The 62851-nt window shown below is 40.2% G+C and overlaps 6 protein-coding genes across 7 annotated transcripts; 4 read left to right on the top strand and 2 right to left on the bottom strand.

Annotated features, from left to right (window-relative positions):
* Nucleotides 1-3932: 3932 nt before the first annotated feature.
* On the top strand, nucleotides 3933-4771 carry LOC124477926 (olfactory receptor 52E4-like). The gene has a single exon (XM_047036001.1). It carries the CDS (start codon nucleotides 4016-4018, stop codon nucleotides 4769-4771), a length of 756 nt encoding a protein of 251 aa, XP_046891957.1. The 5' UTR covers nucleotides 3933-4015.
* Nucleotides 4772-8937: 4166 nt separating this feature from the next.
* pgm2l1 (phosphoglucomutase 2-like 1) lies at nucleotides 8938-17305 on the bottom strand. 2 transcript variants are annotated; one of them, XM_047035921.1, is made up of 14 exons: nucleotides 16628-17305; nucleotides 15823-15990; nucleotides 15594-15700; nucleotides 15307-15391; nucleotides 14718-14801; nucleotides 14397-14590; nucleotides 14076-14265; nucleotides 13872-13969; nucleotides 13513-13693; nucleotides 13224-13317; nucleotides 12834-12963; nucleotides 12071-12209; nucleotides 11791-11924; nucleotides 8938-11376 (listed from the first exon to the last, which is right to left on the bottom strand). In XM_047035921.1, exons 1-14 carry the CDS (start codon nucleotides 16724-16726, stop codon nucleotides 11274-11276), a joined length of 1806 nt encoding a protein of 601 aa, XP_046891877.1. In that variant the 5' UTR covers nucleotides 16727-17305; the 3' UTR covers nucleotides 8938-11273. The 2 variants fall into 2 exon arrangements, with proteins under 2 accessions (XP_046891877.1, XP_046891876.1); XM_047035920.1 differs by having other exon boundaries at nucleotides 12020-12209; nucleotides 16628-17293.
* A 244-nt stretch (nucleotides 17306-17549) lies between these two features.
* lipt2 (lipoyl(octanoyl) transferase 2) lies at nucleotides 17550-18719 on the bottom strand. Its single transcript, XM_047035922.1, has 2 exons — nucleotides 17923-18719; nucleotides 17550-17821 (listed from the first exon to the last, which is right to left on the bottom strand). Exons 1-2 carry the CDS (start codon nucleotides 18356-18358, stop codon nucleotides 17574-17576), a joined length of 684 nt encoding a protein of 227 aa, XP_046891878.1. The 5' UTR covers nucleotides 18359-18719; the 3' UTR covers nucleotides 17550-17573.
* A 1705-nt stretch (nucleotides 18720-20424) lies between these two features.
* rnf169 (ring finger protein 169) lies at nucleotides 20425-24707 on the top strand. Its single transcript, XM_047035614.1, has 6 exons — nucleotides 20425-21113; nucleotides 21618-21685; nucleotides 21849-21932; nucleotides 22023-22132; nucleotides 22239-22338; nucleotides 22423-24707. Exons 1-6 carry the CDS (start codon nucleotides 20726-20728, stop codon nucleotides 23629-23631), a joined length of 1959 nt encoding a protein of 652 aa, XP_046891570.1. The 5' UTR covers nucleotides 20425-20725; the 3' UTR covers nucleotides 23632-24707.
* Nucleotides 24708-24875: 168 nt separating this feature from the next.
* On the top strand, nucleotides 24876-27416 carry spcs2 (signal peptidase complex subunit 2). Its single transcript, XM_047035664.1, has 5 exons — nucleotides 24876-25003; nucleotides 25573-25656; nucleotides 25761-25921; nucleotides 26219-26353; nucleotides 26442-27416. Exons 1-5 carry the CDS (start codon nucleotides 24965-24967, stop codon nucleotides 26626-26628), a joined length of 606 nt encoding a protein of 201 aa, XP_046891620.1. The 5' UTR covers nucleotides 24876-24964; the 3' UTR covers nucleotides 26629-27416.
* A 1032-nt stretch (nucleotides 27417-28448) lies between these two features.
* Nucleotides 28449-43243, top strand: abcg1 (ATP-binding cassette, sub-family G (WHITE), member 1). Its single transcript, XM_047035862.1, has 15 exons — nucleotides 28449-28639; nucleotides 29358-29601; nucleotides 36080-36197; nucleotides 36431-36563; nucleotides 36783-36833; nucleotides 37234-37379; nucleotides 38334-38457; nucleotides 38638-38752; nucleotides 38853-39001; nucleotides 39465-39566; nucleotides 39878-40046; nucleotides 40171-40271; nucleotides 40744-40902; nucleotides 41033-41151; nucleotides 41248-43243. Exons 1-15 carry the CDS (start codon nucleotides 28577-28579, stop codon nucleotides 41474-41476), a joined length of 2022 nt encoding a protein of 673 aa, XP_046891818.1. The 5' UTR covers nucleotides 28449-28576; the 3' UTR covers nucleotides 41477-43243.
* The last annotated feature ends 19608 nt before the right edge of the window (nucleotides 43244-62851 follow it).

The raw sequence follows: 62851 nt of genomic DNA, 5'->3' as shown, positions 1-62851 counted from the left end.
TTCTGATTACTATACTATATGCACTGCATGTCACAGTTCTGATTACTATACTACATGCACTGCATGTCACAGTTCTGATTACTGTACTATGTGCACTGCATGTCACAGTTACAGTTATACTTAAGACAACTGTTAGCGCACTTCTTAGTATTTCTCATCAATTACTTTCTATTCAAAAGGCTGCATGTTTTTTTCAGGTTAGGTTGGGGTTTCTTAAAAGAATGTATGGTTAAATGATTCTCAAAGTTTCATTTTTTCACTCAAAACTCAAATCTTTCATGATTGTATGTAACAAACATAGAAACTGACTTGTATAGTGGATAATCATATAAAATATGTAATTACGTCTTTCCAATGTTTATCATGATATCTACATTGGACCTGGTTTGTTTGTTGCATCACAGTGGTCTAAGGGGAAGTAATTACTGTCACCTTAGTAGCGTTCTGGGTTTCTATTCTCTACTGGTCCACTCAGAAGGGAAACCATAGGTCACTGCTTGTTTTCGTTCTTGGCTGCTTAGTGTCACCGGTGTATAGTTTATTAATGGTTCTCTTGGGGTAGAGTGGACGAATGAGTGGTCGACGTATTTTGTAAAAACATGTTTTCGAGCTTGAATGTCCAGTGTTGTGTCACCCAGAGAGATCTAATAATATATCCTCCAAATTGATGCACAAGGGACCTCAACTTAAGTTAGAGTAGTTGGAGAAAAGTTTGTATGGATTAATGATCAACAGGTTCATGAGTTGTTAAAACGTCAGTCAGTAAATAGGCCTAGTTACTTGTTTTACATTATCACTATTACATTCTTTATAATGTTAATCTTTAATTGTAAAAGCAAATACCTTTGGAATCTTTGTCCATTAATCAGAGAAATAATGAAACATTCTTAGTATTGAGATTTGGCTACGGAATGTTACCTACTAACCCTTTTGAGATTGACAAATTAAATTGTAATTTGAACAGATTTGAAATCCACTTGTCGAATTAAATACAAAGAGAAATGTTGATTGACTGTAGTTAATGACGTAAAATAAAGTTATGATCAAAGTATCACTGTGTGATCACCTCTTCAAATATGTGTAGTCACACTTGAACTGAACCAAACTGATTTGTCATATTGTAATACGTCACAGTTATATCCATGGTAACAGGGGTACAGTCATCATTTCTTTTCATGGCAAGGTGTTATATATGAAGTTGAATATTAATTGTGTTAGTTGAGCAAATTTACAGTCATGTTGATGTTGTCATGTTGTCAGCTGGGCAATTCTCTTTTTCAAACAAGCAGAAGTTCCATAGTAACATTTTAGTAAGTATTTTATATATATTATGTTTTGGTATTTAAATAACTTGATGCAGAAGTTCAAATTCTCAAACAAATGAATATCTGGTTTGAAAAAGTACTAGCCTACATTCATATTATGTAATACTGAAAATCATCCCATCCTTGATTTTTACTCAGCTTTAGGATAGTTTAGAAACCCGGCATTACTGCATGCATCTGCATAACTGCACTTTTTGAGGATTGTAAAATTACAAACTATGAATTTTCTTAGAACAATGATATATGGAAATATTACAGAATAATTTGAAGTAATATGGAAAATGTTACTACAGTCCAATTTTTTTTTCTCTCTGGATTACAAAAGACATGGATGAATAAATCATTATTTTTTCCCTTAACTCTAATAACTTATTTGATCATCATAACAGTAAACTTGACTGTGATTATTTCGATCATTAAAGAGAAAAAACTCCATCAGCCAATGTATATATTTCTGTGTAATCTATGTTTTAATTCACTGTATGGAACTATTGGTTTTTACCCAAAGTTCTTATCTGACCTTCTGTCAGGTGTACAGATGATATCATACGGTGGATGTTTGACTCAGCTTTATGTCATCTATACATCTGTTTTGTGTGAAATAACTATTCTAACAGTCATGGCTTTTGACAGGTATGTGGCAATATGTAAGCCGTTACAATATCACTCCATTGTATCATCCTTAACTGTCATGAAATTGCTTATATTTTCTTGGTTTTATCCTTTATCTACATCAGTCATAGTACTGGGCTTGACAATCAGATTACCTTTATGTGGGTCTGACATTCAAAAACTGTTCTGTGACAATACGTCTGTGCTTAAGCATTCCTGTGTACCTATTACCTTAAATACAATATGGAGTTTCTGTCTAATATTTGGTCAAATATTACAGGTTATTTTTATAGCCTGCTCTTATTGCCAGATTATAAGAGCTTGCTTGAAGTCAAAGGAGGGAAGGATCAAGTTTACACAGACATGTGTGCCACATTTATTAACGATGGTAATTTTTATCATAGTAACTCTGTTTGATGTTGGGTATGGGTGGTTTGGAAATATGAATAATGCATTAAATCTGCGTAATGCCATGGCGATACAGTTCCTTGTTATACCACCTGTCTTTAACCCTATTATCTATGGCCTTAATTTGCAGCAGGTTCGAATGGCGATATTTAAAAGGAAATACAAACATCACACAATGGGTACAGGACTGTCCTTCACAAAAACGTTCTATCGTCGCTGATTACAATTTGGTTTATCATTAAATGTACAGTACATCAGTGTTTTACATTTATGATTGAATATACTCTGCATTTATGGAATACTGCAATTGTTTTCTCTGACAGTTTTTTCTTAAACTTGCAATTTTAAATATTAAATACTTTAAGCATCCAAAAAAGGGGACAAACGTTACATTATGCGTATGATGTAAACTAATAAATTAGTTAGTGTAGTATTGTAACAGTAATCACAATTTCTGTTGTTGACCAGCTACTGTAGTTGAGATAAAATTGCATTGCATTTAACTAGTTGAGATGTTATTGTAGCACTGTAATATAATTTTTCTTTTACTGTGCCTATAGCTGAGGCACAGCTTGTCTTGACTCCCCTCTGGTTGGCCGCTGTGAACGGTTTTGAAGTTCTGCTATTAAAGTCTGCATGTGGATCCTACATTACTCATCTGAGTTGCAACAAATAACCACACCTTCATTCTTAGAAACATCACCAACATTAAATTAATAACTCTTAACACTGTTAAAGATATCCCTATGATGGTTTCTCCATGATTCAGCAATATCTTCAGACCAAGAAATCCCTTCAATGCTAGATTGCAAGAGCATCTTACTGTTATTTAAAGTCTTAACTTCTTTCCAGAGTTCATGGACATTATTCTGCTGAAGCTTCTTGATCATGGACTTTACCCTCACTGCTCCTTTCTTGAAAACAATATACATTCAGCATATTTAAATGTAGCATTTGCTTGTTTCTTGTGTTACATTCTCTGGGTCATGTCTGGCTTCTCCTGACAATACCCATTTTTTTAAAGCTTTTTCTGCCTTGAAATAGATTTCAGACTCTTATTTATTGAGACCTTTATTTGGCATCTTCTGTAAACCTTGACCAAATCTACTTTCCCACTTTGTTTCCCAGTTATCATAACTGGTCAACTCGGTAGATATCAAATATCATAAAGACATTCTATCATCGCTGATAAATGAAATGTTGGTTTTCTGTTAAATCTACACTTACAAAAACATGATGCACAAAAAAAACACAAGATGCAATATTGTAATGTCATTTACGCTGATGTAATTCCCAAGTGGTCTTGGACCAGAGTATATTTAGAGATCAAGATAACAGTTCACTGCAGAATTCTGTAAATACTGTTATGGATTACTGCCAGTCATGGAAAACTCTGTCACTTTTACAGTTTTTACCATTTAGATATCCAACAAATAGAAGAGACCATACTAGACTGTAGGTTATAACTGGTTAATATTTGTTTAGAAGAAAGATTTGCCTTTATGGAGAACTCAAGTTCTGTTATGTTTTTTTACTTCTGTGGATTACAAAAGACATGGATGAATAAGTTTGTGTACTTTCCACTGACTCTTCTAACATACCTGCTCATCATATTAGTGAATTTGACTTTGATCATTACAATCATTCTGGAGAAAGGCCTTCATGAGCCTATGTACATATTTCTGTGTAATCTGTGTATTAATGCACTGTATGGAACTGCTGGTTTCTACCCCAGGTTCTTATCAGACCTTCTGTCAGATGACCAAGTGATATCATATGGTGGATGTGTGACTCAAGGTTTTGTAATATACACATCGGTCATGTGTGAGATTACTCTGTTAACAGCAATGGCTTATGACCGGTATGTAGCAATATGCAAACCTTTACAATATCATACATTACTAACACCTGCAACTGTGGGAAAAATAATTGTCCTTGCTTGGTGTTACCCTCTTTTGATCTCAGGGATAGCCGTTTTATTAACTGTTCGACTGCCTTTGTGTGGGTCTCGCATTTGTAAACTTTTTTGTGACAATGGGTCTATACTTCAACATTCATGTGCACCCGTTACTATTAATCGTATCTGGAGTGCCTTTACTTTGGCGGGTCAAATTCTACAAGTGATTTTGATTGGCTGGTCTTATCTTCAGATTACACGTGTTTGTCTGAGATCAGAAGAGGGAAGGCTCAAGTTTACTCAGACATGTGTGCCACATTTATTGACAATGGTTATTTTCATTGTAGTAACTTTGTTTGATGTCTTAAATAGCTTTTATGGAGACCAAAATATGCCACTTAACCTGCGCAATCTGATGGCTTTGCAATTCCTTATTGTACCACCTGTATTCAATCCTGTTATTTATGGTCTCAACCTGCAGAAGGTTCGAACAGCAGTTTTTATAAGGAAAAACAAAATTCGCTACTAAACTGTTTTTATTTATTTTTTTGGGGGGGGGATTGTGTGTCTACAGTTAATGTAGCCTTAAATTATTTTAAACAACTTCTACTGAAACATATAATTTTTGTGTTGTGGGGAAATGAACAGACAGGAAATGGGAGTGCAGTTAGTCTTTCCTTTAGTCACAACTAACAGCCCCCGGCACAATTGTGCTCAAGTGCATTTCCTATTAGGTGTAGTAACATAACACCGCCATATTACATTATTGCTTACTAACATCATAGTAACCAATATAAACAGATGTAGATCCAAGATACTACAAACACATTTTTAATGGTTCCTTTATATGACCACAACTAGAATTACATATCTTTTTACACATTTCAGAATATAAAGCATTGATGTAAAAAAAAAAACTTTACACACAAAGTTCATAGGGGATGTCCTGTTTGTTTGCATGCAAAAATAAAGATTACATAACTCTTTTTTGAAATCTAAGTATTATGGTCTTAATCTCCAGACAGGATATGTAAACAAAACAATGGCAAGACAGGATAGACTGGCTGCAGAAAAGGACTTTTAAATTAATATAAACTGCAGGCCACTTTTTCTCACTAATTGTAGATTTAACAGAAAACCAACATTTCATGTGTCTCTAATGCTATTTTTTTATTAAGTTTAGTTTAATTGAACCGCCATGGCACTATGCAGAATTGATTCGAAAGTGTCGGTGAGTTCTTGTATGACCAGGCCACAACAGATCACATACCTGTCTCTATGATATTTGATATCTACCCGAGTTGACCAGTGTTGATAACCACAAACAAAGTGTCAAATTAGATGGTCAAGGTTTAGAGAAGAAATCAAGAAAAGGTCAAAATAAATAAGTGTCTGAACTCTATTTCAAGACAGGAAAAGCTTAAAAAAATTGGGTATTATCAGTAGAAGCCAGGCATGATCCAGAGAATGTAACACAAGAAACAAGCAAATGCTACATTTAAATATGCTGAACGTATATTTTACTAAGTGATCCTCAATTAGTATGCAGTGGGTTGCAGGCCCATTATCCAGCTATTCCAACTTTAAAACCTCAATTATTTGTTAACAGTACAACATATTAACTTCAGAATTTATTTTTTTGACATTGAACAAGTCTTGCAGACATTCCTCCCCCCTTCACACACTCAAGATTATAAGAGTGGAGCAAATATATGTTCAATTTAACAAAAATATATGAACAATATTTTAGACCTAATTATCCTTTCAAAGGTAGATTACAAGGGCATCTTACTTTTATTGAAAGTCTTTACTTCTTTCCAGAGTTCATAGACATTATTCTGCTGAAGCTTCTTGATCATGGAATTTACCCTCACTGCTCCTTTCTTTTAGTAAAATATACATTCAGCATATTTAAATGTAGCATTTGCTTGTTTCTTGTGTTACATTCTCTGGGTCATGTCTGGCTTCTCCTGACAATACCCATTTTTTTTAAAGCTTTTTCTGCCTTGAAATAAAGTTCAGACACTTATTTATTTTGACCTTTTCTTGATTTTTTCTCTAAACCTTGACCATCTAATTTGACACTTTGTTTGTGGTTATCAACACTGGTCAACTCGGGTAGATATCAAATATCATAAAGACAGGTATGTGATCCATTGTGGCCTGAATATACAAGAACTCACTGACACTTTCAAATACATTTTGCTTGACGCCATGGCGGTTCAATTCAACTGTCTTTCATAAAAACATTATCATCGCTGATAAATGAAATGTTGGTTTTCTGTTAAATCTACACTTACAACAACATGATGCACAAAAAAAACACAAGATGCAATATTGTAATGTCATTTACGCTTTTTATAAGGAAAGACAAAATTTGCTTCTTGTTCCGGGAGTACAAAGGCACTTAGGAATGCTTGGCTGGACCTTATGTTAGTTTCCTCCAGGATCACAATGACTCGTATTGATAAACTTGTTGCCCTTACTGGTTATTTTTGATGGTTTTAAATTCTTGTACTCGCTGCTAAATAATTTACTGTTGATTGTTGTTTAGTCTTCTTTTCTACAAGTACACTCTTGCACTTTTTGAGTTTCATGTTGTGTAATTGTAACTTGTTTAACTGCATGACCTTATGGTACCTTCCTTTGGAACTTATTTGGTTTTTCACAATGTATGCTTCATGTTTTGGCTGCTCGCAATGTTTGGGGCTATCTCATTGTTATGATCATTGACCTATGCTCTTTTGTAAAGCTCTCTCTTGGAAGTCGCTTTGGATAAAAGCGTCTGCTAAATGCATAAATGTAAATGTACTTAACATTTATTTTTTTTGGGGGGGCGGGGCTGTGTGTCTACAGTTAATGTAGCCTCAAATTATTTTAAACTAATTCTACTGAAACACGTCATTTTTGTGTTGTGAGGAAATGAACAGACAGGAAACGGGAGTGCAGTTAGTCTTTCCTTTAGTCAAAACTAACAGCCCCCGGCACAATAGTGCGCATGTGCATTTCCTAACATAACACTGCTGTAATACATTACTGCTTAGTAACATCATAGTAACCAATATAAACAGATGTAGATCCAACATACTACAAACACATTTTTTATGGTTCCTTAATTTGACCACTACCAGAGTGACATATATTTTGACACATTTCAGAATATAAAGCATTGAAATAAAATAAAAAAACTTTACACAAAAAATGTAGAGGGATGTCCTGTTTGTTTACATAAAAAAAATAAAGATTACATAACTCTTTTTTGAAATCCAAGTATTAGGGTCTTAATCTCCAGACAGGATATGAAAACAAAACAATGGTCAGACAGAACAGACTGGCTGCAGCAAATGACTTTTAAATGAATATAAATTGCGGGCCAGTTTTTTGTCACCATTATAGTGATCCATCAATTAGTATGCAGTGGGTTGCAGGTCTATTATCCAGCTATTCCAACTTTAAATCCTCAATTACTTGTTAACAGTACAACATATTAACTTCAGAATTTATTTTTTTGACATTGAACAAGTCTTGCAGACATTCCTCCCCCCTTCACACACTCAAGATTATAAGAGTGGAGCGAATATATGTGCAAGTTAACAAAAATATATGAACAATATTTTAGACCTAATTGTCCCTTCAAAGGTAGATTGCAAGACTAGACTGTAGGTTCTAGCCTCTTAGAAATTTGTTTTATTAGAAAAAAAGTTTGCCTTTATGGAGAATTCAAGCACTGTTATGTTTTTTTACTTCTGTGGATTGTAAAAGACATGGATGAATACGTTTGTGTACTTTCCACTGACTCTTCTAACATACCTGCTCATCATATTAGTGAATTTGACTTTGATCATTACAATCATTCTGGAGAAAGGCCTTCATGAGCCTATGTACATATTTCTGTGTAATCTGTGTATTAATGCACTGTATGGAACTGCTGGTTTCTACCCCAGGTTCTTATCAGACCTTCTGTCAGATGACCAAGTGATATCATATGGTGGATGTGTGACTCAAGGTTTTGTAATATACACATCGGTCTTGTGTGAGATTACTCTGTTAACAGCAATGGCTTATGACCGGTATGTAGCAATATGCAAACCTTTACAATATCATACATTACTAAGACCTGTAACTGTGGGGAAAATAATTGTCTTAGCTTGGTGTTACCCTCTTTTGATCTCAGGGATAGCCGTTTTATTAACTGTTCGACTGCCTTTGTGTGGGTCTCGCATTTGTAAACTTTTTTGTGACAATGGGTCTGTACTTCAACATTCGTGCTTGCCCGTTACTCTTAATCGTATCTGGAATGCTTTAATAGTGGCGGGTCAAGTTTTACAAGTAATTTTTATTAGCTGGTCTTATCTTCAGATTACACGTGTTTGTCTGAGATCAGAAAAAGGAAGGATCAAGTTTCTCAAACATGTGTGTCACATTTAATGACAATGGTTATTTTCCTTGTAGTAACTTTTTTTGATGTCTTAAATAGCTTTTATGGAGACCAAAATATGCCACTTAACCTGCGCAATCTGATGGCTTTGCAATTCCTTATTGTACCACCTGTATTCAATCCTGTTATTTATGGTCTCAACCTGCAGAAGGTTCGAACAGCAGTGTTTACGAGGAAAGACAAAATTAGCTACCAAAAATAACTTTGTGTCTACAGTTCATGTAGCCTTAAATAATTTTAAACAACTTCTACTGAAACACATTTTCAATGGTTCATTTATTTGACAACTACTAGGACATGTATTTTGAAACATTTCTGAATTTAAAGCATTGATGAAAAAATGTCTTTACATACAAAGTTTATAGGGATGTCCTGTTTGTTTACATGCAAAAATAAAGATTACTTTTTTGAAATCCAAGTTTTATGGTCTTAACTTCCAAACAGGATAGGAAAACAAAAAAAATACAGAACAGACTGGCTGCAGCAAATTACATTTAAATTAATATAGATTGAAGGCCAGTTTTTCTGTCACAAATATAGTGATCCATCAGTTAGTATGCAATGGGTTGCATGCCTATTATCCAGCTATTCTAACTTTAAAACCTCAATTACTTTTAGGACCTTGAGCAAGTCTTGCACATTCCTCCCCCCTTCACATTCAAGATTCTAGAGTGGAGCAAGTAAAAAAATGTTTTTTGGGCCACTTTTTTAAATTTGGGAAACAAGAAAACATCAACACACTTCTGAATAGATAAGACTACACATATGCATTTAAGTAGTTCCTCAGAACTGTAGCTTTGAGTCTTTGCAAAATGTTACAAATCAAATCATATTACAAAAAACCTTCTTGAATTATTTCTACTTTGTAGCTCGGATGCCTGGTTCTTAAGGATTATTAACGGGTAAACATGTTCCAAAATCTGTGAATATGGATTTGACACATTTATAATGAACATAATTAAATATTGAAGGTGTCCCCAACAAGGACATTACATATGTTGTTCTACTCATATTGGGTTTTTGAGTGATATACCTGAATGGACACCTTTCAGGTACCCCCCACCCACCTTTTCAATTCCAGTATATACTGAAAAGTTGTCTAATACATTCAAAAATAATATATAAAAATAGAATCTTATGATTGGTTTGTTTATCCAGGTTGAATACAGTGATACGGTTTAAGCTTCAGATACTTTGCACTAGACAGTTTATTCGCATTGCTTATTTCAGAGCGGGACTCAAAGAACATTTGAATAAATCAAAAACTTGTAATACAGATTGAACAGGTTGTCTTTGTACTTTTATTTTCCTAACCAAAGAAGGTGAACCAATACTGGATGAAAAAGTGCTTAAACAGTTATCAATAACTAACTTGGTCTTCCGTTTTTTCAGCAGACCGGAAAACAAAGGTTTTGCAGTTTTAGTAATAAATACTGCCGCAAACATACCATGCATAATATACAGTAATTTGCATACAATGCAATTTGGACAATTTTCTAGGCTAACTGATAATGTAGATATTTATATATATTATGAAAATGTACACAAGTTACTTGTGTGTCATGTCTTACTAAACAATAGTAAAACTTGGATTTACTTCTGAAAACATTAAGTGAAGATGAGACCATGACCTTTCAGCATGGTCTACGCAACATGTTTTTCAGTCATAAATATTTATATGGCTGACCGTTGCAACAAGCTGACCAATAATTAATATTCTCCTTTCAATACGTCTCAAGACACCTTGCAGCCAACCCAGTAGTTGCCTACCCTGACACCTAGTGGACACCTAGTGGAATTGCCATCATTCAGTCCAAGGGAATAGCATAATACTGCATGCAAAAACATTCTGCAACTATTAAATTGTATGGTATATGTCATACTGACACTGTATTTGGAAATAGGAGGCAGCTTGCTTAAGACATATATATATCTTTAATTGGCCCTTTTAAAAAGCTTTTCTTATGGAACAGCAGCCCTGGTTTCTCAAAAGAATATCAGGTGAATGTGACAATACTAAGGTTTGTTTCTCATCTGATAGTCTCTTTTGATCAGTTTGGTTCACCTTTTTCCCCTCTATCTAATGAAAGTAAACAGAAGCCTTAGCCACACTGATGGTTGTGGAGAAAGCAAGGGAGTGTGTCAGCTGTTTTACAGACGTGTTCATGCAGCGAGTTTCACATGACCATGTGTCTTTTGGTGAAGTTCTACCATCGTTTGTACGTTAAAAGCAGCATTGAATAAGAGAGGTTTTATGTTTACATACATACACACACACACACAGTGTACAGACCCAGAGAGACTGACACAGTCTCAACACATCTAGTGTTGTGACTAAACACCAAGGTGATGGAACTGGGTCTGTTTTGATTGTTCTGCAGGAGGACCATAATTCAATGCATTGTGGTTATTTTCATGGAAATGCAAAAAAATAAATGTAAATATATATTTCCTTTTACAATCCGTTTGGGGGGGGGGAAAGCTCAAACCAGCAATTGACACGAGGTTTCACTGTGAGGATAAACATTCATAGAACGCAATAAGGATGATACACTATGAAAGGATGCACACACAAAGTATACAGAGATCCCACCTAGATTAATCGACGGATCAAGTTGTTCTTTTCAGGCTCCAGAAAATCCTCAACGAGAGTCTGAGTAACTCTCTCAAGCTCCTCCTCCAGGCTTGAGATGTCACTGTAGAGCAAAAATAAAAAAACACATTTCCTCTCTTTAAAGTCTTTATAAACAATTATGGAATTAGCTACACATTGTCAGTGAAAGATTTGAAGAAGAAAAAAAACAGAATCTGAGGTCAAAATAGGATGAAACCCTCCTTTTTGTGATGCATGATTACTGATCATTGTAATAGTTCACGATTATTTTTCCCCTCTTTAAAATTTCTGAAATTCTGGATGCTCAAATTCAAACAGGAAAATTATATTATTCATTTTTACATTGAAATAAATTAATATAAAAAAATTTAAGAGAACAATTCAAAACCAACACATTTGGTGGTGTTTAAATTTCAATATTAAGTATTCAATGCCTCATGATGTCAAACATGACAAAACATGATGTCACTGATTTCCTTCCATACTTGATACAAACCTTTTCCCTGGTGATGCACAGAACTCTGTGTAGTATTTTATCTTGGGCTCTGTCCCACTGGTCCTTAGAGTGGCCACAATTCCATTCTGTAGAGTGAAAGTGATCATCTGGCTACTCTTTGTCACAGGTAGTACCTGGGAACAGAGATGAGAGCGAATGACTCTTCACACACTGAGAAGTATACTATACCACAAAAGTACACCATGACGTCAAATTAGAATTAACTTACAGAACGTTTGTCGGGCTGGCTACTATCATAGCCTGTGGTCACGTCTCTCACATGGGTTATGCTGTAGCCTCCGCATGACTTAGGGTACGTGCCCGTCCCTTCGAAGTTGCGGACACGTCCGAATATTCTGCTCACCAGTGGGGGGTCATTGCAGATCACGTAGGACGTTTTGGATATGTGATAACCGTATCTGGAGGATAGAAATAATCTGATTATATTAATGATAAAACTAATATAATCAAGTTATCTTGAACTCTGCTGGCATACACCATCATAGATTAAATTGGAAGTCCTTCCTGCCAGTGGCTGAAATACTACAACGCCTCCCTGTGATCCAGAATACTGGCAGTGCCGTTAGCGCACCACTTAAGCACCTCACGGTTACCATTCAGGACATTCTTAGTCTTTAACTGGAATTTTTTCTGCACCGTTTAAACTGCTGTTTAGTAGCTAAATGTCTTCGTACTCTCTCCATATGAGCTTCTGCATTTAGATACCAACACTCATCTGTGCAGTTCACTGGTTCGTGCTACAGGTGAGCAGTACCAGTATTGCATACAATCTTTGTTATTAGCCTGGTTTTACTTGTGCATTGTGTGTCCCCTGTGTTCCCCACGGGGATAAATAAAGTAGCTACATCCCCATCTAAATGAAGGATTCTGAAAAGCGGAATAATAATATCCAAATAAACTACGTAACTGCATGGAGATGGTGTGCAAATACTTCACTGTCTTCAGATTAACTTACTATTTACTACTTACAAAATAACTATTTGAAAGACACTCATTGGCCTTCATGGACAACTATCACTTGCATTTCATAGATGTTATCCAGCTGCTGGTGAAGGGTAAGGTTCTTGCTGTAGAGATAGGTTGCCATCTCAGCCACAACCACAGCTGCACTCACACCATCTTTATCTGGCACCACACTGCCACACAGGAACCCTGATGAACGTAACATACAAAACAAAGACAACACAAGGGCAGTTTCATGAAAGCCGCAGCAGCGAGATGTGTTGTTACTATGACAATGTGTAAGAAGGAAAATGTGTTTACATTTTTCAAGTAGCTTCTTCTTTTACAGTACAGTAAGGCGAGTACACACAAACCAATATAAAAAATAAAACACCACTTTGAGAAAAGAAATACCCTTGTGTATTCAACAGTAGATACAACTGAGAACTGTAATAAAGCAGTTTGTTTACCAATAGACTCCTCAAAGGCAAATATTACTTCCTTCCCCGTTTTGGACAGCTCGTGTATTCTTTTACCTATCCACTTGAAACCAGGTAGAGTTTCCTGCGGAATAGGAAGTACATCACACAAGGTCCTAGCAGAAGTTGAAAAATCAGTGTTTCCCTTCTAATCTGAAATAAATACAATCAATTGAGGTTTTGTTTTGATACGCCGAATGGGATCCCTCCAACTAATCAGGAGCTACGATATGTATCCACACCTCAGCCTCTCTCTCAAGCTCAGTGGAGAATAACACACCTCAAAGTGGAAGCCCTCTAGCCGGGCAAAGGCCTTGAGGATTTTGGAGGAGACTGTCGTGGCCAGCATGTACACCCTCTCGGTGTCTGCTGGATCGGGGTGGCTCTCTTTCCAGTTGAACAGCATCCACCAGCCCAGCAGAGCTGCTAGCTCATTTCCTGTATAGACTTTCCACCCAGACCTTTCCAAAATAGAATCCAGTACATATTGAAAGAACTTCAGTTCCGGGAACAGCAAGTCTGATGACCAGACACATTATCAAATGATTACTTGCTGTGGATATATTACAAGGCTTTTTTGCTCAACTTTCTCCATCCTAATATCTGAGACTCGTGTTGTTGCGTTATTGATGTATTTACCCATCAGACTGCTCTGCAACAGCCAAGCGATCTGCATCAGGATCTGTTGCCATGACAATCCTCGCACTCTCTCTCTCAGCAAGGCGAAGAGAGAGCTCCTGCAGCATCAGAACACAGGGATGTGGAGCATTTCTAAAAATGATCTGTTTTGCATTTAACAGAACGGTCAGTTGACATTTCTCTAACGGGTGAAGATTTTCCTACCAAAACAGACTCTCCCTCTTCTGGATTTGGACATTGGACGGTGGTAAAGTTTGGATCGGGATCCATCTGCTCCGGTACAGGGATGGGAGGAGGAAAGCCAAATGCCTGGAAGGCCTGCTGGACATAGTTGTGGCCTACTCCATGGAAGGATGAGTGGACAAATTTTAATGGGGACTTTATGTTGAGCTCTCTGTAACATAAAACCCAGGGAAATCCAAAAGTTAGGTATTTAATGATCCTGTAGTTTCATTTGTCTGAAAACACATCAAATGGATTAATAGAGACTGATTTGATTTGAGCTTTGGCTAAGGGAAAAAGTACCTGTGAAAACAGATGGAATCCAACTCCTCCATGTAACTTTTACATATGTCTGGCAGAGGATCACTGCTTAGGGGGCTGCTGTCTGCTAGCGTCTCAATCCAGGACTCGCTCCAAGGCTCTACACTCTCCTCAATGCACCTCAGGATCTCTTTGTCATGAGGTGATGAGATCTGTGCACCATTATGCCAGTAGACCTGTACAAGGAAGCAAACTTTGTGAAGGGGGGTCTCATACTCCCCTAGTTGTGAATTGTGGAATATTATCTTAAAGAAAGAAATCTAATTGCATGCTTATAAAAAAAAAAAAAAAAAAAAAACTCACCTTGTATCCATTGTCCTCCTTACGGTTGTGTGAGGCAGTAACCATCACTCCAGCGGCTGCTCCTAGTCTCATAACAGCATATGGCTAGGAGGGAGTAGGGTTTCAAATTGAATTTAAGTACTATTTTACAAGGTCAAGTACAGGCATTATTATACTCCCATCACCAGACCCATTCACAAATGCAATGGAACATCAGAGCAACAAAACTTAATCTTGGTTGTTTACAAAAATGCCTCAATGATGCTCCTCAGTACGGTCATCATGTTAAACCTGCCTCATATCATATAACAGTTGTGATTGGCCCAAACAGATTCTGTTCAGAAGGAAATCGGATTGAATGGGAAGGTGGCCAGACCAATCTGCCAAAGCCAAAAAACATAAGATGGCTGATTCGTCTGGTTCCCAGGCTACAGCGATTATTGAAATAAACCAGAATATTCTCCTAAACTTGACAATCATTAAAGCAACCACATTAAGGGTTTGGGATCAACAGAACAGCCACAAAATTCAAATGTATTTGAGGAATTCATTGTATTGTAAAAGAGAAGTATGGTGCTGCTTATTAAATGTCATATCGGTTTCATCTTACCACAAAGGGGGTGGGGACATATGTAGAGAAGAGATAAACTGGAATTCCTTTACAGAGCATCACAGAAGCAGTTAACTTGGCAAGCCTGTGGAAATCAGACAATACTGTTATGGTCTTCCACAGCTGATAAACTGTTAAATTCCTTAATTGTTAAACTACGACGTTATCGGTTCCTTAAGTGATCTGGCAGTGTTGACATCTCAAACAAGTTTAGAAGTACAATTCTTGTTTACTGGCTGTGATTAGTAATATGTGTGTAAAATTCCAAAGCTAAAGTTGAGGAATACCTTTCACTAGTGCAACCACTGGCCTCCTGTGCTCGTATGTCATATCCGACCACTATACCACGACTGCTGAAGTCAGGAAAGGTTTCAGATATATATTTGTATATACCCTGCAGGGACAGAATGCATTACATGCCTGCATCACTTATTTCAATATGTGCTCTGTTAGATATGAAAACTTCACTTAGTAGTTATTAGAATAATTAGTTTGAAGGTAGGCTCAATCACTCACCTGTGTAGACTGGATGATAGTGAGGTCATTGATTCGGGCAAAGCCGGCACCCATGGCAGCCCTTAACCCTGCCGTCCCGAACGTCATCCTGGAGCACATCCTTCGCCTTAGCTCCTCTTCATCACCAGACTGCAATAGGGCCTCCACCTGTGCCCTTGTCTGTGGATTCTGGGCAGATGAAAATAAATCTGAGGTAGGTCTACACATTTTAGGCATCTACTGAACACTACAGTAATGAGTATAGCAAGTCAGCCAAACATTTTTTCAGCTCACAGGTACCTTCAAGATTGTTTGGGGGGGGGGGGGGGGGGAGGGATAGTTCATTGTTAAATGATTCAATCTGAGTATAGAAACACCCACGCGCTGCATATTCGTATTGCAGATTTAAAGCAATGATGTAGCTGGACTTCACGGTCTGACATTTAAAGAGAAGGTCAGACATATCCACATAGCATTTGCCCCCTTTTAAACTGGGGCTCTGGTGTTGAATGTTGGTGGAGCCCAGCTCTGCTGCACAACTATTTCTGAGAAGGTTCATTAGCCTATAGCAAAAAAGAAACATGCCAATAATTCTTAACGCACAAAAATATTTTTTTACGACACGTCCCTAACTCTGGTCAAGATAACTTGTTTGTTGTGTTATCCTGAATCTACATGAGTTGGCTTCTATAAGTAACAGTGTTCATTGTTGGCCTTGTGAAGGCTGAAAACATTAGCTAGACCTAGCTAAAACATTTTCATAGCTGTCAATCAAGTTCACAAGGTTGTACAGTAGCACTACATCCGTAGAATACGGGAGACTCACCTTGTCCCAAGTTTTCCATTCATGTATTGCCTTATCCAGTTGTGGGTCCCCAGTTGCATGGTAATTGACATTGTCGTTCATATCTCCGTTGTCCACCATAGCAGAATATTGTGCGGCAAAACATGAAGTTTAGCTTGTAGCTGGCTAGCTAGTGGTTATCGGTACAGTAGCCTAGCTGATACTGAGAAGCTTGCAGCGCAGCCAACGTGGTTATACAGTAGTTACCTTGCAGTGACCAACTTCATAAAACTTGATCATTCTCAAGCGAGCAATACCTTAAAGCAGATACGTAGCAAATGTGTCGGTTCGTTGGTTAGCTTTCAACTTCAAAATAAAGTTGCTTAACCGGTTTTCGATTTTCTCCGCTAGCTAGCTAGCCTAGTTATGTTCTAGGCTACTACCGCTGTGTCTATATACGTATAAGCGACTTGAATCCGTTAGAAATCAAAGGTAACGCATTCGCTTGTAGTAGCTTATCTACCTGTCAAATTCCACACTGCATTGCCTAACCATTTAGCGTTAAGTAATGACTAACTTTCTACTGAAGCTCGTTAATAGCATCACTTCTGATATTCGTTTTTGATTGAACCATTACAGTTTGCCCATATTGAGCCAATCCGATTTGCACGTGAGTTAAGACGACTGCGTATGTAACTGCCAGCTGCGAATGCATAGGAAATAAAATGTCTGTGGGGAAAGTTTGTTCAATGTATATCCAGTAAAACCATTGATGGGGCATTAAGACAATTTTATCCACAGGGCACAACGTTTATCCACAGGCTGACGTCACTTCATGCATTATAATGCATTTCACATATTTTAGCAACACATTTAACAGCACAACAAGATTGTTGCACTTAAGTAACCAAAAATTGACAAATGTGTTAATCCTCACATTAGGTCACCAACCATGAAAGGGGGGAACAAAAAAACGCAGTAAATATAATTAGATTTCATTTTTATTACTGTGGTTATAGCTGCCATGCAACAGTGTACAATCAAACTGGTCTTTGAACGTTTCCAGTAAATGTAGGGTGACTTCTTCAGTAGACATATTTCTTCCCAATTCTTGGCTGAGGGAGGTCACACCTTTACCTACAATTCCACATGGCACAATGTTTTTGAACCAGTCCATGTCTGTGTTGCAATTTAGTGCCAATCCGTGAGATGTTATGTATCTACCACAATGGATTCCTGAAAAGTAAATGAACCTCAGACGTATTAAACACAAAATTATTTGAACATTTCAAAAAACAAATCGCTATAGATAACAGTAAATTGAAACATTTATTCACCTATGGCACATATCTTGTTTTCACCAACCCATACTCCTGTGTCAGGTGAGGTGGTGGCTTTTATTCCAAATCTGCTGCAAAGTTGGATAACTGTTCTCTCCAGCTCGCACACGTACCATCTCACACTCTTTTTGAAGGAACCCAGATTTAAAACCGGATAGCACACCAACTGACCAGGGCCATGGAAGGTTATGAGTCCGCCGCGGTTGGTGCGAAAGAATTCAGCACCTAGAAGTTTAAGCCTTTCCTCTTCCTTGGCAGGATACGGTGCTTGCCTTATTCCAATTGTGTAGACTGGCGGGTGTTCACAGAGTAGCAGAGCATTGGGAGACTTCACTGATTTATCAAAGTGTCGCTTGACAAATAACTTCTGCACGTCCAGTGCACGCGCGTAAGGAATGCGCCCTAAATTGACCACTTCCACAGCTGCTTTCATGCTGCATTTAACACTTATTTTAAATGTTAAGGTCAGAAAGTGTGTTGCTAATCAGGAAGTGAAAAATCCGCTTGATTTGACCACGCGAATTTTGGATTATATTTGAGGTCTCCTTGAAGTCAGCACAAGTTGGTTGTCCAGTACAATAATAAAACTTTCAGTGTAGCTAATCCATAGCATACGCAAAGGTAGACGTAAATGTAGAATAAATATTTACTTCAAATAATCTTTGTCTGAATGTTTTCATTAAATATGTATCAGCCTATTGCCTACATGAAACAGTCAAATTGTGTAACACAAATGTGGCTCGCCATGTTGTTTATTGACATTTCTTCTTCTGTACTAATGAAGCGGATAAAGCTGGTGAACAAACTGTAGCGCCACCATCTGGATGAAGTGTCCGGCCTAACACTGTAAATGCTCCCTTCGAAGACTAGTGTTTTTAGTCTACTCTTTAAGCAACAGTCCTTCAGAGATATGAGACCATGTAGCCTAAATGTCGAACACGTCAAACACACAATTATGATTTACCCGCGTAGAGGATCGCAGATTCAAATTGAGTATCAACGATTCTTTTTCATTCTTTCTATGCCTCCAGTAATGCCCCCTCGTGGAAATCGAATGTTTTAAATACAGGCAAATGTGATCCAAGTGTACAGCTGAACCATCATGTGTTATCTGTTAAATCGAATATCCTTTAAATAGTTTACTGTTTAGCTCAGTAAGAACAAATCTTGTTGGTGAAACCCTGACAATTTACAGAAGCCTTGAGTAATGTAATTAAACTAACTTTGATAGGCCCATGTGTTTGCCAATGTCCTCTATTAAGTGTCTCATGTTTTTACTCTTTATTTGAATCACAAGTTCATCCTCATGATGTTTCTAAGTAAGTAAACTCCTCCTTGGAGGGTCATTGCCATTGCTCGTCTAAAACCAAGGAAACTGTGTGAAGTTGCAGGACATCCAACATCAGGATCAACATGAAATATCACTGCATATTGGTACTTCTGGCATTCTTGACTCTTGCATGTAAGTCCTAACTGAAATCTATTTTGAACACTGCTATTTTGCGGAATTCACAATAGTAATGTTTCTATAGGCTATATCTCATATCTCAACTTCATGCATAGTTTATATAAACTCATACACTGGCAAATTGAGACCAGACTCTATAACTGTAACTTACACATCATGTGGATTCTGCATTAATAGCCTATATCTTACTGATATAATGTTATCAACCGATGCATGATGTTATTCAGCTTTGAAGATAAGGGAATCCATGTGTGGAGGATGTTTCACAAACACGTTAATGGAAAAATAGGGTATTGATAAATAGCCACATTTATATAATATAATAACTAGTTTTTCCACTGCAGATAAAGCAAATGAGGTAGCTGCATTTCCATGGGGCTGTTCAAACTACAGTGGAGTCTGTCGCCCTGTCTGCCTGCCAGCAGAGCTACCGTTTGGACCTTTTGGATGTGCAAAAGGATTTGTGTAAGGCTCCAATAATTATCCGAAAATACAAACACTGTGCAATGAAGTGTACTTAGCATAATGACTTATTGGAACATGATCTAAGCCATCCATGTCTCTCTTACAGGTGCTGTGTTGCCCACATAATTTGAGACATTAAGCCTACCATCCTAAACGCAGGTCACCTTCAACACGTCCAAAAAATCTGACAGAAGTGACTTAATGAGTGACAAAAATGCTATTATCCGTTTCCTTTGATATGCCACTGCAGCAGTGTGCTCCGTATGGGATCCATGTATAGTAGGCTACATACTGCACAATAAAGTAAGGGTGTAAAAATGTTTCTGTGAAGTGTTATTTTTACATGAATATCATCTCACACAGCATCTATTTCCCTGTCTCGTTCAGAATTTTCACAAGTGTTCCCGAACAATTCATTAAAATTACACGTCATTATCTATATGAAAGTAATAAAAATGCACTGAGAGCGGCTTCTGTACGCTGTGTGTTTCACGGTGGCATGTACACCAGGGGTTACTCTCGATTCAGTTTGCCTGGCCTGCGCATATGGGAGTGTCAAAGGGCTTGTTAGGTAGGCTTGTACCGCCTTGTGACCTTTGCATTGTGGGGCGAGATTTTGAAAGTGCCCAATGTATTTTTACGACATCCACGTACAGTTTTGTTTTGTACAGATATATTTTTGTATAATTCACGTGTTTTTAAATGTACTTCCCTTTCGTCTGTCTTGAATCTACATCAAGGAAGCTTTTTCTCCAACGCAGGTCGAATAGACCCTATGAATAGACCACATAAGTCGAGTGTGCAATATCGATAGCTGCCGTTGAGTTAGGCGGGGACTGTTTTCAAAGTAGAAGCTGCGATAGACCAATGAAGATGGCGACATCAGGGTCCGCGAAATGCACTGGTAGTATTGGAAAAGATAGCCACACCAGATCTGCTGACGTGAGAAAAAGTCATACACCTTCACAGCTTCTGACGCTCGAGGAGGCAAGATGTCCTATCTGTTCAGAGATTTTGTTGGAGCCAGTTACTATGCCATGTAGCCATTCTGTGTGCCTACACTGTTTCAAGCGGACGGTGGAATTGACCAGTTTGTGCTGTCCCCTCTGCCGGCTGCGAGTATCCAGCTGGGCCCGTAAACAGTCCCGCGAGAAAAGCCTGGTAAACACCGAACTCTGGGATATAGTCAGAAGGAGTTATCCAGAGCGATGCAAAAGCAGAATGGAACAGAGGGAGTGTGAGACTCACAGAGAAGGTTTGCTGATTTTTTTAAAAATTATAATGGAATGCTCCGAATTTAAAGTGCAATTGCAAAATGTTGTGTCGGGATTCGGGAAGATGTGTACTATTTGACTAACCTGCCTCAACATATCTTATTCGCAGGCATCAAGCTTTACTTAGTTTTTTCAGAAGGAAAAAACGGTTCCAATTGTGCTCATTCGCTTCAAGCCATGCAATATAATACTTCAAGTAATTGGTAAATCACAAATGACTTTGATGAAGACTTGTCCAGACTTGTAGATTTTTTTTGTGGGCGGAGCTAATAGTGATTCATTTGCCATAAACTGTGCGGCTGTCACACTCAACTTTTGAGTGTAAAAAAAACAGTGTGCGCCCTCATTCCCTGTGGAGGAAAAAAGGTTTAACCCCAACCTGTGTACCTAAAAAAAAAAAGATTAAAAAAAAAAGATTTAAAAAAGGCTATCACCCCTAGTCAATGTCTTAGATTACTGGTATCATTGTGATTCTCTTTTATCAGAAATGTTCTGCCCTCCTGGTCAGATACCAAGGTCTGGAGATCTCCGTTCAGAGCATGATAAGCAGAAAGTAGGTCAATTTGTGTTTTCTTATGATGAAAATAGTATTAATACTATTTGAACCTGTACGTTGATAGTATTAGGACTTTTGACACAGTCATGTGTTTGTGGAAAAATTGTTACCAAATCAGTCTGATAGTAATACTCAAATCTTAATGCTGCATCTTTTTCAGGTGAACGAGGAGAAAAAAGACATAGGGAGGAAAATCCTATCCAGAAGAGAAGAGTGTGGGGCAATCAAACTATTAGAAGATCCTGTAAGTGTTTAACCACAAATAAGCTAACTGTAAAAAATATGCCAAAATTGTACGGTGACAGGTTTTTCAATGTATTTTCTTTGTTTACAGTTGAGTGGGGTGTTGTCCGACTCAGAGAATGAGGAGCCAATCGGGAAGAGAACCCGGAATGTGTCTGCTTTTGTTAAAAGAACAAAACTCTCCCCAGCCTATGCAAAAGAGTAATTCATTGTCATTGTTTTCTATGTATTTCAAACTAGCAATTGATAAAAATGTATGTAATTTGCACTCTGAGTGAAATTAATCTCTCTGAACTCTTTTACTCAGTTGGTTACCAAAACATATTGTGCAGAGGAGTCAGAGTTGTACAGCTTCAGTGGAAGGGAGAGCAAAAGTCAAGACCGTTAATCATTCCTTACTGGATAAGGTATTATGTGCTATTTAAGGAAATTTGTCATTTTTATGTTTAAGTGTCTGCAAGTTATCAAATTGTTTGCTCTTTTTTTCTCAGGTCAGTATTGCTCACAGCTACAATGCAGGTATCCTGCTCTCTTCAGAAAACAGCCGCTCATTCTCGGCACCCATAATTGTACCGGAGAAGAGGTATAGTTGGCGAAGTGTTACGGCAACATCAGCTTTTCTAATAGGCCCCCAGTCCAAACAGGAGAGGTCTATCAGCCCTGAGAGCAATGACAGCATCTCCGAAGAGCTCAATCACTTCAAGCCAATTGTCTGCTCTCCCTGCACGCCACCCAAACGTCTGCCAGATGGACGAGTGATGGAGCCGACAATAGTGAAGTCCACGCCCAGGAACTTGACCCATAGTTTTCAAAGGCTCACCAGCTATGAAGCCAGCACTTTCATCCTCCAGAAGTGGAAACAGATTGAAGTGGACCGTCAATGTATTGAAATGACCTCCAAGGGTACTCTGACCAGCCCCTTTAATGAAGAAATTATAATCAAACAAAGTCCCACAGATGAAAGAGAAATAAAGCCATTTACCTGTGCTTCCACTAAAGTTAAAGAGGACTTAAGTGTGTGCAGAATAAGGACTGACACTTGTAATGAAGGGAACGAAAAAGTGTGTATGTTGAATAAAAGGAGATTGATATTTGATAAGCCAGTTGGAGACACAACCCTCAATCAAAGACAAGCCATAAGGTTTAATTTACCATCACTTATACATACTGGTGAAGGACCTGCAAGAGAATGCGGGTTTAGTCATAAAAAGTTTGCATCCGAGTCATCTTGTGGACCCTCTCCAGTCCATAAAAAGCACACCTTTGCCCCACTGGACAGGGTAACTGGGGATCCACATTGTAAACTAAAATTAAATACATCAGTGGATCAGAGAAAAGACATTGAAAAAATTAACTGTGCCCAAAACCAAACTACCTCAAGAAGGAGTAGGAAGAGGAGCCAAAAGACTAAACACTTGGAAGAGACTGAGTTGCAAATCAAGAGATTCAAAACTCAGTGCCGAGATAGTCTTGAAATGGAGAAAGGGCAAAGTGAATTTAGTTTTCAACGGTTACAGCAAGAGGCTGAGGACAGGCAGCTGGCACTGAAACTTCAAAAACAATTTGACAGAGACCAGCAGAGACTCAACAAGAGCAAAAAAAGTCCTGATAAATACTTCCTTCGGTCTTGGTTCCGCCAAGACAAAATCAAGTATAATCCACGCAGATCGAGGAGAATCATTAAAAAAATGAGCTCTTAACATTCAATCATTACTTACATTTGTGCTTTTTGGAATACATTAGAGAACTAGATTATTGTTGCAATTCATACAACTGTATGTTAATTGTTTACCCCTGTACACTGAACTGTTATTTCCAGGAAGTTACAATTTGTGGATGTTCTCTATTGATTCCCCTAAAATCCCCCCTATTTTTGCAATTCCATACAAAAAATTATGTGCTATGGGATAATCTAGTATCCTTCTAGATTACTATACTAGAATTATAGTAGTTATACTTTAAAGTTGACAGACTACACTGAATAACGTTTGTAAACACACCTATTTAGCCTTTACAACCTCAGCTGTGATGACAAAATGTCTTGATCTCAAAGACCCAAAATATTTACTCTGTAAAGCTATGTTCAAATGAATAAAGGGGGATTTTCTTGATTTTAACACATTTAAGAACAGAAATGTAATCACTTAGTCACTCTTGATTGGTTTTGGTAGCTGTATTTCTGATAATGTAGTGAGTTAAATAATGGGTATGAACAGAATACATGCAACTTATGCAATGTTAATTGAACCTTTACACATAATATTTAGTCAAGGAAAATGTACATTTTAAATTATGTTCAGTTATTTTTCTGTTAAAAATGTCTAATTAATATCTGCTGCTGGTGAGTTACGGTCATTGTCCTACCTCTAATATAATACACTTGGCTGAGTGTGGTTACTTTTTATCAAATGATTTGCCATTGATTTCTCGTGCTATAATCATTAGTTTGAAAGGATGTTTTGTTTGTTAAAGATAACACTCGTAGTTACATTCATAAACATGTAACTGACATGTTTAAATGCACAATTATTTTCCAAAACATAGGCTATTGTATAGAATAGCACACTTTTATAAATACTGATGGAATACTGATTTTTACCAAATATTTTTTCAAACATGTTTTACTCACTGTGCATTCATTAATCAAGAACAAAACATTGTTGCAACAGTATTTGAAAGGGCTAAATCAATGTATTTGAGAATTGTGATTGTGTAATGTTTTCATATGGTATTCTTACAATAATTTTATCTCGGGTACATACATGACAATATTGATATGCACACAATAATTACATTAAAGTTTTGTGTTAAAATAGTGAATCACTTTATGATTAGTCGATAAACAAATTATTTGTTATAATAATGATGTTGAAAATGAGGTTATGAAGGACGATGGATTGAGAGTGGAGATTTGCATAACGGTGCAGTTCCGTCTTCGTTGGTAGGTTCAGTTTGAGTTGGTTGGCCACTGAAAATAGGATATTAGCCTATCATATTGTCCCAGGTCACACAACAAACGTACAGGAAGAGAAGATGGCAGCCAGAAATGGAAAGAATGGACTATTGGAAAAAGTGAGAATTATCTCTGTTTTAATTCAATTCAGTGTTCGCAAATAACGGAAATAGGAGACAACTGCATCAAAGCCACATACATAAATAGCCACTTAGAGTTTAAACGTTGCCGTCTGCGTGCATGACATAGCCAAGTAGCTACAAGTCCCTATGCTGGATAGCTAGAGCTAGCTGCCAGACCAGATGCTAGCTAGCAACCCAGTAACTTTGTGCTAATGTACTGTACACGATGTTGGGTATGGTAGCAAGCTAGTTACGTAGAAATTGCTTACTAGATAGAGCTAGCTTCTGTCGTGTGTTTTGAGGTTTGTTCATATGTCAAAGCAACTGTATGTTTCTAGCTAGCTACTACAGTACTGTACCATCCAATTTGCTTAGCACATTACAGAAACGAAACACATCTGCCAGGCTTAAGTTCCGTTACAGTACTGATGCTAGCTAGACGAATGCTAATAGCTAACTAGCAAGCCGATTGAGTCACAGACGTGTACTTAGTTGAAGCATTGCTAGTTTCCTTCTTTTGAAATTACTGCTATTTGACGTGTGGTGACTGATATTAATATTCACAGTGGAGGATCGATGAAAAACCTGTTAAGATTGACAAATGGGATGGTGCAGCTGTGAAAAATTCTCTCGATGACGCGGCTAAGAAGGTTTGTGTTTGTGTTGTAACATATTTCTATCAAATTATATTCCTTATGGCATGGGAAATTTAGGCAAGACCGTTTACTGATGACGATTTTTGATTTATTCTTAGGTCCTCTTGGAAAAGTATGGATACCTTGAAAACTTCAACCTTGTAGATGGACGTCTATCCATTTGCACCGTTTCCTGCCTCTTTGCAATTGTGGCTCTGATTTGGGACTATCTTCATCCGTTCCCAGAATCTAAGCCAGTTCTGGCATGCTGTGTCATATCATATCCTTTCATGGTTAAACCGCCGAATTAATTCTGTTGTCCTACTTAAATAAAATCATATCAGCATGGTCTGGTATCTCTGAACAGCTGTTAGTCCACCACAGTGTTGTGGCATATCTGAGGAAGTGCATGCTTTTTCTAAATAAGAGGTGGGAATTTGAGTACAAAATTATATTGGTTATTTTGTTTTCAACATATGGCGCACATGGACTCACCAGTAAATAGCTTAAAGCTGCTGTTTAAAGTTTATTGTTTGAGTTACTCCCCAGTTACTTTCTTTGACTGACATTTCTTCACATATTTCATCATGATGGGCATTCTAACTCTTTACACCTCATACCAAGAGAAAAACATCTTCCTGGTTGCAGTTGAGAAAGACCCTGCTGGCATGGACCCAGACCATACCTGGCAGCTGTCTTCTAGCCTGAAAAGGTGTGCATATTTTATAATGGCATTAAATAAAAAAAATTACATTTGTTTCTTATTATTTACCGAATGTGTTGTTTTGTTGTCCCTGTAGGTTTGATGACCAGTACACGCTAAGGGTGTCCTTTACAGATGGGAAAACCAGGCGCACACGGGAAACGGAGATCACAAAGTCTGTTGGGGCTTTTTTTGATGAGAATGGAGTACTGGTCATGGATCAGTTTGAAAAGTCTGCCTCTAAGCTTCATGACACATTGGCTATAGATAAGAAAATAAAGTAATTAGATCTGATACCAGCCTCTTTGTTGTGTAGCAACAGGGGGGGGGGGGGGGCAACCATTCTTTTTAAAGTCTGCACAACTGCATTTATGTTGCCCATTCATGTTGTAATTTGGTATATGTATTTTTTTATATCTACAACGATTTGTTGAAGCTGTCTTGTCATTCTGAAGTCCTAAGAATGATGGTAAAGGTGAGATGTGCTTTGGGTTGTAAACATGGAAGCTCTTTGGTATTAAATAGCTTAACCCAAGGCAGGTAAATGTGGATTGTCCTGATATTTCACCTAACATTTTCTGTTGATGGACACAAGGCCTTATAAATGTGGAATAAATAACTGGATTTTCTTTAAATTTAAGAAAATGTATCCCAAAAGCCTTATAAAATGTAATTACCTATTTAAAATATGATTATGTTCTATTGATTGTATCATTTATGTTTCGTTAGGCCGTTGAGGGAACAATAACCATGGTCTAAGAAAGGGATTTTATGTTCAATTAAAATATTTATTTTAAGGCAGATAGTTCTTTTTATTTGAGAGTTTTAATAGAACAGCAAACTTCACTCAGGAGTGCACATTTATGTCCCTCAATGTTCTATTGCATTCAGTATTGAACATACATTCTTGGTAAGGCTATATTTATTTTAAGGGTAGAAGTTTGAGCATACAGCACCAGGACACATTTTTTAATCTTTAGTATTACTGTTATAGACCTGTTACATACCGAATTTAGCTAAATGTCTGTTATTCATACAAATTTAAAATAAAATTATAATCCGTTTTTACATATGCTAACTGTTTGTGTATCTGTCCCCTAAACTTTCAAAAAATAAAATTAACAGCTGCATCCTTAGTTATACAAAAAAAGGGTCCTATCCACATTTAAAAACAAACCTATACCCCTGGCATTAAACATTATTTAATCATACTCTCTGATACTAGTTACAGCTGTTTGAGAGTCTACCAATATCTAGGATAAACGAAACTAATGGATATGTAAACAACTCTGTCAGCAGTATTTTTATATTCAGAAGCCACCCAACAGCTCGTGCAAGGCCTTGTGACTGATATTTAGCTGCGGGCATGTAACTGCTCCAAAAACGCCACTGTGGAATAAAATGGGAAGTGAATGAGTCCACACACTATCTTTAGACAGTTTTCTTCTGTACCTGCAATAGCTCTGGAGCATGTAGCCAGTTTGCCTTAGTTAGGAAGTCTTGCTATCGAATTTTGTCTGTAAGAAACCGTGGACAATAACATGTTATAGAAAAAATGTGAATTGGGAATGATTTTGCTTTTGGGGGGTTGCAGTAAGATCACGAGGGACATGAGCATGACGAGAAGAGAAGGTTGTTTACTAAAACATCCACAGGAGGGCGTAAGCTGCACCATTTTGCACCGATGATACAAAAACGGACCCAAACCCACGTCGAGTTTTAGTCCCCATTTCTGTGGTGGCATTAATTGAGTAACGTTATAAAAATGTAACTCAGTCATTCAAATAGTTAACTCAAATGCTGTAAGGCAAATCAGACAAACTACAGCAGGCATAGGCCTAAGCTGAATTTAGGATCTCGGTTCAACTTGAACAGTGATTTATATTTGCACAGCCTTTTTTTACTTGGACTTTAAGGAGCATTGTTCAAATATAAATATGTAAATATGTATTCATTTTTGTTACATTTTACAGGTATCTAATTAGTAGCCTATACTAGGTTGTTGCCTTGTCCAAACTGTCATGACGTCAGTTTGTGAACACCCTGAGCAGGTTATCCGCTCGTAAACAATAACAGCGCGAATACAGCACTTGGAGCAGGTTCACCGGGCGCACTGAAGTGGACACTACAAGCAGCGCACATCGCGCAGTAAAGAAAACAGATGTGCGTGTTTTTAAAAAGAAAATAGTCTAGGCTATTTGAGATTCCATTCACTGTAGCGAATTGTTTGGAATGGCTTGTCTCATGGCAGCCTTCTCAGTTAATAATACAATTGTCACCAACTCCATCATTATGGTAAGTATTTACTTAATTTATTTTATAGAAGTGGAGATTAAACTAATAGTTGTAATCTCTATGTGCTATCACTATTTATAATTAAACAGTGCAGCCTATGTCTGTGCACACTGTATACACAAGTGCTTTGGCAATCAATGTGCGATAGTCTACCAAAGCCCACCTGTATTAAGACGCAGAGATGAACTGTAATAACCTTTCATGCTGTAATTTACAGGACTGTCATGTTTACACCGAAATGCGTCAGCGTTTGTCGATATGAAATGATTCAATTTGACTGTTTAATTAGCTTAATTGATATTGGGTCATTGGGACACATTTATGGGGTTTGTTTTTTGAAGTATTAACCTACATCTAAAAATAGCCAAGTTGTATTTCGATCATACAGACATAGATCTATAAACTAGGATAGACAGATTTTAATCAATGCTTATTCAACATGCAATCATTTTTGAAGGGATGTGCTTCTCTGCTATTGCACGTTTGTTTTCTGAGTTCAGGTTAAGCTTTGTCCGATAGTAACCTCGGTACTCTATATATAAGGAAACAGATTAGTGGTGTACAGTAGGCTACAGTAGGGCAATCTTTAGTTATCACAGTGAGTTCCCAGCATGTCATTATGTTGTGTTAGTACAATGACTATAATATTTGTATTCTCTCAATGTACAGCATGAACATTGTGTTTTAAATGTTCTCACCTTGTTCATTTTTCAATCAGAATGCCAATGGTCCCCCGGATCTGATGCTAGACCCCAGGACTGTGTGTGTTTCCATCGATGAGGCGGTCAATAACCACATGGGCAGTCAACAGACTCCTTTGTTGCAAGGGCACCTAAAGAAAGTGGAGAACAATCTGACAGAGGCCCAGCGTTTTTCTTATTTACCTCGTAGACCAGCTGTCAACATTGAATTCAAAGACATATCTTATTCAGTTCCAGAGGGGCCATGGTGGAGAAAGAAAGGTGGGTACCTAACAATCATACTTGCAGTGTTACCGTTTGGACAGGGAGCTCATCTCTAACATGGGCCTACTTACATTTTCCACACCTGAAGCCAACAGTGTGATCTGTTCTGTGGCCTATTGTACGAGTGAATTCTTTAGCTAGCTATTCATTTGATTTGTTCAACTGGGACTTGATAAGGCTGGGAGTGGTCTTGCGCTCAGTCTACGTTACAAACTGTAATTCCAGCCTGAAATAAAGAATAACCATCGGTCTTCACCGACTCCAATCACCGCTTCACGCTGTGTTCAGAAGTGTCACGATCGCCTCACAACCAAGGTGTTTATTAGTGAGGTGTAGGCTAATTGGTAGTTTTCTGTACTGACGTAATCATACAGCTGGCTTGTTACCTTGACATGTCCTGACTTGAGACCCAACATTCCAGAGTATTGTTCTGCTCATTATCTCTCCCCATCTGGAAACATCTTGCATGTCTGCATCTATGCAAACTGTCTTATTTGACCTGCTCACATCACTTGTATTTTGTGTGTTGCCTCACGTGTCGTCTCATGTACCAAAGCATTGCTGTCTTGGGATGGTGAAAAAAACACGACAGTTTGCTGAACTTTACAGATGGACAACTTGCTTCTGTTTATGTTTACCTCCACTTACCAGTTAAGTTGATGCCCCCACCCCCCCACCCACCCCCCCAAAAAAAACAGTTAAATTGATGTAATGATCAAATGTTTCCTCAGGAAGATATAAGAAAGTGAAGGAGTGGATATTAAGTAGTAAGTCGTAGCTTCCCTTTTATGGTTGGAATAAGCAAGTGCATGCCCTGGTCTCTGCCATTGACGATTCTTAAAGAGAGACTTCACTAGTTAATTCTGGCTTTGAAGCAGGCCTGATGAGTTTTGATCATCTGTTATCAAGTCTCTCACACTGAAGTGTTTGACGTTGGAAGAGTTACTCTCATTCAGAAAGCTGATTTCATTAAATATGCATAGACATTGAAGCTGATAGGGCAGGGAAAGCAGACTACCCATCCACTTTTACTTTCTGTGTTTCGTCTTTCTGTGTGTCTTGATGCAACTTGATGCAATCTTAACTTCTGTGACATCGCAGTGCTGTAAGATATAATTCCATGGGGACAGTAATATTTAAAAAACGTTTTGACATTCAGAACTGCTTGTACACTTTACTTCTTGGTATGATAAAGTGAGTGAATGAAACTTTGAAGTCTGACATCACTGGAAATATCGCAGACTGTGGACGTCAGACATTATAGTGTTGACTGTTGCCTCTCGTCAAGCAGCTTTAACTAGGGCACCTTCGCAGCCAGGTATGATTGATGACTGCAATGGAAACTGGGCTGTGAAGCTGTCCAGAAAAATCGAGGTAATCTACACGGAGAGGAAACTGAGAAGAGCTTGGAGAAGGTAGACTGCAGGCGGCAGGAGCAGCACTGCCTGAGCTGCTCTCAGGCGGTTACTAACGGTCAACAAACTGCAGTAACCTCGGCAATGGGGGCGGGGCTGACAAGCTCGCAGCATGATGCCTCAGACTTAGTGAGCAGGAGATAAAAATAAAAAGAGGGTGCTAGGTTTGACTCGCCTTTCATCTCTCATAGAGTCTAAAAATGAGTAAAAGGTGGATTTGCTAACAGAAAACCCTTCTAAACGGATTCATGGAAATCATTTTTCTCTGGTCCCTTTTAGACTGGATGATGTTTAGCCTTTAATCTAATTGTTTGTAATTCGTTTTCCCCAAAGAAGGTACTGTACTGTAGGGTGTTTAAAGCAGCCTGGTGTCTAGACCTAACCCCAGTCTGCCTTCAATCAGCCTTCAGAAACCAGTCTGTAGGTGGTCTTGACTAAGCATGGATGTTACTTTAGTCAGTGTGCTTGTTATACCCGATGTATCTCAGCTGGGTCAGATGCTGAGCGGTTAGGGAATCGGACTACCAATCAGAAGGTAGCCGGTTTGATTCCTGGCCATGAAAAATGAAGTTGTGTCCCTGGGCAAGGCACTTCACCCTACTTTCCTTGGATGAATGTCCCTGTACTTACTGTAAGTCGCTCTGGATAGGAGCGTCTGCTAAATGTAAATCTCAACTTCTCAAACACTTACTGACATACAAGTATGTCCTCTCTTACATTTTGTGGCGGTCTTCTGCTTTATTCTATTTCCATTTGGCATGTGTTTATGTTGTGATTATATAAACGAATATGAAGCCATGGTTTACTATGTTGACAGCTAAACAGAGAGCAATAGATGGGTAGTGTGTGTGTGTGCATGACTACATTGATTTGGTAATGCACTGAAGTGCATGTGTGCGCATGCCCCTTTTTCCAAAGTGAGCCTGACTCAGGATTAATATCCCTCAACTTAGGACACCCTCAGCTTATGTTCTCTGCTGTGGCTCAGAATAGCTTTTTCAGAAAATTTGGGTTTGGGTCTTCCACTTAATTGTATTTAAACAGCTTAGCCTCTTGTGATGTCAAATTTGGCACCATTTTGGGGTTTTTAGCAGTGAAAGAAAAATCCACAATGTAATGCCAGCAACTGTGTCTGCTACTGTCAGGGGAGTCAGGTCGCTGAGCGGTGAGGGAATCGGGCTAGTAATCAGAAGGTTGCCAGTTTGATTCCCGGCTGTGCCAAATGACGTTGTGTCCTTGTGCAAGGCACTTCACCCTACTTGCCTCGGGGGTAATGTCCCTGTACTTACTGTGAGTCGCTCTGGATGAGAGCGTCTGCTAAATGACTCAGTGTAAATGCACTATGTTCAGTCACATCATGGCTGTGTAGCTGCTGAATCTGGATCGTAGGTTTGTTAATGCTCATCAGAAGCACCTGGATCTAAAGGGTTTCCCAAACATTTTTGTCCCCCACCAATGTCCTACTCCCTTGGATCCCTTGGTTAAGGATGTGTCTAAATCTGGCATTGTGTTTAAAGGAACAACGTATGAAAAGCACCTGGACAGAGAGAGAGAGAGAAAACAGAGATGTAGCTTGGAGCTTCAGTCGTGCTCCGTGAAGTAGACAGGCCAAACAGATGCTTCACCTTGATCTGGGTGCTTTTTGGATGACTCATTTTACAAGCCAGGCTGCTCTCCCGAGAGCCCAATCCCATTCTGTCACAGTGGCTGTCTGAGAGAGTCCCCGTCTGCTGCTGAATGACCCCGGGGCCCCCTGTCCTGAACGCATCCTAGCAGGCCTCTGGGGAGACAGTCATCTAGCACCCATGGAGGACAACGGAGGACACTTTGCAGGCATATAAATGCATGCACACACACACACACAGTTTTTGTTCCGGGTTAATTTAATGCTCTTCCACTAATAAGATGTGGCATATTCTAGTAATGAGATTTAGCTGTAGAAGTCTACTAAAAAAGACCCGAACACCAGCTGCATGCTGCAGGAGAGAGGTCATTATGTAACGAACAGTCTGCATGATAGACTCCCAAACTGAGATCCTATTTCTGTCTGTTTTAGAAAATTTAAGTTTAAGTTTGTTTTGATGTATTTTTGCTGTCAGATTACAGCTGAACTCACAGCCTTAGAGCAGGCTGACAGTGACATTTTAATAAGACATGCTTCATTTCAGAGTGCTTCTAATGCTGCCCTCAAATTGAAATTAAACAGTGACGAAAGTGTAATGTTGGTCATTAACTTGTATAGTATGCAGCCTCCATATAGAAGTCATATAGAAGTTATTCTGCTGTAGACATAGCACACTTGCATGCTGATGTGCAGTAACAGTTATGTGCAGTGGTGTGCTTGCGCCATCCAAAGGAATTACTTTTGCTTATTGGTGTGCTTTTATGGATTGACGTGGCATTACATGGTGGTGGCTAGTCTGGTCGGATTCTGCTGAGCGGTCTTGTTTGTCTGTGGCCTTTAATCTGCTGAGCGGTCTTGTTTGTCTGTGGCTTTTAATCTGCTGAGCGGTCTTGTTTGTCTGTGGCCTTTAATCTGTTGAGCGGTCTTGTTTGTCTGTGGCCTTTAATCTGCTGAGTGGTCTTGTTTGTCTGTGGCCTTTAATCTGCTGAGCGGTCTTGTTCGTCTGTGGCCTTTAATCTGCTGAGCGGTCTTGTTTGTCTGTGGCCTTTAATCTGCTGAGCGGTCTTGTTTGTCTGTGGCCTTTAATCTGCTGAGTGGTCTTGTTTGTCTGTGGCCTTTAATCTGCTGAGTGGTCTTGTTTGCCTGTGGCCTTTAATCTGCTGAGCGGTCTTGTTTGTCTGTGGCCTTTAATCTGCTGAGCGGTCTTGTTTGTCTGTGGCCTTCAATCTGCTGAGCGGTCTTGTTTGTCTGTGGCCTTTAATCTGCTGAGCGGTCTTGTTTGTCTGTGGCCTTCAATCTGCTGAGCGGTCTTGTTTGTCTGTGGCCTTTAATCTGCTGAGCGGTCTTGTTTGTCTGTGGCCTTTAATCTGCTGAGTGGTCTTGTTTGTCTGTGGCCTTTAATCTGCTGAGTGGTCTTGTTTGTCTGTGGCCTTTAATCTGCTGAGCGGTCTTGTTTGTCTGTGGCCTTTAATCTGCTGAGCGTTCTTGTTTGTCTGTGGCCTTTAATCTGCTGAGTGGTCTTGTTTGTCTGTGGCCTTTAATCTGCTGAGCGGTCTTGTTTGTCTGTGGCCTTTAATCCGAACGGCGAGGAAAACCCTCAGTGTCATCCTGCTTGGCAGCAGTGTGTTGGCCCCAGCATTAGTCTGTGTGATCCCAACAACACTGCCGTCCTCAGGCCTCGGCAGTGGCCGCTGCAGATGTCACTATGGCCATCCGCGTGCTCTCTCTTTTAAGTCCCTTGCTGCTCTCTCTTTCTCTCTCTCTCGCTGTCTATATCTCGCTGTTTATCTCTCTTTATTTCTCTTTCTCTCTCTCTGGCTGTTTATTTTAGTTTATTTAGAAGGATCCCCAGTAGCTCTGCCCTAAGACAGGGCTACTTCTATCTCTCTCTTTTTCTCTTTCTCTCTCTCTCTCTTTCTCTCTCTTTCTCTCTCGTTGTCTCTATCTGTCTTTCGCTCTCTCTCTCTCTCTTGCTGTCTCTTTATCTCTCTCTTTCTGTATGTGTCTCTTTCTCTCCCTCCCTTTCTGACTTACTCTCTACACTCTTATGCAGGACATAAATACTATTACTAATACTTCTGTTTTGGCGCATTTTCCTTGTAACTAGGCAAATGGACCAAAATTACACTTTCTGTATTTGGGACTCAACATCTGAAAGCTCATACTTTTGTCTATATAGTACACGTTCACTGGGTGCCTTGTGAAAATATAATCTTTTGTGAGATTATTGTTTAATCTGTTTATAATAGACTTTCACCTCAAGGATGTGTGACCCAAATGGGTAAACTTCTTCTAAGTAGATAACAAGTAGGTATCCTCTTACAAAGCACAGATTTGTGCTCATTGGGTATTTATGTTTTTTTATCGCCTTTGTTAATTTTACAAAAAGGACAATAAACATTTCCAAATGTTTCTGAATACACCAAGCCTGTTGGACTGTAAATGACTATGGTGAAACTCTAAACTGACCCTCTGTAAAATACACTGGGAAATAGACAAAATGTAAAAATGATGCTCTATACAGTACAGGTAAAGACAAAACATTAGTTCAGAGACAGTTCATGTGTCGTACAGCGGTGCCATTTCTTTTACTTGGGACTTGCATGTTGTATCTGCAGCTTGTTTGAGTATTGAAAACCACAGAGAGCCAAATCAGCTTGGAATTTACATCTAACCCATCCAGCCCTGTGTGCACACCACTGCATGACTTCTGCAAAGTGTAGAGTTTACTGAAGTGCAAACTGTCCTGCCATTAGGAAACATTAGATCCTTAGGTTTGGTTCTCTGTGGAGTGAGGACAGAGAAGGTCGGAGGTATTTGTGTATCACTCTGTAGGATTATAACATAAAATCCAATTAAACTGGCAGCCACTGCAATCAACTGGATTAGCGTTTAGCTATGTCCAATAGATAAATAACAGGTTACTGTAGGCCATTACAATGTGCTGTACACATCGTACACATTGTGCTTTACATTGCCATGTTCACACAAAATGATAAAATATGGCCACTTAAGTCCATTAGTTCACTGTGCGAGGTACGGAATGTTCAGCTGTTTTGTGTTCGTACAGTCAGAATGAGTTGCAGAACTTCACAAATAAACCAAAAAGTGAAGGGGAACCCAAAGAGAGTGGGCTGTGTCACGCCATGGGCGTGTTCTGGTGGGAACCCCTTCTGAAACAAGCATGTTTGAGGGAATGTGAGGTGAGGTTACATAGATTAGACTGTAATAGACACCCAAATGGATTGTCCCATTCACTTACCAAACAAAAAACAAATGCCCCTTTAACCCACAAGACAAAGATGGCTTTATTGAAGAGAGGGAATGCATAGCCCTGGGACAGCTTTAAACAGGTCCTCGCTGAAACCGAATGAATTAAAATCCCATTGTGATCAACGGTTTTACATGGGGCTGATTCTTTTGTGCCGGTTCTCAGGTTACAAGACACTGTTGAAGGGGATTTCTGGGAAGTTCACCAGCGGAGGCCTGGTGGCTATCATGGGTCCCTCAGGAGCCGGGAAGTCTACACTGATGAACATACTGGCCGGATACAGGTGTTGCCAACACGCTAGAGTCTCCCACATCACTGATAGACCAGTCCTTCCCACCATACAGTACATGAATATCAAGTTAAAATATATGTGGAACCTAGTTTAACATGTGTTTCAAACAACTGAAACTTAAACAGGCACCTTTAGAAATAGTAGGTTCCAAGGCAGTTTGGTAGGCCCAAGGCAGTTTGTGCTGACAGAATGCTAAGACCAGTAGGTTCTCTTTCTTTCTGTAGGGAAACTGGTATGAAAGGGGAGATACTGATTAACAACCAGCCAAGGGACTTGCGCTCTTTCCGGAAGGTGTCCTGCTACATCATGCAGGATGACATGCTTCTCCCTCACCTGACGGTACACGAGGCCATGATGGTAAGGACAGGAACCTGCTCGCTTTGAGTTCCTCTCTATTAGGATCATAATGTGGGCCAGAATTCTAGTCTGTGCTTTCCTGTACAAGTACATAACATTATTATTTCGTTCTACATTTTAATAATTTTGCTGACGCTTTTATCCAAAGCAAAAACTAGTAGAAAAGTAATGCTGAAATGCTTATGTAGCATGAACTATATTTGATATTCTGTCCCACAGGTGTCAGCTAATCTCAAGCTGCAGGAAAAGGAGGAGGGCAGGAGAGAGATGGTAAGAGAGTTGCATGGGAGCAGTCTTCGTCTTAATCTGCTGTAGGCTCTCTGGGAATTAGGACCAGATCCTTTTTCAGCACCGCATGGTCAAGTCAAATCAAGTCATTTTTATTTATAAAGCACATTTAAAAACAGCCAATGCCGACCAAAATGCTGGACAAAATCATCAAATGGGGCAAAACAACAATAAATAAGAACAACAGACAAACATCACAATTACAGTAAGCACGAGTGACCCTAAACTGACTCGAAAGCCAAATAATAAAAATATGGTCACCTTTCGTATCGCCAGCAATGTGTTTAGGCCAATACAGTTTACTGTGTTGATGGGTGTGTGATCGGAGCTGCTGAATGTAGCTTGGATCAGGTTAGTTCTTTGAAACCCTCTTGTGTTCAAGGTGCGAGAGATCCTGACTGCCCTGGGCCTGCTGGAGTGTGCAAAAACACGTACATCCCACCTGTCTGGAGGCCAGAGGAAAAGACTAGCCATAGCCCTGGAGCTCGTCAACAACCCCCCTGTCATGTTCTTTGACGAGCCCACCAGGTTTGTTTTTCTCACAGCTCTGACATACGTGTCCCAGGAGCAGGTATAGTCCTGATATAACACAGGATTATTAGCACGCTGTGTCCTCCAAGAACGCTGCCTGGCCATAATTAGATCCATTGGTAAACAACAGCATCCACCTTTAAAGAAGTCAACAGACTGATGCTCTGTACACCCTGAAGAAAACATGCAATTGAATCCTGAAATGTCCCAGTTCAGGTCTAGCTAAAGAGGTTTGACATGCACCAGGGGACCAATAGGAAGCCCTCAGGGCCTCATGAGGAAGTCAGCTGACGACCATGTGGCCCCATGAGTGCATGTGTGCCATATGTGGTGATGACATTTCTCCTGGGCTTACTCAGAAATGTTCTTACTTTGCACTATGAGCCAAAGTAAATATAAAGATGGCACAGCCATATACAGGCACAGTGTCTATTATGTGAAAAATACAAATACAGCTTTTCTCTTTTATGAAGCAAAACTACAGAAAGAGGAACCAACATCTTTTTTTTGGGATGTTGATATGAAAATGTGCCCATAATAGATAAGTACTGCAGCTATTGTTCTTGAGGGCAAGGTCTCCTAAGGAGATTTCCTCCTTCCCAATCCTCTGAAGGCTTTTAAGATGGACACATCTCCTTCATTATCCTGTTTCTCTGTCACCCCGGACTACTTAACTGCCCTTGGTGGCAAATAAAGCCAAGAAGCTTCAAATCTCACACTTTCATAATCACACAGTCAGACAATGAAACACATCCATTACAGTTTGTAAAAGATAACCTTCGAAACAACCATTGTGAAAATATACACACGAGTCATTTCTAATATTCTGCTCGTTACTCTAAACGTTAAAAGATTGGAAGTTGTGGAAATATACTCATATTGCTAGTGAGAAACCATGTTAGTTTTCTGAGTCAGTAACCCCTCTTGCCCACCTCCTCCTGTGTCATGTAGCGGGCTGGACAGTTCATCCTGCTTCCAGGTGGTGTCCCTGCTCAAGGCTCTGGCTCAAGGAGGACGCACCGTTATCTGCACCATCCACCAGCCCAGCGCCAAGCTCTTCGAACTCTTTGATAAGGTAACAGAGAAACAATAGGCTTTAAGCACCGGACTGTGATAGACGAATAGCAAAAGGATCACCTGCTAATTGTAACTTTCTGATAGTAAGATCGATTGAACTTCTGCATTTTTAACATGGAAAAAGGACCCCTTAACTGTCTACGACTCACTTTACTACCATTCTTTTTGATGTCCCCAGCTGTATGTTCTGAGCCACGGTCAGTGCATCTACAGAGGGAAAGTGTCCAACCTTGTTCCTTACCTCAGAGAACTTGGACTCAACTGTCCCACTTATCATAACCCAGCAGACTTTGGTGAGCTACATCTCTTGTTTCGACCTGCTGTTGTACGCAATGACTCGTATTTCACAGTTATGTGTCTCTTCACTCCTCTCACTTTCTTTCTCTTCTTTAGTGATGGAGGTTGCGTCTGGAGAGTATGGGGACCAGACAGCCCGTCTGGTGAAATCCCTGCAGGACAGGAAGTGTGAGAAGGACTACAATACAGAACTCAACGGGGATGGAACACACAACCCCTTCCTGTGGCACAAACCTGCAGAGGAGGTAAAGCAAGATTTCATGATCTGATGAGAATCAGAGTTTGTTCACACAAACAAGGAATTTACTGTGGCAGGAACGTGCATACAATAAACATAAACGGATCTTACATTTCAAAAAGTAGAATGTACAAAAGTCTAAATAATATAAAAAAACTAAACAATATGTAAATCATAAATCAGATATAAATATAAAAGCTATTGTTCAATCCACCCCTCTCCCTCCCCCCCTCTCTCTTCCTCCCCTCGCTCTCTCTTCCTCTCTCTCTCTCTCTCTCTCTCTCTCTCTCTCTCTCTCTCTCTCTCTCTCGCTCTCTCTCTCTCTCTCTCTCTCTCTCTCTCTCTCTCTCTCACTCTCTCTCTCTCTCTCTCTCTCTCTCTCTCTCTCCCTCCCTCCCTCCCTCCCTCCCTCCCTCCCTCCCTCCCTCCCTCCCTCCCTCCCTCCCTCCCTCCCTCCCTCCCTCTCCCAGGACTCCACATCTACAGAGGGCTGCCACAGCTTCTCTGCCAGCTGCATGACTCAGTTCTGCATCCTTTTCAAAAGGACCTTCCTCAGCATCCTGAGGGATTCTGTAAGTTAGACTGCCACCTAGTGGAGTTTGTTCTGACCTGCAGTTGCGGTTGTACGTGTAGTCAAAGGCATTCCCCAAAGACAGACAACTGTTACATAATGCTTATCAGACAAGATGATGTCAACACTTGAAGAACACAGGATATAAAAGAACGCCATGCGAATGTTATATAATGAAACAGTTTGTAAAATATTTTGTTTGTAAATATTATGTAAACAAAATGAGTAACATAAAAAAAAGAAATATTGTATTTGTATATGGACGTGTATTTTTTATTTATTTTTATGTAATAAAATGTATTCTTCCTATAGGTGCTGACTCACTTGCGTATCATGTCGCACATTGGTATTGGAATCCTGATAGGGCTTCTCTACCTGGGCATTGGAAACGAGGCTAAAAAGGTTCTCAGTAACTCAGGATTCCTCTTCTTCTCCATGCTCTTCCTCATGTTTGCCGCCCTCATGCCCACTGTGCTTACATGTGAGTATAACTGGCTCAGTTCTATTGCTCTATTAGACTTAGCTAAACACTCACATTCTGTACAGATAGCCTATTACCTTAATGAGATTAAGCCAACCCTGTGTCCTGATGTTCTCTAATGCAGTCCCTCTGGAGATGGGTGTGTTCCTTAGAGAACATCTGAACTACTGGTACAGTCTGAAGGCGTACTATCTGGCCAAGACTATGGCTGATGTGCCCTTCCAGGTAAAACACTTCATATGTGCACAGTGGGGAATTCATTTGAAGGTGGACGATTTCAATTTGGTGTAGCATTTAAAATGGGCAAAATGCTATGTGAACGTGTTATGCGAGTCTAACTGAATGCACAATTTGCTTAGCCATTTACAGAACAAAACTAAGGTATTGTGAACAAATAACATGTAACTTGAGCTCAAGGAGCTTGAACATTATGCTCTAAAAGCCTTTCTGTCAGATTTAGACCAATCCCACAATAGCTTGACATAACAAGTCTCAACTCTCATGTCCCAATGCTCTGTATGCTTATCTATTCATGATCAATTTAGTGTAAAGAATCATTAATTGCTTATTTTAGTCATCATTTTTAGAGCTTGTGTGAGTTTCGCGTTCCAAGTATAACCTGTTTAGTTAGTATATCAGTATGGCTGGCTTGTTTATCTTTTATATTTAGTTGTAATTGTGAGGTTTGGCTTCCCAGATTGTGTTCCCAGTGGCTTACTGCAGCATCGTGTACTGGATGACCTCACAGCCATCAGATGCAGTTCGCTTCATCCTCTTCCTGGCCCTGGGGGTGCTAACCTCTCTGGTGGCCCAGTCTCTGGGCCTGCTGATTGGAGCAGCATCCACCTCTCTGCAGGTCAGAACAGGACTTTGTCTGACACACCGGGACCACGCAACCGATTCTAATCTAATCTGTAATCTTGATCTATTTGTAGTGACAGATTTTTCATGGATGGTTGGTTTTTGTGCTGGTCTGTCCTTCTTAGGTTGCCACGTTTGTGGGTCCTGTAACCGCTATTCCTGTATTACTCTTCTCCGGCTTCTTTGTCAGTTTCGACACCATTCCCAAATATCTTCAGTGGATGTCGTACATATCATATGTCAGGTAACTACATGACATCCAATATCAGAAACCATCTTAAACCTACAGTACTCCACTGCGACAGAAAGTGTCCTAATTCAGAACGATTGAATTCTGCAGGTATGGTTTTGAGGGCGTCATCCTCTCCATCTATGGGTTGGACCGAGAGGACCTCCACTGCGACAAAGACGAAACCTGCCACTTCCAAAAGTCAGAAGCCATCCTAAGAGAACTGGACGTGGAAGATGCCAAATTGTATCTGGACTTCATAGTTCTCGGCATCTTCTTCGTGTCTCTCCGACTCATCGCTTACTTTGTCCTGCGCTATAAAATCAGTGCTGAGAGATAGACTGAGAGGAAGGGACAGGAACCGGGCACAGATCACAGATCGGGTGTTACCGGTCTCAGGCACACCTTCAGAAGACTCTCCGTCAGTCCTCCAAGCAGCAGCACCAAGCCTGCTCCACACATGCCAAACACTTGGCCCGCATCTTTCCACATATGAGTGTGCGCAACTGAATTTAGTTTTGTCATTTAAAAAACAAACAAAAACAGCAATGAGACGGAGAAGCATCTCCATGTTAGGTGTTAAAAGATAAATCTTGTATGAGAACAAGATAGAAGAAATACCAGATGATATGAACCTAGGGCTTATGCTAGTAGACTGCAGTCTCTAGACCGGTTTGTGTGGCCTGTTTATCTTCTGAAATTAATTGGACATTTAGAGCCACATTTGAACAGGAGCTGGTCTCCTCTCGTTGGCTTTTAAGAAGTGCCAGATAAGGTAGGGCCCAATACCAGGACCCTCTGTTCACTAAGAGAATCAGAATGTACTGTATGGTGTGCTACAAGATTAGCTTCTAAAATGTGAACGTGGCAATGCAAAGGTGGTTGTAGCATGTAGATTTGAGGGGTCTTAACTCTGCAGTGAGACCGGTGAAACACTATTGATCCTGTACGAGGGTAACACAAGAGTAGAAAGGGAAGAGTAGACTAGTTAATCCTTGCACAGTCGGCTCTCACTCAATCAAAGCATTTCAGGAAGGCTAGTGCTTTGGGATTTGCTTCACAAGACGTATGCACACAGTACTGTCCACATTACCAAAAGGACTTAATGATGCCAGTCTTTATGGGAAGGATTTAACATTCCCCTCTCCCCCCTTCTTGTTAGAGGTCTGCTTTTAACAACATAGACATGATTATGTCCTTGTGGCAGCTTGAACTATATGGATTATATTTGTTTACTGTGAGGAGCATGCACCAACCACATCTGTATATCACAATAGTGTTGGCACAGTGACCCCTTGTGGTGTGACCTACCATGGTGACGTAGCTCCTTGAAATTGTTTGAGTACTTCATCTATGTTGAGGTTTATGTGTGTGGTCAAGAAAGTACACATTTAGATCGTTTTTTAAGATTTCGTACTGTCGTCCTGCCTTGACCATGCACATTCAACATCTGCTTCATATAATCATTGGTCCACACATAGGACATGGTGTGGTTTAAATCTCAACTTTTCACCTGCATACTGTAACCACTGAAGCTTCGAAGGATTGGAGAACCACTCCATGTCTCTTTAGGACTTTTTTTTTTTTTTTATTTCCTGTGTCGAGGAGATCAATGGATTCAAACTTTACGTTATTTGATAATGCAATTATCAATGCAACTCTTTAGTTAAACCTGATGGTGATCGGTATGTGTTTTGTCATCATGTGCTATTGTGTGTTGCTGTATTTTAAAATGAGGAAGTACTTTCTGGTTCATCGAGGCTCTGTAAGAATCATGCAGTGAAAATTGTACGTGTAACGTTCCTTTCAAGTATGTTTTCATGTCAGTGTTATGACCATCTAATCTGTACCTCTAGTATGTCACTTTTCTAGAGGGGGGAGTCTTTGTCACATCTTTAAAGCCTCAATTTTCAAAACGATTTTAAGGACGTGGGGCATTCATTTTGGTATCTTAGTTTCTTTTGCTTTGCTTCTTATCTTTTCTAACATTGTTTTACTAGGGATATTCATAGAGTCTTGCATCTGACTCAAACTGTATTTCAGTCATGTTTTGGTGTCCATTTATTGACATTCTATACATTTTTAGTCAATTTATATTTTCTCTAAAAGGGATAACTGTTATGTAATGACTTTGTAGACAAACTGAATAAATTTGGAATATTTTTGAAATATGCACACTTTACAGACCGGTAAACATTATTCAGAGGTAATGACAGATGGGCCAAATATTTCAACATGATCAAAACGTCATTCACAGAGCCCAACATAACCATTTGTAACAGTACTGTATCTGTACACCAGATGGCAGTAGCACACATCGCATTCTGCAGCAGCAAGCGGGCTCAGTAATGGTGTTTATCTGTGTATTATTATAATATAGTCATGGCCTCACTTTCATTTTTGGTACAGTTGGGCTGTACACTTAGAACACAATTCATGGGGAACAGTACATGTATTTTAATTGAGACAAAGTCAAGACTGTGCTCTGAAATGTTTGCTGAAGCCATCTGCTGCCACTCCCACCACACACACACACACACACACAAACACACACACGAACGTGAACCAAGTCTGTGAGAAACAGAACAGATGGTGTGGGTGTACCTGTGCGCACTCTTCTTCTGAAATGACCTCACTTGCATACTTCTGTCTTAAAATATACATAATCATTCTACTTGTGTTTTCCTAGAGGACATCATTATTATTATTATTTATGTTATTTGGCAGGGCCTCCTTCATGTTGGCTTTGACCAGAGTGGCTCTGACAGTGAAGAGGAGTCTCGTAATGGCTCCTTGGAGAATCGCTGCACAGCGGTCGGCTTTAATCGAGCCACAAACAAATAATGCAATGCTGTCTGCTGCACTGAAGAACCGAATGGCTGCACCATTGGCCCTATAAAGAACTTCCAGAGCTTCTTGGAGACGATCATCAGAGACGTAATTAATGAGCTGATGGCAGACACAGTCTGGAGGAAAACATTCTGGACTTTTTGGGTCTGTCCCTGTAGCTAGAACAAAGATCCCGGACCGTTAGGATGTGTTGTTTGGGTCTTTTGTGAGGAAGCCGGCTCTTCAGACAGACCCGTCCATCTGGCTTCCAAATGCTTGCAAAATGTAGCACAATTACCATAATACGTTCAGGGCGGCTACGCTATGTATTCCATAGGACGTGTCACAGATGAACTAAATGGCCAGAATGACCTTTTTGATCATCAACAATTTCTTGTGGTCCTTTTGTGAGCATAGCTGGGGGACGACATGTGATTGATTGTCTTTTGATGCCTGTCACCCACAGTGCAGTCAGCTAAGACAGGGCTGGTGGAGAGAGAGGCTGTTAGAGGAGGAGTGAGTCATATTGTGGAAGCTCTTGAATCCCACTATAACACCAGTAGCAATCTTGATGTGCCCTGAGGAAGACTGGAGGTGAGGAGGCCAGCAAGCACAGACCTGTCCTCTGGGCGCTTATTGGAGAAGAGCATTATTGGAGTTCGTTCCATTGATTTCCACACACAATTTTCAGGTGGCAAAGCCTGGCTTGAAATAGCCTGAGGCACATCAGCACAATCCTCCTTTGGTCCACCAACCTGACAGAACAATAATGAAAGAACAATAGTTCAGAAAGGAACAATAATAACAAAGAAAATGAAAATCCAAAAGCAAGCTGACAGTACTGTTAATTATGACACATCGGTGTCATTACATTGGTGAAAACGGATTGAGATTTGTAAACCATCATAATGTCTGTCATACCTTGGTGACATGTGAATGCTGTCTTAGGCTTCATTTTTTCCCTGTTCTGGTTTGACAGGCTAAAGCAGGAACAAGATTCAGCAGGTCGTTCTGAATGTTTGGAGTCAGGCAACCGTACTGTGCTCAGAAGTACCAGCTGCAAACAGAGCACCCTTTCAGTTTAAGGAAGGAGAGGACCAGGGATCATTGTTGACAGTGATAAAAAATGCAGAGAGAGCGAGCTTACAACACGGCAGCAGGACCGAGATGGTTAGAGGTGCAGGAATCTAAACAAAGATGTGAAGAAAAATACTGATTTGTCAGTTCACACTGTGTAGGGTGGGGTAGCGAGGATATTTACAATCGAATGAAGAAGCATGGTTGAAGTGGCCCTTACTCCAAACCATTAGCTGCAGTGTAGTGAGACTTTATTGATCGTCCACGCCTAAATGCTGCGCATCTCACTCTCAGAGAAATGCATTGGCACTGTGAATTACTGACACTGTAAACTATGTCTCCTTCCAACTTCCATCACAATGCTTTTTATTACTCCTAATTACAATGATCACATTTGCTTCATGGCTATTCAAGAAATGAACAGATAGACTTTTTACACATTCACACTCGCAAAGGTAGAAGATGTGCACAAAAGTGTGCATTAAATATTTAGCTATGTTTTTGAGCAAGGAATCCTTATCCTCTAAATTAAATCCAGTTTTACAATAACAGACACCCCTACTACTTGTCTTGTAATACCAGTTCCCATTTTGACACAATCTTCTTGCTGATGTCATGCCAGCTGGTAGGGTAACTCCAGGTCAGAGGAGAGATGTAATGGTGTGTAGTCAGGGAAACGGAATGTTGTGGTCAGACAGGGTCCCATAATTGGGCTGTGCAAACGGAGCCAGCTGCTGCGCGCTCAGGTTGAATGGCCTGTCAATCACCCAGGAGGGCCTGTGTTAGTATTCCAGCGGTGCAGGGAGGGGGGGAGGGGGGGGGCAGGAGGGATGGGCGTGATGTCAGGCCTGGTTCTGTGATATTAGGGCTGAAGGAAAGGGCGGCAGCACACGGTCTAGCCATTAGCGACGCATGATGCAACGGCTCAATGTGTTAATGATGTCACTGGTGTTGCAAGGTGAGAGAAAGGGAAATCAGATTATTTGATTCTGGTTGTCAAAAATTCCTGTAAGGGGCTAGATTTTGCAGCGACACCGACAAAAAACTTGAGTGACGAGCACAAAAAAATAATTATAATCATCGATGACTGACGGCTTTGAATGCAGCGAATTTGTCATTCCTTTCAAAATGGAGGAGGATACGATGGTGGTTGCGTCTCCATTTCCTGCTACAAATAAATGTGGACTGACCCTGCAGGCTGATTGATCACCCTACCTTCCTGTAAGCGGGAGCTGGGGACACAGCAGCACTGAGGGACCCTCCCCCTGTAATGACAAGCACTGTTCTAGCAGGGGATGGGATTCAAAATATATTTTTAATTCATTCAAAGCAATAGATAAGCAAAAGGTTTCAAAAACATGTTTGTGGGATTTCAAGATGGGCCCTTAAAAGGTTCTTGTCTGTGTCAGTTTCTTTTCAACTAATTAAAAAACTGGCAAGTCTTTATACCATGGCTGTCTCGTAACATTGTTATAAATCGTTTTTGCTAAAATGTCAGTCCTTTCCATTTCCAAATGTCGGGGCATGACGTGCACCAGAGAACATGCGCTGTGGAGAGCACACACATGCAGGCCTGCCTGAGGCACATGCGGTCTCCCATGTGGGTACTAGAAGCAGGCAGGAATCAAAAGAGACACTACCAAAGAGAAGCCATAGGCAGCAAAACGTGGCAGGGAATGTTAGCATGACCTCATCTGAAAATGACAGTTTGCAGTGTGAAAGATCGCACCTTCCTGGCTTGTGTCAATATCGGCACTGCTGCTCACTGATGTCACTGTTTTAGTCAGAGATCCTTAGTTTTCTTTTTTCCTCCAATCCAAGCTAGTATAGGCTGACGTAAATGTCAGGAAGAAGTATTCTGTGCAGCAGTAATGATTGATTTATTGGTAGTACCAGCAACCGTGAAAGGCCTATACATATTAAACAGACTTGAAACAGGTCCACATTTTCTTTGGAAATGCATTCAAAATAATCTTTTTTGAGCAAAATAAATACACTATGAGTCTTTTATTATATTTTGTGTTTGTTTGGGCTGAGCTGAGGGTCCATACACAAGAATACCAAATGTCCTGCCATGTAATCTCTCTGTTTACCTTTGTTTCAACAAGAGCAAAAGGGTTAAAGAGACAAGATCTACCCTTGCTGCGTTCTAAGCACTACTCCCACACTATAATCCACTCAGACAACTAGGCGAATGAGAGACAGGCGACGTATACCTGCCCTTGACAACCACAGTGACTAAATTCCCAACTTAGAATATTTCAAACCTGATTATTTAATTTTTTTGTATTCAAATGGTGATCCGTGGTTAGGTGACTGAGTGCACGGCACTTCAGTTCAGTGCCCCTCGCAGCAGGAAGGAGACCAGACAGAGCTTGTGTAACTGTTCCAATCCTGATGCAGTTCCTTGAGGGATTCAGGGGGAGAGGACACTTTGTAAGTCTATACCAGTCAGTCAGCACTCCCTTCCCTCAGAAGTCTATTTTGTCCTCCCTGACGAACGTGTCATGGGACCACGGCACGAGCTCCATGTTCACTGAACATTGTATTGTCCTCCATATTTCCTCTCTACCCTTCGCGCTGATAGAGCCATGAGCCCCTCCACCCACCTCACCCACCCACCCACACACACCCACCTCACCCACCCACCCACACACACACACACACACACACACACACCCACCTCACCCACCCACACACACACACACACACACACACACACCCACCCAACCACACATCCTAAATGTCCCAGTGTGGCTCTGAATCATCACTGAATATAACCTCGTCTGATGAGATGTATGATGTTGTGTGTCCAAATGACTGATTAGCATGGAGCTCTGAGTGGCCCTGCTCGGTCTCTCTTTGGTGCTTCGAAACTCCCAGAGGAGCCCTTCCTCATCTCCCCCACCGGAGAGAGAGAGAGAGAGAGAGAGAGAGAGAGAGAGAGAGAGAGAGAGAGAGAGAGAGAGAGAGAGAGGAGACAGGTCAAAGGTGTCGGTACACCCCCTGGACATCCAACAGGGGCCAGTGAAATAAGTGTCTGCTGGTGAAGAGGGTGGGGGCAATGGGGAGGGTAGAGTAGGCGAGAGCTTGTGTGTGTGCTGGGTGTAAGTCTGAAAGAGACCTCCATTATTCAACAGGAGTCCTGAGAAAGGCAGGCCGACGTCTGCCAGCTGCATCCTCCTAAGGGCCTGTCACTCTCAATCTCTCTTTCTAGGTTTTACTCCCTCTCTCTTTTGCATCAATTTGAGGTAGTATGTACTATAAACAAAAGCATACACACAAACAAGCATGTGGTGACAATGAATGCGATACAAATGCAAGAACGCAGTTTATTTTGCAGGCATTACTCAGTGGATATTTCTTGAAATGTGTGAGGGAATAGTTTTCTTCTGTTTTAAATTATGGATTTTGAAGGCGATGACTTGCATTGTTCAACACCAATGACCCATCTTGGCAGAGGTATGTCACCCACCCAGACAGTGATTCACAGCGTCTGTGTCAAACAGACACTGGAAATAGGCATCAACTTCTGTCACTCAGGGTAATTAGAGAGGGCTGTCCATGCAATAAAAACTTCAAATCATCTTAGGATTGATGTGTGAAAAATGAAGGGACTTCTGCATATTACTGAAGATATATCTTACATACATTTTATTCCACAGACTTTTTTCCACAGCTAGGATAATACTTTGGTCTCCGTGGACCGTTGGGAGATATGTAGCTAGATGATTCGGAAAAATGAATCTATTAAAAGCAGACAGCAACTGAAAAAAACATACGATTCCTATTCATTGAATTGTGAGACTTCAACTGATTGCTCCGGCTGACATGTGTGCTTAAAAAAAGGCTTTGGGGGAGACAGAAACGACAGCATGACAGTTCCAGTCTGCCCTAAGCGGAGATGGCCTCGGGGAGGGGGCCTCGGGGATGGGGCCTCAAGGGAGGGGGCCACGGGGAACCCACCACCCATGAGAGAAGACAGCACAATGCTCGAGCTCCGGAGCACAGGCTGTGCGGTCTGAGAGGCTTACTGGATAGAAGGAGGGACAGCCAGGCAGTCTGACGAAGACCCAGAACCACCTATTTATTTGAGTGCTGCTGCAGGGCTGTCCTCATATAAAAGGATGACAAGACTGAAGCCTTAAGTACTTTTACTTCTAAATCAGAGGGTAACTCAGGTCTATAACAATGTTAGATTGAGGTCATCAGTACAGTTTCTCCCCCTAGCACTTTCTCTCCATTCAATAAAAGTTCACTTTAATCTTGCTTCCAGATCACAAATTCTGGCAACGGTACCATGTCACTTAATTAAGAGATGGTCCATAAAAGTAGAAGGTGTTTTATGTTGTTTGTGAAGAGTTGTGACATTGCCTGAAGGGAACCCCAAAGGTCCTGAGTTTATAGGGTGTAAATATTGTTGCCAGCAGAGTCTTAGCTTCAAGTAGGTTTTCCTATTCTTAAGATGAGACATTATCACTACCTGCAGTTATTTTACCTCAATCCCTTTCTCTCTCCCCATCCGTCTTTCACTTTGTCTCTCTCTCTCTCTCTTCTGCACTCTTTCAATCAAGCCATACAAAGCCATATCTCAATCTAAACATGGGAGATGATCCCATGATTGTGAGTGATGTCCATTCCTATACAGGTACACCTATTAAGGTTCATATGTTTTCTCAACAAGGTTCTATTTTCACAGAAAGCCACTGTCAGTGCTTGGTTAGCTGCCAATAATGCCTGGCCGGGAACAATAATCTGAGCAGCAAAGTATACCTTCAGGCTCTGAACAGGATATCTGCAGGTAGTTCAGTGCAGCTGCCTACTCACTTTAACATGGGGGGGTGGGTGGGGTGGTTTGATTCTGCGGTCTCTGATTGCGCCTGGTGGGATGGAACAAGAGAGAATAATGCAGGTCACATTCCAGCTGGCCTCACCATAGTCTTGGATAGGGATTGAAAGAGGAGTGGGAGGACTCCATCAAAACAGAAACCAGATCTCTAAAAATACTCCCTGTCCGTTTTCTGAGGCATCACTTAGATAGCAGAGAGTGGGGATGGAACAGATAAATGTTACTTTAAAACCACAGTAATCTTTGTAAATTAAATGTGTTAACTTTGAGGGTTGGCTTTGTGTGTATAATACTTGGATTAAACACATTCTGAAAGAACAACATTTAGATATTTTAGTCTCGGTCCACAACATAACCAAGAAAGCTTTTACTGAAGGGGAGGAATCTGCCTCTTTCTGACTGTAAAAATCAATATTACCCACTGTACCTACACAATACTGAACCTTGTATTTACACTGGAAGTCGAATACAGATGAAACTCTGCAGATGAGTGAGACAAGTGGCCGCCTTCAAATGACTAGACATGCCACATTACTGTATTACTACAAAACAAGAATAAATTATACAAGTTTCACTCTGGAAACTATGTTACTAGATGACTGCGTGCTAAAACGTGATTATGAACATTTACTAAGATCCGCCTTCACACAACAATGCTTAAAGTTTCTCTCTGTTGTCATAGGTCAGGCGCCGAGGTGAAACCACATGCTATGTCATCTTGTATGTGTTTATAGTTTGTCTACAGTGCAGAATGTTTCTTCTTTCTCACTCACAAGTTGGTAAGGAAGGAGTTGAAGAGGACAGAGGCTATTTGTCTGGTTGCCTTGGATGGCCGGTAGAGCTTGGAAGTATCCTGCTTTTGTAATTTACTTGCTGTTGTGTTGCCAGTAAACAAGTCTAGACAGCCCTTTGTCACAGGGTGCAGTGTGGGCACAGTGTGAGCCACTGTGGCGGTTTCACCAACAACATGGACTTTCTGGCCAACCCTAAGATGTCTTTTCTTTCTAAGGCTGACCACTCCTCTAAGATGACCACTTCAAGTCTCCCTCACTGGGACCAGGGTCCATTAGTCTTCAGTACTGTATGCATGGAAATATTGAACCCCTCTGAAAAAAATCTAATAGGAAATCAACACGCTTACCTTGTAAAGAAGACTAAAAGAGCAATGTTTTTAATTACGGACAGGTTTGTATCGATGTTTAGTGGGTGTTTTTGTGTGTGTGTCTCATCCTCTCACCACCAGTGTCAGCAGATCTGTAATTACTCTGATGACTTTATCGGTCTGTGGCAAGCAGGCAGGAAGAGAGCACTCTGGGACACAACAAACCCTTGTCAGACTGCATTATCCTGTAGGGGTCCAGGCATGATTAGATTTCCCTCTAATGGACCACACTCTCCTTTGAGATCAAATTTCCTCTTTCTATCTATCTTTCTTTCTTTCTTTCTTTCTTTCTTTCTTACAAAAGGGGACATGGACAATCTCTCTAAAAGAGGAGCAGGATCTGGGCTGGTGACAAATCTCAGATTATAGAAATGGTCTATTCAAATAAGTGAAAAATTGGACAAGGTGACAAGACAGAATGACAGGGCAGTCTGACATTGAGATCTTTCAATAAAAAAACTAATTGTTCAATAGGGTCAAATAGAGAAACAAATAGTCACAAACCTTCCAGATAGAGGTTCGAATCTCCCCCACATCTCAGTTTTTCACAAAATAGCTCCTAATAGTATGATGGGAATCTGACCAACGAAAATCCTCTCAACAGGAGACGACGCTTCCAATACAGTGGCAGACCTAAACTTATGTGGTACTATAAGCTGTCTCAGTTAAGACTGGGAGTTGCCAGAGAGCAGATTTAACACCTTGGGGACTCTGCTAGGCATCTGGTCCCAGGACAGTGGCTTTGACATTTGAAAATGGACACAGGGTAGCCATGGATCCTTCAGACACACAGGATGCTGCAGCCAAAATAAAAAACTTTTGACCAGATGTGTTGTTTATTTTAAACTTAAACATTATCTTAAATATTAAAATAGTAAATGCAAATGACTTCCACATAATGTAAATGTATGTAATCAGTCCAGTGTGCTTTTGCACTGACATTGGGAATTTTCACTTTTAAACTAAAACAAATCATAATTCCAACAAAGTCCCCGAAGTTATTCCTTCAATTCAGCGTCTGAACCCTTCGTGTGATCTGCATTTCGATTTGGCTTCAGGAAACAGAAGTGTGTCTGTGTTTTTAATTTACTGATTCACTGGTTCATGTAAAGCAATGCACACACATTTGAGACGATGTATTGTTACCCGTTACCTCCTTAGGTGGGTATTTTAGGAGGGTATTTCATTACAGCCTTCAGAGAGGGCCGATAAATTCAACTGGCATCAGTGAGCCAAGCTATTAACTTGGCACTCTGAGATGGGGGAATACAATGAGTCCTCACAGTACAGTGATCAGAGCAGCCACCAGGACCATCACTTTGTATTCCCTACCTACCCTAGTGAGCAAAACTGCTGCCGGCTGCACTTGTTTGTATATATATATATATATATATATATATATATATAGAGAGAGAGAGAGAGAGAGAGAGAGAGAGAGAGAGAGAGAGAGAGAGAGAGAGAGAGAGAGAGAGAGAGAGAGAAAGAGAGAGAGAGAGAAGAAACCCAAGCAATTCAATTGCCTGCTTAATTTATGTGCAGTATACACGCACACACACACACACACCTAACCACAATGCCAAAGAGCATCACGATCACTGACATGCTACAGACAAGTTCTGTCTCAATCTTAGTTTTTTCCTCCCTCTTTCTCTCTCTCTCTTTCACGGCAATGTAAATAAATAACAGCTCTTATAGATATGGATATTACAGAATCAAACTAAAAACTAGCTTGTCATCCAAAAAAAGGGGTTGAACATTCCACATTTTCCATTTTCTGTAAATGTAAGTAGTTTTAAGATGGAAGTGGCTGTAGCTTTGGTATCCATAAGTATAGCCCTGTCAATTAAACAAAGAGAATGCTTGGCAATCTCTTGTTCTCTCTCTCATATTTTTTTTATTATTTATTCCGTTTTATGGTTTAGGCAGGATTTAAGTTTTTGTGGTGAAAAAAATAAGCTAATGTTGGTTAACTAGCGAGCCACAGTCACAAAGTCACAAACGTGCGCACGATTACCTACACTAGAACATCAGTTCAGTTGCTCGTTAGCTTCAGGGAGATAGCTAGTCTAGGTAAAACTGCGGCAGAAACATTATAGGTACAGGCCAGGGTGTTATGTTGTGTAGCTAGCTACCTATGTTTCCAGGCTGTGATACCCAACACCCAGTATTTTCGCCCTTCTTCATACCGGTTAGCGCTAGCAATCCCACACAGTAGGCTAACTCACCTGTATACTAGTAAGTTACTTACCTTCTGAGGGTCAGGTCTGAAGCTGAGCAAAACGGGGCACAGCCGGCTTCTCTCCAGCCCAGGTGAGCAAAATGGTACATTATTGCTACCAGAATGTGCTGTTCTATAGCTTAAAATCCAGTTCTCCAAAGCACAGTATGCACTAGCTGGTAAGCCAGCTACAGTGCAATAGCTACAAACCAGTTAGCTAATATTGTGCTAGGCTGATACTTCGTCAACTTTGTTTTCCCAGTATTTGCACTGTTGAGCTAGAATTGTGGTGAGACTCATGAATTACTAAAGCAATATACCATGAGAGGGGTATCAAATGATGATCATAAGTCATGTAGAGCAATCTATGCCATTCAATATCCAAAACATTGGAGTAGAAGATAATACTAGAAACGCGGATAGCCGGTCACATGACCGAGGTGATGGTAGTAAAAAAATGAGAAAAAAAGCCCTAATGCAACCACACAGGCACATCTCATAATTTACCCAGAAATTGTACCCTCTCTTTCTCTACTTTATAATTTCAATATGATATAGGCATATTTACCCACCACACATGATAGGTTAAAGCAAGTCTAAATACTGAGTGCTCATAATGAAGCTACCCTCAAAATAGATAATGTCTGATGACTTAACAAACAGGGTATCTGAAATGTTCCTGTGGCTGGAAAGGTGCAAAGGAATGAAGAAATGCTGCAATGTGATATGCACTTCAGGCTGCTAACTACTGACTCCGCCATATTTCACATTACTAGAATGCCCCTGAAAATGGCGAGGGTCGCGTATCTAACATGATGTGATGGGCACGTGGGTGGTATGGATAGCACATTTCACATCCCACACACAGCACTTTGCTTACACAGATAGCGAGGGAGTGTGCAGGATTGAGGTAAAATGCATAGATATTGTCTCCCCCTAGTATGCCTAATAGCAAGACAAAAAAATAAAATAAATAGATGCATATAGGCCTATTTTACACTGGTTATTTTTTTTATCGTAATGTTGCATCAAACCATAATATAGAGTGACGGATAAATAAATGTAAAATCAACTAGAAGTAAAAAATGTGTTTTTCAAGTTCCCCAATTCTAACGTAAGGAGGAGAATTGTTCGATAGGCCTACAAAACTATAGGCTATAGATCTTTAGTCCATCCAGTTACCTCATAAAGTCTCCGGTATCCAGTGGTGGATCTAAGGGGTGGCAAGGGGTGGCAGCTGCCACCCAATAAAAAATACTTCCCACCCCAATCTTCCCATGGAAAAATATTATTTGTACATTACAGAACAATTCAATAAATAATATAAATATTTGTGTTTAATTTAAACTACAATGTTATAGCCTAATCATTTACCATAGGCAGTACTGTACCCCCCTACTTTGGGTTTTGATTTGCCTCCAGGAGGCCACCCAACAACTTCCTTTTGCCTCCCTAAATGAAAATCTCTAGATCCGCCCCTGCCGGTATCTGAAGCATTGTCATGTCAGTATTGTAGACAACACGGCTGAACACAATGAACTCACTCAACAAGGAGATGGCAGCAGTTGGGCACTTTTATCTCTGATGCAGCGCTGTAAATAATTTCATCTTTTATTAGCAGAGCCGCGCGTGTGTCACGGAGCTGAGGTGTCTCAACTCTTCTTATTAGTGTCACCATGGAAACATGCCAAGGAAAGTAGGGATGGGGATCATCATCCTTGGCAGGGGTGGCATTCCACACGAGCTGTGAGCACAACCTGGCACCTGCCATGAATTCTAGAACCAATGAGATCATCTAATTCTTTTCCCGGCTGCATCTGAAGCTTAACGTTTGCAGGTGTTAAATCCTTGACTAAGTCGATTTTTATTTCATATTAGATTAGATCTTTGAAGACGATCAGCAAACAGAACAGGCGTTTCTTTCTCACTGCCAAAATAAGAACACTGATAGCTCAACCAAAGAAACACTTTGAACAGACTGATGCACATAAGTGTTAAGAATTATTACATTTTAACTAAAGACCACATTCAAAGCTGGTTTCGTTTCTGCTCTTTAACATGTTCATTGTGTTTCTGAATATCTTGCGTGGGTTACATAATTACACCTTTTCTGGTATGATAATAGATAATAGATTTGGTCTGTTTTACGAATAGTTTTAGAGAGCGTGAAAGATGTAGCCCAAGCAACTATTATGAAGGCCAAAGATGATCAGAGATTAAAATATTATAGGCCTACTCTTTTTTTTTCTTCTTACAGAACACCCGCCAACTAACTCGTACACTGCTTCCCTCCGTGTGACGTATCATAACATAAATCATAAAGATTATATCCAATAAACATATAGGCTACAGATCATTGTAAGACACGTTATTATAATGAATAAATCTGAGTTTAGTGGAACACATCATATTCATTCCTTGAGGCACATTTATTTTTCGGTCCACTCCGGCCACAATCTGCTCAGTAATGGGAAGGTTTGGCAACTACTTTGCAAGTACATTGTAAACAAGTTTTCCTTGAGGGGTATGGTTGTTCTGGCATTGGAATTCAAAGTGATCTCCCTCTTTCACACATCTCATCGGGAACGCTGGAACATAAGACAGGGCTTGAGGGAACAAAGAAATTATGAATAATTTACAGTACGTACACACACAGAATGTAAAGGTAGAAACAATCATTTGGTGTACAACACTAATGACCTTCTGAAGGAAAAAAAATGCAAGGGTAGCAAAGCAGTGTAGAATCTATTTAGGGTCATGTGGCCTCCCCTATGGCCATGGGTCATGTGACCTCCCCTATGGCCATGGGTCATGTGACCTCCCCTATGGCCATGAAAATATGGAAATGCTGTTGGATTAGTACATGGTTTGCAAAACCTCTGTTGATCTTGAGCACTCTGAAAGCAGAACACATACAGAAAGAGCCTGTCTTGTCTATTTTATATAACCCTGGTGGTGTCCAAGGTAGTGTCAGTGATTATTTTATCCACTGAAAGAGATTAAATCAATATAAAATTAATCTATCGTCATGCCACCTTACACCTCCACCCCCTTGATGGATACTCCATGCACATCAACCAGAGAATATACTCACAACCTCCGGTACGACTCACAGTTTATTAGGCTGATGAAATGCAAAGCGACAATATAATTAATTTTCACTCTTGTAAAAAATACTGTCCAGTAAGGTTTCCCGCCTATTGTGAATGAGTTCATTAACCGGAAATGGTTAGGGGGCGGGATTCTCATAACAAAATATGATTTGCTGCTTGATTTCAAGGTAAGTTTTAGACTGATCGATGGTAAGGCAGGGGTCATGGGGCGTCAAAGTTGTCTCAGAGACAAGACGACAGAGGATTGATACGCTTTTGTGACTGTAGGACAGTTCCTAGTCATTTAAAAGTGTCTAAAGTGACATCTACTGTGTCTGCCATGCACCAAGCAACCACATCTACACTGTGATCTGAAAGCTGTTTTTATACAGCTACACTTGAACTTATAACGGTTCATGTTGTTTAATTGTAACTTGTTTAACTACATGCTCTTATGGTTCTTCCCTTTGGCACTTATTTTAGTTGTTCACAAAATGTGCTTCATGTTTTGGCTACTCGCAATGTTTTGGGGCTATCTTGTTGTTATTATCAGTGACCTATGCACTTTGTAAAGCTCTCTCTTGGAAGTCGCTTTGGTTTAAAGTGTCTACTAAATGAATAAATGTAAATGTAAAGCCTCCATCGAGCTGTTCATAGATTATATTTGAGGGTTTGAAGGGAAGTCATGAAAAGAACCACGCTATGTACGACCACGAAGCACTGCATGATAAGAGACATAGCATGTGACCAGATGGCAGGATGAAGATGCTTTTTCATGACAATCTTCCCCCGTCTGTGTGTGAGCGTACATAATGAAGAGGTAGAGTCATTAGTGTGAACGTGACTGTGCCTCTCTGCTCCTTGTTCTCCTGCCTGCTCCTCTGGGCAGCTCTCCTGGTGGTATTTGCTGGAGCAGGAAAAGGATGGCGGCAGCTGTAGCCATGTTTCGGAGCTACCATCGCTTTGCTTTTTAAATGACAGTGCATCAGAACCTTCTGGCATTCATGTGCATCCAGAAGTGTGCTTTTATGCAGCAACGTTTGCATGTGACGATGCTGATATTTGTTTCAGACTGGCGTCTTTGATCTTTATGATTATCTTGCTTTGAGTTGACAGTACAGTCAGTGTGTTGCATATGTGCATTCAAACACACGCACATGCATCAAAGTGTGCTGTGCACATGGCATACATATACACTCACTTACATACCAACACATATATGCAGACAAACACGAAAGCACTACCCTCTCAGACACCAGAAGACAGTAGCCGTTTACCTGTAACAATATGAAAACCATAATAATAACAACCGTACAATAAACACTTTTCAGGCTCTTACATAAGCCAATTAAAATCAGGTCACAAACAAGAGCGGTTAGGAAAGCTGCTTGGGTTCTGAAACAACCTTCACATCCCCTGGAGGGACTGGCCCGCCCCCTCCAGCTGGATGTCTGGGACACAGTCCTCTCTCTCATCTGGGCAGCCAGTTCCAGTAAACTACCTGCAGGAAAAATACACACTTTATCACTCAAATGCTCTCAGTCTTTTTTAAGACCAAAACTCTTTCCCACACCTCTCTCTTCTGGATATCAAAAAAAAATAAAAAAGTAAATCAAAACTGTTCAAACGGCACAGCAAGTGGATTTTCTTAAGTGATTGCCTGAATTAGACTAAGATATTAGATTCCATTCTTAATCACAACCATCCAGTTACCTTCACTGACAGATCCCTCCTGTCATTGTCTTTATATCACTTTCTGTCAGCTCTAGTAGTGTACTGTCATTGCAAACTAGATGGAAGGAGGGGGAACCTACCATGATCCTCAGCTTCCATGACAACAGCATGAAATATGGATTGCTCTGATGCGGGCAACTTTTACACCGGTGAGCACTGTATGAACTAAACCTCCACGCAGTCTGAATACTGAAGCCAAAGTACAGTTTAATTGGCCAATGTGTATATGGTAATTGATGACATGGTTATGCTGTACATCGTTTTTACGCTTGTCCCAGGGCTAAGTCACATGCAATTATATGTCCGACATGGTAAGAAATACATGATTAACTGTCCACAAATCAAATTCAAAGTTGAGAGCTGTACCTCTTTTGTAACATAATTCAAATGATTTGGACAAAACATTGATCGTTGAGAGGTAAGATCTAGAGGCAGTCCTCTAACCCTCATAGTAAAAATGGTTTTCTGTATCTTCTCTATCTCATCCAGAGCATGTGCTAGATGCACATTTTTATGCTCAGAAGACATTCTCATTAAGATGTCTATTTCTGTTGCTGTCGTCACTCTGGCAGGTGGCATACTTGTTTCAAAGGCTTCTCATCTTGTCTTTTATCTGGATTCAAACGGCCCTTTTCCTAGCTGGGAAATATTGTTGATGGTTTTCAGTTTTATTATTCTCCCTTAGAATCTGCATTTCAACCCAGAGGCAAAACACCTTTCTGAATAAATTACTTAGTTTAGATTATAGCCCCCCATCTGCTATTTATGCTTTAACTGATATTAAGCAGTGACTGAACTCTACTCACTTTTAAATTGCATGGAAAAAGATGTCTACACTTCCTGCGCTTCTGTTAATAACTTATCAAATACTGGTGTCCAAACGTTTCACCTGCCAGCTCTGTAAGTGGTCTGTTTCCTAGTCTTACTCCATTAACACTTACGTTTAAAGACTTTTTAAGGGCGTGGGAGTCAGATGGCTGAGCGGTGAGGGAGTCGGGCTGGTAATCAGAAGGTTGCCGGATCGATTCCCCGCCATGATGTTGTGTCCTTGGGCAAGGCACTTCACCGTACTTGCCTCGGGGGGAATGTCCCGTACTTACTGCAAGTCAATCTGGATAAGAGATTGCTAACGACGACGACGGCTATTCATATTATCTGTCTCACATCTTTCCAATGTGTTCATATTTTACAGGCTGGCAACTAAATACTATTTCTCAATCATTTATGTTTAGGGTGAGAATGAACAAAACTCAATACACCCGTGATCTGGGTGGATTTCAGTCTGGAATACGTCGATTACAAAGTCAGCTTTGCTACACCCACCTGCTCCTAAGCCTGCAGCTATACAAGGTGTTTATTCCAGCACAATGTTGGTTCTCTGGTTTCTCCTCTGACGTTGTCGATGGTTCTCTTGTGTTCCTGGACATGTGCACTCACGCTGTGGATTTACGATTGAGGAAATCCGCGAGCAAATGTGGGAAAAGAGAGATAAGCTGTTCAATGAAGTATGTGGGAAAGCTGGTCACTGCTGAGAACAGAGAGGTCTCTGAGGGGCTTCCAAGAGAGGATAACATCAGATCCACATCAGAGGAGAAAGGAAGGTCAAGTCTGTCACCGACTCATCTACTGTGAATGATTTGATGTTCCCTGGTTCTCGCTTCCCCCCGTCGCCCACTCAGCGTGCCAACTTGCCCAGGTTGCATAATTGCGATGAGTCACTCCCAGGTGGACTCATCTTCCATTTTGCCAAAACAACCATTTCTGGGAGTACGTTAATTAACATTGGGTTTTTGGATTGAAAACAAAATATTTTGCACCTTCCCTATAATTGTCCGTGTAAATAAAAAGCCGTGATGGCACTCTTCAAGCGACTGTGTTACAATCACAACTGAAGTGTCCACGTGACAGATCAACCGAATGACTCCAGTTGTCACACTGAGTGTGAATCGGTAATGAGACTCTCCCGCTCACATATCTCTCTTCCTCCCTACCTTTCCACTGCCTGAGATCCTGGCATTGGAGCCACAGCAGAACCAGCATTAAAATGTATCAGCTTTCAGCCTGGCATTAATTAGCTCGGTGCTGAAGATAAGAAGCCTGGTACAAGCAGCCTAATTCGTTCAAGGTTCATTAAGTTGCTGCAGGGAATTAATAGAATGAGCGTTCTTTGCCCCTTGGTGTCCAAAACTACAGGTTCTTACTTTGACTGGGCTTTGAGACCACATCCTCCCATTTGCAATAAGTGGACCAATTAGAGTAGAAAGGCTTTCTGTGCCCTCAGTTAAAAACACCTGTTACCTTCATGGCTCTCCACAGGAAACTCCAGATTATATGACTTCCTGTTCAGAGACTGTCCAAAGGGAGAGTCTTGTTGTTGAGTCCCACTGAGCTAGAAAGTGTCTAAGTCGCAAACACATACACAGTTCTTTAGCACAGACATTGTTCTGGTATCATGTTCGGTCAGTGTGTGTTGCTGTGTCACAAAGCCAATTAGGTAAGCAGCAGATATCGTGTTTCCTGTTGGATACTATTCACTTCTCCTAAAAGGAAACACCTGTTTATTTCAATTATTGAGGAGATGAAAACGTGTATTGCCTCTAAAGCTATCTTTTTAGCCTTATAATCTCTGTACCTCAATATACCTCATTCCAGCGGATGGACAAAGGGTACATGCAATCTTTAAGGTTAATATGAAAATAGATGGCTTAAAGTGAATTGATGCATGCTATCCTTCCACCCAAGTGAAAGCTGTAACAGATGGAACACAGAATGAAATGCAGCCTGAGATAAAAATTTGTATCAAATCTTTGACTACTCTTTGTAGGAGCCATTCATTTACTTTGAATAAAAACTATAAGAGCTCTAAATATAGTGATATAGATTTCAGTTATATTAATTAATTTATTAATCTGTTAAAGTAAATTACTGTCTGTACTATAACATACAGTACGAAATGTGTGTTTGCTACTGTCATAAATTAAACCTTAAGACAATAAAAGGGAGAGACCACTAAATGTCCAATGTTCAAAACTTTTCCTCTCTGTCCAGGCGTTCATTTGTCAGAGCACTGCTGAGCTATGAATCAACTGTCAATAGCTGGTTTGCTCAGTCTGTCTCCCAGCAATCTGCTGCTGGTCCTACAGACACATCTCATTAGAGAGGGTAGTAACAGCACGGTACAGGACGAATCTCCAACACTGTCATTACTACAATCATGAATGCCCATCTGGAGGCAATGTGGCTTTGAGAGCAATGTTTCCTGTTGCCTTCGAAATGTCAACTCTAGGGCAACCATCGGTGACAGCCGTGCTGTGCTTCCTGTACAAGAAAACAAAATGCGATGAAGTTTGCCACGTCCAAATCACATTTGACTCAGTGGATAATATATATGCTAATTTGGGGGAGGTTAATTTGTTGGTAATGACTCATTTCTCATTCATGGACAATTTCTGAAGGGGCAGAGTTTTGACTTGTTCCAGCAGAGATTGAATAATACAAGTGAGTTTAATTGTAGGTAATTGGAAGTGTAGGTGTGTTGTGCTGCCGATGTGCTAATAAGGAGCGTTAAAGGGTGGATGTACTGCATGGCGCACACAGGCCACAACTGACATACAGCCATTATAGTGACAAAAGTCAATGGGCTTGACCTATTATGAGTACATGCTGCCTACCTGAACTCTGTAATGAGGGTGGAGGTAAAAGTCATTCTGATAAATAACCCATTTTCAGGGAATTTTCTAGGTCTGCAATGATATTTCACAACAGATAACTCTGAGTTGGATCACACCAAATAAAGAGTGTAGCTAACAAGCTGTGTCGTTACCCAGTCTTTCTGTGAAAGCCTCATTATATTCTGGTGCTATCAGCATGGAGGAACATGCAGGCCTTGTATTCTTATTATCATTTGTTTCTATTTTTAACTTTTATTCACCGATTTTCTGGAAATGTATGATTTTGTCCTTCAATCCAATTGTACCTGTGTGAACTGTACCTTAGAAAGGCTTGTGAAATGTTTCAAAGGGATGGCAGCTTGTTTAAACTGTGCCACGGTTAGAGATAACAAATTGTTGATGGAGCTGAAGCTTCAACACGCCCCATTCTAGATTCTGAATAAAGATTTTAATAATGCATGAGAACATTGTTTTAAGAAGCAAAGACATTGCAATGCAATAGAATGAATTTACTGATGCTATTGCACATATGTAAACGAGCCTACTGTTTACATGTACACACACACACACACACTGTACTTATCCCCTGGCCAATTAAAGACTGCGCATGCAGCCGGTACTGAACCATTTTTGCAGCAATGAGTTCACTGTGATAATTGGGATGGTGGGTGGGAGTGAGGGACTATTCTCCTTCAGTTTGCAATTCCAGCTCTTAACAATCACACTCAGAACCACGTCTGTACCTTCGGCCCGCCGCTTCTAAAATAGCACACAGGCAAAAGTCAACATGGACACATAATACTGACTTTGATACCAAAGCTTCGTTGTCCATGCCACTTGTTTCTGAAGATGGTTGATACCCTCGGAGCCTAGTTGCGGCTCAGGACGTGGCTATAGGATGTGACAACACAGATCTCTCACTGGGCCATTGTGAGGTAGTGTTTTCACAAACAGCTTTCCTGTGCCTTTGTACTTCCTCTGTCTTTGAAGTCATTGTTGCTCCTTCCACTAGAGCCTGTTCTTGTTTTTTATACCGGGCCATGAGGTAAAATTATATTCTAAATGGAACTTGAACATCGTGAA

Source organism: Hypomesus transpacificus, chromosome 15 (assembly GCF_021917145.1).
Source record: "Hypomesus transpacificus isolate Combined female chromosome 15, fHypTra1, whole genome shotgun sequence".
NCBI classification, from domain to species: Eukaryota; Metazoa; Chordata; class Actinopteri; order Osmeriformes; family Osmeridae; genus Hypomesus; species Hypomesus transpacificus.
This window is presented reverse-complemented; position numbering and strand designations above follow the sequence as displayed.

Excerpts from the sequence above, each read along its gene's own strand:
- LOC124477926 (XM_047036001.1), top strand. The coding sequence starts at position 4,016 with ATGTACATATTTCTGTGTAATCTGTGTATTAATGCACTGTATGGAACT.
- pgm2l1 (XM_047035920.1), bottom strand. The coding sequence starts at position 16,726 with ATGGTGGACAACGGAGATATGAACGACAATGTCAATTACCATGCAACT. Across the intron at positions 15,991-16,627 it reads AATGGAAAACTTGGGACAAG|AATCCACAGACAAGGGCACA; the intron begins GTGAGTCTCCCG and ends TCATCTGCCCAG. Across the intron at positions 14,591-14,717 it reads AGGAGGACAATGGATACAAG|GTCTACTGGCATAATGGTGC; the intron begins GTGAGTTTTTTT and ends TTCCTTGTACAG.
- lipt2 (XM_047035922.1), bottom strand. The coding sequence starts at position 18,358 with ATGAAAGCAGCTGTGGAAGTGGTCAATTTAGGGCGCATTCCTTACGCG. Across the intron at positions 17,822-17,922 it reads AAACAAGATATGTGCCATAG|GAATCCATTGTGGTAGATAC; the intron begins GTGAATAAATGT and ends TTTACTTTTCAG.
- rnf169 (XM_047035614.1), top strand. The coding sequence starts at position 20,726 with ATGAAGATGGCGACATCAGGGTCCGCGAAATGCACTGGTAGTATTGGA. Across the intron at positions 21,933-22,022 it reads TCAAACTATTAGAAGATCCT|TTGAGTGGGGTGTTGTCCGA; the intron begins GTAAGTGTTTAA and ends CTTTGTTTACAG. Across the intron at positions 22,133-22,238 it reads TCCCCAGCCTATGCAAAAGA|TTGGTTACCAAAACATATTG; the intron begins GTAATTCATTGT and ends TCTTTTACTCAG.
- spcs2 (XM_047035664.1), top strand. The coding sequence starts at position 24,965 with ATGGCAGCCAGAAATGGAAAGAATGGACTATTGGAAAAA. Across the intron at positions 25,004-25,572 it reads AGAATGGACTATTGGAAAAA|TGGAGGATCGATGAAAAACC; the intron begins GTGAGAATTATC and ends TAATATTCACAG. Across the intron at positions 26,354-26,441 it reads CTGTCTTCTAGCCTGAAAAG|GTTTGATGACCAGTACACGC; the intron begins GTGTGCATATTT and ends TTGTCCCTGTAG.
- abcg1 (XM_047035862.1), top strand. The coding sequence starts at position 28,577 with ATGGCTTGTCTCATGGCAGCCTTCTCAGTTAATAATACAATTGTCACC. Across the intron at positions 29,602-36,079 it reads GCCATGGTGGAGAAAGAAAG|GTTACAAGACACTGTTGAAG; the intron begins GTGGGTACCTAA and ends GCCGGTTCTCAG. Across the intron at positions 36,834-37,233 it reads AGGAGGGCAGGAGAGAGATG|GTGCGAGAGATCCTGACTGC; the intron begins GTAAGAGAGTTG and ends CTTGTGTTCAAG.